We start from the raw sequence: 72,089 nt of genomic DNA on the forward strand, positions 1-72,089 counted from the left end.
GTTCCAGAGCTGATGTACACTGGGAGCTTTACTTTTCCTGATGTTCCAGAGCTAATATATACTGGGTGCTTTACTGTTCCTGATGTTCCAGAGCTGATGTACACTGGGTGTTTTACTGTTCCTAATGTTCCAGAGCTGATATATACTGGGTGCTTTACTGTTCCTGATGTTCCAGAGCTGATGTACACTGGGAGCTTTACTATTCCTGATGTTCCAGAGCTGATATATACTGGGTGCTTTACTATTCATGATGTTCCAGAGCTGATATATACTGGGTGCTTTACTGTTCCTAATGTTCCAGAGCTGATATATACTGGGTGCTTTACTGTTCCTGATGTTCCAGATCTGATGTACACTGGGAGCTTTACTATTCCTGATGTTCCAGAGCTGATCTCTACTGGGTGCTTTACTATTCCTGATGTTCCAGAGCTGATATATACTGGGTGCTTTACTGTTCCTAATGTTCCAGAGCTGATATATACTGGGTGCTTTACTGTTCCTGATGTTCCAGTTCTGATGTACACTGGGAGCTTTACTATTCCTGATGTTCCAGAGCTGATCTCTACTGGGTGCTTTACTATTCCTGATGTTCCAGAGCTGATATATACTGGGTGCTTTACTGTTCCTAATGTTCCAGAGCTGATATATACTGGGTGCTTTACTGTTCCTGATGTTCCAGAGCTGATGTGCACTGGGTGCTTTCCTGTTTCTGATGTTCTCGAGCTGGTGTACACTGGCTGTTTTGCTGATCTCAATTATCCAAACTGCATGTTTTACTACTCTGGAGCTGGATCGGTCTACCTTGCCTCCTTCAATTCTTCAACATTTGTTGGATTCCTTTTGCCAGTTGCATTTATTTCTTCCCTTCCCTACCCCATAATGTTTTATTCGTATCATCCTTTTAACCATCCCTCATTCCCTTGGTTTCTCTTCCCTGTGAAATTAATTGCCCCTTAATTGGAAAATAAATGGGTCCTCTGAATTTTTTTTTAAAGTTTGTGAAGGTGGGGGTGGTGGTTTGGGCCGGGGTGGTGGTGGGTGGTGATGTTCGACTTTTGGGCTACACTATTGAAAAACAAAAGCATGTGTCCACAAATCAGACAGCTTCACATTTTCTGGCAGTTCAGTCATTTTATCTCCTTCGGCAAGTGGGGCAAAGTAAGTGTGCTTTTTGACAACAATAACTGTGGGGATATTATCAGGTTTCTTTTTCTCAGAAAGGCTTAAGTCTTAGCATTAAAACCTGAAAGGAGCTATTCAAAGATACTAAAACCCCGACGGACAAATTTAATCGACTGATATGACAAATAAATGTTCTGATTTTATTTGCAACCTAATTTTATCGACTAGCAATTGCAGAGAAAAGTGGCGGCCCTTTCCAAGCCCAGAATGCATTGATCAGTTTGCCTTCAACTTGCTTTTATTCATAGTTCCTTCTCACTGACCATTTGGGCTGAAAGGATTTTGTCAGACTTCAGCAGTTTCTCAATGGTAATGTTCAAAATGTTCCTGACTCCTTCAGTTCTGATTTGCTGATGTTTTACTTTGATTCAATCACAAAAATGTGCCACAAAAGACCGACATTTTGTCATAAAGTAAAATGACAAAGAAAGAGCAATCAGACAGTTCTGCAGGGGGTACATGTTTCGTACAGAGCACTCAACATCGCCTGGAAATGCAAGACATTTCCCTCTGCATTATTTGGGGGTTTTCCTGATTACCCTCCCCAAATTTGTGTGGAGAACTCCGATTATGAATTAATCCAAAATCACAGCAGCCGGATGGGAGACAACCAAGGAAATTCCTAATGACAATATACAGTCAGGGATCACGGAAGAAGTTTCCTTCCCCTCCATCTCCCAGCAAGTTTAGAAAAGCAAACATTCCTCCACACTGTGCTGCCAATCCTCCCCTATTTAACTTGCCATTTAGTTCAGATGGATCTTCCACCTTGTCATAGAAAATCCATTTGGAAAATACCTGCCATATGGTAAGAAAAAACAATGTGACCTAAAAACTGACTATGATGTGGCTGAGCATTTTTTTTTAAATTGCCATTTAGTCATTGGCTGTAAAGCGCATTGGGGGCATCCTAACACCATTATGGTATTTGCAAACAAGTTCCAAGGGGTAAACTCGCCCCCTCCTGTTCCTATGCTCCGATGGAGTTAAAGGATTGAGAAGATTGGAGCAGCAGAAATTTGAAGTGATGGCAAGGTTGAGGGGAGGAGGTGAGAGCAGCAGGGCGGGAAAGAGGATTTCAGTCCAAAGATGTGCGCGTTAGGCAGATTAACCATGCTAAATTTTCCCTTCGTATTCAAAGATGTGCAGGTTAGATGGCGTTGCGAGGATAGGATGGGGGACTGGGCCTAGGTAGGGTGCTCTTTTGGAGGATCCGTGCAAACCTGATGGGCCAAGTGGCCTCCTTCTGCAGGAAATCTATGATTCCATTATTGGATGGAAGGAGCAGCGGAGGGAGATGGCATTTCAGGAAGTTTTAAACAGGTTACGCTGTTGAGCAACGGTGCTATTGCACTGGGCACAGGAGCCAAAGGGACTCAGTGAAATATAAATATATTTCATGAAATTGTATATATAAATAGGAATAGGTATTACTCACAGCAGGCTGGAAAATAAGGATGAGAGACAGTGTTACAGAAAACAAGTTGTGATACCTTACAAAAGAAAGGAACTAATGGCAAAAATTTGTAAATTACCGTTCAAATATCATTGTGTTCAATTCAGGGCAGGAAAATTTGGAATAGATGTGTGGTAGCGTGGCCCCTTTAAAGGGCGTGTCCTCGCGGTCCACGTGACCGGCTCAGAGCCTTTTGTGTGGGAGTGGGTGAACCCTGACCAATGAGGGATCAGCGTGGGTTTTGGGGAATGGGTTTCTGGTCACAGTGAACCCAAGAGCCAGAGTTTAACTGTGTCTCTGTGCCTGTACATAAGTTACCCTTGTTAGTTGCCAATAAACACTACATTACTGCCAATTACCTGGTATTGTCTTGAGCCACCACATTGGCGATGAGGATGAGATTGATCGCAAGCTGCAGTTGTTGAATTCAAGGTGGGAAGGAAAGCCTCCAAGAGCAACACAGAGTCAGAAAGCATTGACGATACCAGAGAACAGCACATGAAAAATGCCCATGAATGGAACGTTAGACCCATTCGATCAGGTGGCCAAAGACTGGAGCCAGTATATTGAATGGCACCATTACTTATTCATGGCAAATGAAATAATGGGGGAAGATAAACAGACGATACCCTATTAATAGTTTGTGGGCCAGCAACCTATAACCTTATTGAATGAGCAAAACGTTATTTGATGTTCCATGGAGGCTCATGACACAAAGTAATTTGACCAGTTGGCGAAGCTAATCAGGGAGCATTGCGACCCCAGACACTCTATCATACTACAGAGATACAATGCATCTGTCAGGGACCCAAGAGAGACGGTCTCCGCTTTCATTGCCAGACTCAGGCAAATAGCTAAGCACTGCGAGTTTATTAATTACAATAATAATAACAATAATAACAATAATAATCTTTATTGTTACAAGTAGGCATCCATGAACACTGCAATGAAGTTCCTGTGAAAAGTTTTGCGTAGCACTGGGCGACATGCTCCATGATGATTTAGTATGCAGTATTAACAACATAAGTGTACAAAAGAAGCTTCAGGCTGAAACAAAGATTACCCTCTGCAGAACGATTGAGATCACTCAAGAGACCGAGTCTGCTGAGAGAGGCGAGTAAGATCCTCAATGTGTGCAAGAGGACGATGGGAACGCGTTTTGGGGCAGTATGGCTGAAAGGCGCGCAGCCAGGCCAACAGGCACAGAGGAAGCTCAGCCACGATCCCAGGAGCTGGATTGTAGTGAATGGCCAGGAAAGAACTTGGGCTGTCAGCTGAGGAGTAAGGATGACTGTTATTGGTACAGGGGAGATCATCCCCAGGAATTGTGCTGCTACCGAGAGTCTATCTGTATTCGGTGAAACAGGGAGGGCCATATTCAGGTACATTGCTGTGACAGGGACAATGTGCCAATTTAAAAAATACAGTAAACAACTGCAACATTGAACAAAGTGGAGAAGAATTTGGATGAGGAGTCTGAAACATACAGATTGAACGTGGTGAGAATGAGCAAAACAGCCTCGATTGAAATAATTCTCACAGCAAATGGAAGACCACTAAAGCTGGAGGTCGACACTGGAGCATCGAACAGGTGTGAGTGAACAAACGTTTAGATATCTTTGAGGAGGTTTTCAGTCTTTGGACTTGAGTGAGACAACAGCAAAGCTGGTGACATATACGGAAGGAGACCCTAAAAATATTGGGAGCAAACATAACTCAAGTGTCAAATCTGCAACAAGGTGCCCAGTTATCAATGATCATTGGTGAGGGACATTGATCAAGCCTAATAGGGTGAGGTTGGTTGTGTCAAATCAAGTTGAACTGGTTGGAAATTTTTTCAATCTCAGACTACGTTTTTCAGGAAGTCTTGAACAGATACAAAGAGGTGTTCCAGAATGAGTTGGGCGGAATAAAGGGAGTAAAGGCCAAGATATATGCCAACCCAGACTCAACACCCAGTTTTTTTAGAGCAAGACCAATCCTTATGCCTTGCACCAAAAAGAGGAAGCCAAAGTTAAATGCCTGGAAGAACTAAGAATCATTACACCCGTGAAATTTTCAGAATGGACAGCCATCATCGTTCCTGTATTAAAGCTGGAACATTCCATTAGGATACGCAGGGCCTACCATCTTACAATCAGCCAGGCAGCTCAAGCAGATAAATACCCAATTTCACAAATTGAAAACTATTATGCAAAGCTGGCGAGATCCTTGCATGCACCAAACTGGACCTCAGTCATGTGTGCTTGCAACTGGAACCGGATGAAGATGCTCAAAAGTTAGCAGCAATAAACATGTATAAAGATCTTTTTCAATACATCAGATTGCCTTTTAGTATCTCCTTTGCCTGCGCGATATTCCAGTGCCCAATGGAAAATTTCCTTCAAGGCATCCCAATGGTTGTGGTCTACCTGGCTGATGTCCTATTTACAGGACCATCACATGAGGAGACCTTAGCAAGTTTGGAAGAAGTCTTAAGAAGATTCTGAGATGCGGGAATCCAACTCAAGCATGAGAAGTGCACTTTCCAAGTTGGTGAGGTCACGTACCTAGGGTTCAAAGTAGATCCAAAGGGTCTATATCCCCTTGAAGACAAGTTAGGAGCCATAAGAGAAATCTTGACACCTAAGAACGTGGCAGAGTTAAAGTCCTTCTCAAGGATGGTAAACTATAATGGTCATTTTATTCCAAATCTCGCAACAGCATTGGCACCATTGCATATGTTCTTGAAGAAAAATCAACAGTGGAAGAGACACAGAAGTTAGCCTTCCAACATTTTAAGCATATCTTGCAATCTTCGAGCCTGCTGGTTCATTCTGGCCAGAGAAAACTATTATTCTGACCTGTGATGCTTTGCCATATGGGATAGGGGCAGTCCTATCCCATACAATGGAGGACAATTGCCTTTGCTTCAAGAACGCTTTCTGTTGCTGCGCATAAATATGCAAAAATTGAGAAGGAAGGCCTTGCCGTAATCTTCGGCGTCAAGAATTTTCACCAGAATGCACACGTCAGTCTGACATTTCACCACCATAACTAATCACAAGCCCTTGCTTGGGCTCCTTCGTGAGGATAAACGGATAGCGTCAATTGCCTCTGCTCAAGTTAAACAGTGGACCTTGTTGCTGCCGGCCGATGACGAGATTTTTCAGCACAGGCCAGATTACACAGCTTTCAACTTCTGATGCATTGAGTGGGCTCATGCTTCCGAAGAACCTACGTCCCCACTGGTGCCTCAAGGAATTGTCTTAGCATTGAACATTTTGTACACCTTGCTGGTTTTGGCCGGCCCCATAAAACATTGGACACATGGGACCAGCTCTGTCCGAAGTGAAACGTATGATCTTAACCGGACAACACCACAGCAAACCTGACCAATTAAGACCGTACCTCACTTAAAAGGACAAACTCAGTTGTGAGGTTGGAGTAATACTTTGGCGTTCCTGAGTGGTAGTGCCACCCTGTACCTGAGAGCCAATATTAAGAATTACATAGTGCCCATCCACGTCAGACAAAGGTGAAAATACTTGCTCATAGCTACATATGGTGACCTGGCATAAACAAGGACATTGAAAGCATAGTGAGCCAGTGCAACTCTTGCCCGGCACAGCACCTAATCTCTACCCTTGGAAGTGGCCTGGACCCCGTGGGACGAGGATATATGTGGATATCGCTAGTCCCTTCTGGGACAAAATGTTCCTCGTTTTGGTTGATCATTCAAAATGGTTGGAGGTTCAAGTGATGGGAGGGACGACATTGGCGGCCACAGTAGCGTCTTGCGGCGAGTTTGCTATGCATGGCCTCCCTGAAGTGATAATGTCGGACAATGGCATCTCCTTCACTGGTGAGGATTTTCAGCGTTTTGTGAGAACTAATGGCATTTGCTATATCAGGACAGCCCCCTATCACCCCGCCTCAAATAAGTTAGTGGACAGAACTATACAAACTTTCAAGGCAGCTGCGAAGAAGCTGGCCAGCTGACCACTACGTTTTACGTTGGCCAACTTTTTTTCTCCTACAATACTACCCCCTATGCTACTACGGGTATCACACTGGCAGAACTACTGATGGGCCGTCGGTTAAGGACCTGGTTAGATTTGGTCTTCCCAAACTTGGCGGGGAGGATAGAGGCACAGCAGGCCTCCCAAAAGAAACAACACACTATACAAAAAGGGGACAACCTTTCCAAGTAGGGAACCTGGTCCTTCTCGGAAACGTTGCCTCAGGGCCAATATGGTTACCAGGCCAGATCATGTCCAAGTCAGGGCCAGTTTCATATGTAATGGACTTGGGTGGCAAGATAGCAAGGAAACACTGAGACCAATCTCGGAACAGTTGGAGCGAGGCCCCATCATTGATCCAGGAACAAGCTACAGAAGGGAATCCCAGGGAAATTGTCTGATCATTTGGTGCTCTGACAGAAGTGTTTGGACGTTCTTCTCTAGTATTCCTCAGCCTTATATTTCTTATAGACTTTTTTTTATTTGTCCCTGGGATGTGGGCGTGGCTGGCTGGGCCATCATTTGTTGCCCATCCCTGAGAGCATTTAAGAGTCAACCACATTGCTGTGGATCTGCAGTCACATGTAGGCCAGACCAGGTAAGGTTGACAGATTTTCTTCCCTAAAGGACAATAGTGAACCAGATGTTTTCTTTTTGAAACAACAATTGACAATGGTTTCATGGTCATCGTTAGTCATCATCCAGATTTTTAAAATTACATTCAAATTTACCATCTGCCCTGCTGGGATTCGAACCCATGTCCCCAGAGCATTACCCTGAGTCTCTGGATTACTAGTCCAGTGACAATACCACTACGTCACTGTTTCCCCTAGTCTGCTTGTAATTACGTTAACTGAAGAATCTAAGGGGGGGGAGGGGCTTGGTAGCGTGGCTCCTTTACGGGGCGTGTCTGCGTGGTCCACGTGACTGGCTCAGGGCCTATCATGTGCGAGCACATGATACCTGACCAATGAGGGATCAGCGGTTCCCAGGGGGCGGGGTTCTTGTCAGAGTGAACCCGAGAGCCAGAGTTTAACACCAGTATTAGAGACTCTGCCTGGATATGTTACCTTTGTTACTTGCCAGTAAACACTTCTTCATTTCTGCTGTCTACCTGATCTTGTCTCTAGCCACCGTAGGATGACAAGCCTTGGAGAAGCTGCAATAGACATTTAATAGGTTTTAGTTTACCGAGTGTGAACTATTTTACTTATGTGGAGAGACCAGAAAAGCTGAAATTGTTCTCCTTAGAGTAAAGAAGATTAAGGGGAGATTTGCTAGAAGTGTTCAAAATTATGAGGGCCTTGGATAGAACAAATAGAGAGAAAATATTTTCACTGAAAACACTGCCAGTCGTCAAATGATTTAAGGTAATTGGCAATAAAGCCAATTGGGAGCTGTGGAGAATTTGTTTTTCTACTCAATGAATTGGTCTAATCTGAATTGCATTGGCTGAATGGGTGGTGAAAGCGGATTCAATTGTACCATTCAAAAAATAAGTGAATGCATGTTTAAAAACGAAACTTTGCAGGTACCTGTGAAATGAGCAGTGAGTATTTGTGAAATTGTGCCAGTATGAAATTGTCCAGTTTGGCAGGAAGTGTAATAAAGAAGCATATTATCTGAATGGTGAGAGATAGCAGAGCCTTGAGGTGCAGAGGGATCTGGATGTCCTAGTGCATGAATCACAAAAGGCTAAAATGCCTGTCCCGCTGGCGTAAATTAAACCGCCTACCTTACCGGCGGGACAAGGCGGCGCGGGCGGGCTCCGGGGTCCTGGGGGGTGCGGGGCGATCTGGCCCCAGGGGGTGCCCCCACGGTGGCCTGGCCCGCGATCGGGGCCCACCGATCCGCGGGCGGGCCTGTGCCGTGGGGGCACTCTTTCCCTTCCGCCTTCGCCACGGTCTCCACCATGGCGGAGGCGGAAGAGACTTCCTCCACTGCGCATGCGCGGGAATGCTGTCAGCAGGCCGCTGACGCTCCTGCGCATGCGCCGCCCGGAGATGTCATTTCCGCACCAGCTGGCGGGGCACCAAAGGCCATTTCCGCCAGCTGGCGGGCGGAAATTCGTCCGGTGCCGACCTAGCCCCTCAATGTTGGGGCTTGGCCCCCAAAGATGCGGAGCATTCCGCACCTTTGGAGCGGCGCGATGCCCGTCTGATTTGCGCCGTTTTGGGCGCCAGTCGGCGGACATCGCGCCGTTTCCGGAGAATTTCGCCCAGGGCCACGACCCGTGGGTGGGTCATGGGGCCATCGGTTGTGGCATTCCCGATCGCGGGAAAAAGTGCCCAGCAGTCGGGACCGGCTTTGTAAAATGCGTGCCCTTTCAGCAGTGTGCAGAGCGCTGACCCAGGGGCAGTGGACATACTCCTGCCTCGAATTTGTATGGACAGCCCTGTACTGTGTAATTGCATGATTCTACTCTATGAAAGACACCAAGTGCACACATTTTTTTTTATTCATGGCTTGTGAGACCATTTCAGACAGCAGTTAAGAGCCAACCATATTGCTGCGAGTCGGGAGTCCAGATCTAGGTAGGAAGGCAAATTTCCTTCCCTGAAGGAGATTAGTGAAGCAGATGGTTTTTCTTTACGACAATCGACAATGGTTTCATGGTCATCATTGGACATTAATTCCAGATTTTTATTTAATTCAAATTTCACCATCTGCCATGGTGGGATCAGAACCCAGGCCCCCTGAGCATTACTCTGGATCTCTGGAATACTAGTCCAGTACCAATACCACTACAACATTGCCTCTCCTGTACACAAGATACTTAACAAATAATAAATTGTCGAATGATAGGTTATACAGGGAGTGTTTCTAGTCAGCAGTTACATGGTAATCAGAGTTTCAATACTGGCACAGTGGGCGTCCCAATTCTAGTATTGATAAAGATGGAGCAACATGTTCTCAGGAGCAGGATTGGTCATTTCAGTATTTAGAGAGGTTGGATGACCACGCTTTTACAGTGGCCCCAATCTAAACCACAGTTGGCTGGATTTTCCAGACAGGATGCTGAAAGAATTTTTTTCTTGATGGGGGAATCCAGCTCGAGGAGATGCAGGTTCAAAATGAGGGAGTTTCCTATTCATCGTGAGGATGAAGAGGAATTTCTTCTCCCAGAGGGTTGTGAATCGCTGGAATTCTCTACTGCAGAGAGCTGTGGAGACTGGGTCATGGAATATATTCAGGTCTGAGCTAGACAGGCTTTCAAGCAGGGGAGTTAAGGGTTCTGCAGGACAGTCAGGAAGGTGATATTAAGGCCACCATCAGATCATCCATGACCATATTGAATGGCAGAGCAGGCTGAAAGGGCTGAATGCCCTTCTCCTGCTCCTATGTACCTGGAAGACCGAGTAGGTAAAAGGAGGCAAAGAGGTAAGTGCCTTTATTATTTTCCTTATGTGTCTGGAGGAGAAGTCGCAATAAGCTTACATCTGTACCTACCCCTTTTCATCCTGTCCTTTTCTTCCCCACTTACCTAACAAATCCTGACTCATGCCGAGCACCATCTGCCCCAGCCAGTGATCTGAACCTCTCCGGCCACCATTCACGCTGTGATCTGATCCTGCCGGGCCACCATTTCCAACTCTGCAATCTGACCATCCAACACCCCCACTCCAGTGATTGGACTCATGTGGCAGCCACCTTTCCATGCCCCCTGACCGCTACCAGAGCCCCCTCCCACTCCTGACCACTACCTCTTGCCAACTACCCTGACTCACATTCACTTCTACCCCCCACCCCCACTAGACCTACATGCGCACAGCTCCATTAGTGCTGCAGGGTGTGCCCCACAACAGGTAGACAACCTGTCAATCAGACTCTGGCTGTTAGGTGGGAAGTAAACAGCAAAAGATTAAAAGATGTCCTGGGATTCTTCCTTCAGGTATCCTCTTGGGATTCTCGTCCATAACATCAGGCCCATATGCTGCACTGAATGCACCCCAAACATAAGATGACCACTACATGTTTCCTCGACAAAGTCACATGTACATTGCGCAGGATTTTCTGGCCTTCCCACTGTGCATTTTCTGGCACAGAGGTAGCTCGCCATTGGCTGAGGGACTGGGAGGTGGCAAGACATGTTCCCAAAGGCGCAGAGGAAGTCTGGGCCTTTGCTGCCCTGGTTCTCCCCATTCCCACTTCAAAATGATCCCAATTCCCCCTCGCAGCATACCTTGGTGTCATTGGACAGTGATTAATCAACATGATTCCGACTTGTCTGAAGCTTGCCAGACATCTCTTTCCATCCATTTTGGTCGTAATTGAGGCCTAGTTAGCCAAGGTCTCTTGTGGAGACTCCCAAGAGTGAAGACTAACAAAATTCTATTGTGTTAGTAGTAACAGTAAGAACAGGAGTAGGCCAATCCAATAAAAAAATGGAATTAAAAGTCTAATGATGACCATGAAACCTTTGCCGATTTTCATAAAAATCCCTTTGGTTGACTAATGTCCTTTAGGGAAGGAAATTTGATGTCCTTAACCAGTCTGGCCTACATGCAACTCCAGATCCAGAGCAGTGTGGTTGACTCGGAAATACCCTCTAAAGTGGCCTAGCAAGCCATTCAGTTCAAGGGCAATTAGGGATGGGCAATAAAGGCTGGTCACCCAGCAACGTCCACAACGCATGAAAGAGTAAAATAAAAAATCAGTCCTGTGCGCATGTTTTGTCATTCAATTAGACTCTGATCTGCATCTCAGCTCAATTTACCTGCCTGAGCTCCAGAATATTACCGAATAAAAATCTACTGAGCTCAGTCTTGAAAACTCCAAATGTTCTCGTAGTTAGTAGAGACTCACCATCTTTGGCTATTTCAATCATTTGCATGATATATAAATTCCATAATTGGACATTTTAATCAGGACAGGTGGGGAGTCCACACAGAGTAAGAATAACAAATTTGGTTTATTTACTCTCACGTTATATACAACTCCTGGTAGATCCCTACTCTGTCTTTCTTCGGTTGGAGCCTTACTGGCCAACCTTTTACACACAGTTGACTGAAGTTGCCCCGCCCCTCAGCAGGGGAATTTGTACTCCATGAGAATCATGGGGAAGGTAACATTCCTGTCCCGTAAGTCCCATGCAGGATATTACAGACATGCTGCAGAACATAGTGTTCTGCGTGGTGTGACCGAGTGTGTTACACTGATTACCGAGTCTTACACCTTATATGCCAGTCACTCATACATAGATGCACCTGATTGGATTGAATGACATCGTCATGAGGCAATAACAAATCACAACGGAGCAGACAAAGAACCTGCCAATCTACAAATGGTAACATCAATAGAAGACGAGAAAATGATTATCTACTAATGCACCTCAAGATGTACCACAAACAGTGAGACTGTGCTGATTTCCGAGGACGGGCAAAATAAAACAAACCTTCACGTGAACAGTGCCGAAACATATGGCAGAATACCTCTGTCCTTATAATCTAGTGAACCATCCACATTATCCTGAGTAAATGGAGATCCACGAATAGCAATAAGGGCCACAGAGCATTAAATAGTTACATCTTATTAAATACAGTTACAGGTTTACGTGATATTTCACAACCCTTCATAGGATCAGGCAATGTTCCACCATGTGAACTAATATTGCAGAGTTAGTGTTGCACAGATTTAGATAACATTATGCAGCACTTATATTCATTTAAAGTCTAATGTAGCATTAAATATCCCTTACTTTAACTATTGTTTCACACTATCATACATAAATTCAAAATAGTGCCTTTATTACTTTGCTATATTGTGCCACAGAGCATGATGTTAAAAGCAAAAGTTGCATTTATTCAGGGCACCACAAGGTGCTTAACAAGCAAGTGGTTACTTTGTCAAAATGTACTCACTGCAACGTAGATAATCTGACAGCCAATTACACATAGGGTCCCACACAGAGTAATGAATTAACAAATAAATAATTTTTGAGTGAAGTTGCCCAAGGAATAAATATTAGAAGCCTTGGAAAACTACCCTGTCTTATATAAGGTAGAGCTATTGAATCTTTTGTATCTGAGAGTCGAGACAATGTTTCAGGATAATGTTGCATCTGAGAGATGGTGCCTCCACCAGGGTAGCACTCCCTCAGTGCAGCGTTGGAACTGTTGTGTTTTTGTAATTATATAAAGGCATCAATCACTCATCAGGGATTGGGTAAACATGTTGTGAGTTCATTTATTAAGACTGCGAGCAGACTTATTGTTATGGGCCAGGGTTTTGAAAACTCTAAAGCATATCATGGAGTTTACCTGACCTACAACTTTTACTAGATTTTGGTTATGAGGAGCATAAAGGCCTACTTTCCAGGTGCAACAGAGACCTTAAGTATTTTTAAACAGAACAATGTTTATTCTATGAATTCAGTTAATATTTTATAAATACACAGTAAACATTTTATCAACTACCAACACAACTACTCCCCACAGATATAGTACTCTATATGTAACCCTTAATAACGTTCCTAACAACATCCATAAGCTAAACACCCTTTTTAACAAAGCAGTAAGTATAAATTCTTTACACAAGACAGTTATCACTTTTAAATTATCAAATGATCTGGACACCTTTTAACATACAGAGAGGGGGGCAGCACGGTGGCACAGTGGGTAGCACTGCTGCCTCACGGCACTGAGGTCCCAGGTTCGATCCCGGCTCTGGGTCACTGTCGTGTGGAGTTTGCACATTCTCCCCGTGCTTGCGTGGGTTTCGGCCCCACAACCCAAAAAAGATGTGCAGGCTAGGTGGATTGGTCACACTAAATTGCCCCTAAATTGGGAAAAAAATTGGGTACTCTAAATTTATTTTAAAAAACATACAGAGAGAGAGACAAAATGAACCTTGTCTGAATTCAGCTTTCAACTGCCTAAAACGAAAACAAAACACAAAGTCACAAATAACTTCCAGCTCAAAACAAAAGTAAAAACCAGAGACACAACCCAGCTCCACCCACACAATGACATCACTACAGCTATTTGATAAACACCCATTTCTTAAAGGTATGCTCCCATGACAATATATGGGTATAAAGCTTCAAGACATCAGGGCTGTGCGTGTTGTGTTCTTCTCACAGGCTTAAATGAAACTGAGGCTGGATCTCATGGCATAATTCCTTTTGAGTGATGTCATGTTGCCGTCCCTTTAAGGCATATTACACCTTTCTTTTTATAGATACTTTCGCCCTTTCAAAGAACTATAACTATTTACAGTACATGTTCATGTTTAGTTTCCATTACAGGTGCTTATAAAACTGATGAATCTATGTGCCTTTAAAGTGTAGAGTTAATGTGCTGGTACACCCATATCTTGCAATGGTTACCTTGGGCGAAATTCTCCCCCAACGGCGCGATGTCCGCCGACTGGCGCCAGAAACGGCGCCAATCAGACGGGCATCGCGCCGGCCCAAAGGTGCGGAATGCTCCGCATCTTTGGGGGCCGAGCCCCAACATTGAGGGGCTAGGCCGGCGCCGGAGGGATTTCCGCCCCGCCAGCTGGCGGAAATGGCGTTTGTTGCCCCGCCAGCTGGCGGAAATGGCGTTTGTTGCCCCGCCAGCTGGCGCGGAAATGCGGCACATGCGCGGGAACGTCAGCGGCCGCCGACAGTTTCCCACGCATGCGCAGTGGGGAGAGTCTCTTCCGCCTCCGCCATGGTGGAGGCCGTGGCGGAGGCGGAAGGGAAAGAGTGCCCCCACGGCACAGGCCCGCCCATGGATCGGTGGGCCCCGGTCGCGGGCCAGGCCACCGTGGGGGCACCCCCCGGGATCAGATCGCCCCGCGCCCCCCCCCAGGACCCCGGAGCCCACCCACGCCACCTGGTCCCGCCGGTAAATACCAGCTTTGATTTATGCCGGCGGGACAGGCAATTTCTGGGCGGGACTTCGGCCCATCCGGGCCGGAGAATTGAGCGGGGGGGCACGCCAACCGGCGCGGCCCGATTCCTGCCCCCGCCCAATCTCCGGTACCGGAGACTTCGGCGGGGGTGGGGGCGGGATTCACGGCGGCCAACGGCCATTCTCCGACCCGGCGGGGGGTCGGAGAATGACGTCCCCTATCTGGAGGTTTCTTTAATTGCTCACAGTTATCTGTGGGATTATCGTTCTTTGATGTTGTTCCTGGTTGCATTTGGGATCTTGTCCTTGATGCCGCAGGATGGCACGGCGGCTGAAGAACTTGAACAAATCTGATTTGTCCTCAGTTACACCTCACTTCATAGGACCTTGTTTCTAAACCAATCCTTGCCACCTTGTCTGGCTGCCGTGTAATTTCTATGAGATCCTGAATACAAACTTGTCCCAACTGTAAACATGATAAAATTTGTACCTTCGTTTTCAACATGCACAGGAACGGGCAAACGTAGACATTGTGCTCAAGCCTGAGAAGTGGGCTTGAATCCACAAAGTCGGAATCAAATGTGAGAGTGCTACCAACTGAGCCAGGATTGACAGATGTAATTACAGTGGAGGTGAGATTTGACCTCCCAAAGGAAACTCAGCTGACGGCCTGCCATATTTCAGCAGATGAGCTATGAAAGTCTGGGAAGACACTGAATGACATTGACGGCAGTTCTAAGTGTTATGGCATTTTCTGGTCTTAGTCTATGGCAGGCAATTGCAAAAACTCAGTCCTCATGGAGATTCATTCCAATATTACTTATATATAGATTTTAAAATCACTAAGCGTTGAATGAAGCTACATTGGGAACAACTTTAGCCCATTAATTGGATGGGTTTGGGGTGAGTGAAATGTAACAATGGTAAAAAATTCACATTTGAATATAGCCTACCTCCAACTTTTCCACTCCAGTTTTAAGGGTCAGTCAATTAAATATTGGTTTTTCAGTCAATGGTGAAGGAACAGCACACTCCATTTCCTCACTTCCAGTTATCCACTATTGTTGCAGTCTTCTCAGTAATATCCCTTTTCTGCAGGACATCTGAGGCGTGACTGAGCAGCACAAGTAACGGTGGGGCTCTTTCACTAATGAGATGGAAGAATCCAGACTGAGGCACACAGAGTTCAAACCAAGGATTACAAGACAGTATTCATAAATTAAAATAGATTCGGAAAATAAAGTAAAAATTGGGATATACCGATGGGATAATGGATGAGAGATAGAGGGATACAGAAGAATTTAAACATTATATAAAGTTATTTTTTAATCTCGAGTTCCAATTTCTTCTGAGGGGAATAATACTGCACACTTGTAAATTCATCCTTCCAGGTCCAGAGAGGTTATTCATAATTACCTAACACATGTCATACCATTAAAAACTCATTTACTCTTGAATGTACCAGCCCTCATATTTTAGCCATTTTCAGTGTGGAATGCACGGAGGAGCAAAGCAAATTACCTAACAGCACGTCTTTCAGCACTTGTGGGAGGAAACCAGAGCACCCGGAGGAAACTCACGCAGAAAACATAGATTATCATAGAATTTACAGTGCAGAAGGAGGCCATTCGGCCCATCGAGTCTGCACCGGCTCTTGGAAAGAACACCCTACCCAAGGTCAACACCTCCACCCTATCCCCATAACCCAGCAACCCCACCCAACACTAAGGGCAATTTTGGACACTAAGGGCAATTTATCATGGCCAATCCACCTAACCTGCACATCTTTGGACTGTGGGAGGAAACCGGAGCACCCGGAGGAAACCCACGCACACACGGGGAGCACGTGAAACTCCGGATAGAAAGTGACCCGAGCCGGGAATCAAACCTGGGACCCTGCCGCTGTGAAGCAACAGTGCTAACAACTGTGTTACCGTGCGTCTCATGTGAGGCTGCAGGTCTCACATATATTCTCCATTTTATGTTTAACCCTGGCCAACTGGGTTTTCTGGGTCTTGGAATACTTGGCAGCGAAAGAGATTTGAGGACCATTACAATACTGCAAGTGGAGAGGAATGGGATTGCTTCAATCCACCAAGTTAGACTCATAGAGAGCTATAGAGGTCTTACAGCATGGAAAGAGATCTTCAGCCCATCGTGTACTTGTCGGCCGTCAGGTACTCATCTATTCCAATCCTATTTCCCAGCCCTTGGTTCGTAGCCTTGTATGCTTTGGCATTTCAAGTGCTCATCTAAATATGTCTTAAATGTTGTGAGCGTTCATGGCTCTACCACCCTTTCAGGCAGTGAGTTCCAGATTCCAACCATCCTCTGGGGGAAAAGTTTTTCCTCACATCGCCTCTAAACCTCCTTTCCCTTACCTTAACCTGCTTCACGTCCCGCAGCAGACTCACCCCACAATTCTACCCCCCCCAGCAAAGCCATAATCTCCCCCCAGACCAGCTTTTCAAATGTCTCTTACTCCCATTCCCCAGCCTTTCTGATCTCTTCCAACCTTTCCTGTGCTCCCCAAGTGTAGCTTCCGACATCCCACGTCACCGTTCCTCTGCCGCTGACCCTTATCCTCTGACACTAGCCTACAATCCCCTTCCCCATCTCCGCTGACGTTTTTGATCTTCTCACCCATATATCTGCTTCCCATCTCCTCCAACACCAGCCTCTGAACTATTGCCCCCTCCCACACACCCTCATCCAGCCCACCCCCAGCAGCCTCCTGTTTCCTTCGCTCCTCACCATAAATATTGGGGTCATTGCCTTTCCAGCCATTGAATTCTGCTGTATTTATTATGGCAGGCATTGAACGACTTTGTTCAGTTAACTTCCAAAATTCTTAATGCCAGTTGCATTCTGTACCATCCAATGAGGAAGTGCAGATTGGGTGGCATCAAATGAAGACTCTAAAGATTGTCAGAGGATAGATGGATTTCAGAAAGTGAAGAAGTTCATTGGTTTTTAAGAATGAGCATGGATCGTTCAAATTATCTGAATAACTGGCTTAACAGTGCATAGGTCAATTGATTTATGCAAATAGAGCATGACTTGTCCTGCCATTGTTAAAGCGGGCAGAAGAGTGACTAAAAGGAAGTGACAACGATGAGCATGATTCAGAGACTGAAGATGACAAATTATTAATCAGCAAATGCAGATGAAGGGGAAAAGCCTGCAGAGAAGGACACTGACATTCTGGAAAAATGTAAAATCAATGAGGTTAATTCGGAAGCACTCATTGACGAGAAAGGAAAAAAAGGATGCACATATAAACCATCTTTCTTCGGCTGAGTATGTCACAAAGCCACTTGCAGCCAAAGAAGTACTTTTGAAATGCCATCTCGTCGGAATGCGCCAGTCAATTCACGCATAGCAAGATCCTACAAAAAAGCAAAATGATAATAACACGGATAATATGTTAGCGATATTAGCTGAGGGAGAAATATTGGCCAGGGCACTGAGGTGAACTGTTTTTTGCCCTTCTTCAAATAAGCTGGCAGACTGTTATATTCACTTGAAAAATGGCACCTCCAGCAATGGAACACGTCTGAAGTGGATGTCTTGAAGTCAAGTCCGTAAGGTGGAGTTTGAAGCCACAAGCCTTGACTTTGGTCCTACCATATTTGCCTGCTTGAAATTGCAGCTCATTCAAGAGTGAATGTTGAAGCAAACATTACTTTAGCACAGGGCCAGTAGAGATGCCGAGAGAGGTAGTGGAGTGGCTGGAATGATTATGCAGCAGCAGATAATGGTGCCAAAGGGACAAGGTGTAGATAGAAGAGGCTTCTACAACTCGCAAAGTGATGGAGCTGGTATGGGAAGAGGGATCAGTGGTAGAGTTCATCTGACTGCAAATGAACAGGTAAGAATGGAAGCAACAGAGAGTAGTCCCTCCAATAACTGAGGTAAGGCACTGAAGGAGACTGATGTCTGTATAAAAAAATTGAGTGAGAAATAGGTGGGGGGGTATGACATTGTCACAGTCACAGAGGATGTTTGGTTGGTACTGACGAAGCTGTAAAATCAGACAAAATCTCCTAAATCTCTGATGACAAATCACAATTCTCAATTAATATTTCAGTTACACAAGCATGATGTGTACAAACAGTAATCTTCTTTATTCATTATTTTTAAAGTATTTTTTAATTCTAAAATACGTGGGCATACCAATGACTCTAGGTGCATTCAGAAGGTGTCAATGAAGATAATGACTCTAGGTGCATTCAGAAGGTGTCAGTGAAGATAATGACTCTAGGTGCATTCAGAAGGTGGCAGTGGAGATAATGAGGTCTTTGAGATGGCGTGATCTCTCAATGTCACACTCTGAAGTAAACGCCGCAATAGAGCTGCTTGGGGTATATTTAATGAATAGCCCTGTGACAAAGTTCCTATGGATTGGGAATTGGAAGACTAGACAGACAAGTTCAAGACAACTTCCACAACAAACAACAAGTCAACATCAAAAATGTTTTCTACATAATGCAAAACCATACACGGATTGACAGTTACGAAAAGGCCCGTCATATTTTACTGATGTGTTGAGAGAACTCATCAACAAACCCCATTCAGATGCTACTTCAGGATGGTGTTACAAATGATGATGATGGATGTCCATTTTCCAAATGCACCCCCAAACTCAGAATCCTTGTATCAAAAGAATCAAGATAACACAAACTTGTTGCAATCATAATTGTTCAAATGCTAAGGATTTCCCCTCGAAGTTAGTGATATGCATGTGTTAGATATTACATGTACTTCTTCATGAGAAAGCCAGCCCTGTAACTTCCTGAATAAAGGGTGTAACTATAAATCCATCCAAACAGCAGTATGTGAGAGTGCATCAGACAACTCCATGAGGAACTATCATCAGTGACTCTGCCCTTAGATAAGGCAGCTCTCTGCTCGGTCCAGCTGCCTGGAATGGACACCCTGTATGTTTCATAGGTTTCATAGAATTTACAATGCAGAAGGAGGCCATTTGGCCTATTGAGTCTGCACCGGCCCTTGGGAAGAGCACCCTACTTAAGCCCACACTTCCACCCCATCCCCATAACCCAGTAACCCCACCCAACATTTTGCAACCTGGACCAGCACAAACTGTTATCTTCAGAATATCAACCTGCAAGATAACAATCTCAAACAGCTCTAACCAATCGTTGATAAGTGCACACAGAATTTTGAATGAGATTGAAATTTCAGTGAGAATCTCAACTCTATATTCAGGACCTTGAAACATCTACCTACAAATATATATATCAATACGTTGGAATTTATTAATAGGGGACAGGGTACAAGAACAAAGAGGTTGTGTAAACTTGTATAAGACATTCATTAGACCTCAGCTGGAATTTATGTGTTTCTGGGCTCCACACTCTCGGAAGCATGGGAACACATTGGAGAGAATGCAGAAGACGTTTACAGGAATAATTCCAGCAATGAGAAACTTCACTCATGAAGATAGATTGGAGAGGTTGGGACTGTTCTACTTGGAGAGAAGAAGGCTGCGAGGCGACTTGATAGAGATGTTCAGCATCATGAGAGGGCTGGATAGAGTAGATAGGGAGAAACTATTCCCGCTTGTAAAACGATTGAGGGCGAGAGAGTACATATTTAGGCCAGAATCTTCTGGCCACTTCCGTTGCAGGATCCTCCAGTCCTGCCAATGGCGACGCCCCCATGAGGGTTCTCCAGCGGAAGGGCTGAAAACAATGGGAAATCCCATTGACAGCGGTGGGACTGTAAGATCCCACTGCCAGTAAATGGTTGGTCGCCTCTGCTGCTGCGAAACAGACAGTGGGGAGCACAGAAAATCCTGCCCTTAAAGTGATTTGCAAAAGAAGCAGATGTGATGTGAAAAAAAACTTGTTCATACAATGAGTGATTCTGCTCTGTAATGCACTGCCTGGAAGTGCGGTGGAGGCACACTTAATCGAGGTTTTCATGATGGCATTTAATGATTATTTGAATAGAAACAATGGGCAGGGTTGTGAGGAAAAGGCAGGAGAATGGCACTAAGTCATAACGCTCATTATGGCCCGAATGGCCTTCTTCTGCGCCATAACAATTCTGCAATACTGTGACTCTGAGGAGATAAAGTTTCCTGTTGGCCACAGCCTCAATCCCTAGTCTATATTAAATTAATCAATCTTACCTGGATAGAAATAGAAACTTTACAATAGTCTTCAGTGTTGCTAGGCTAGAAGTTTGATGGTGAGTGGGTGGATGTGGGATATTAGCCAGGGTTCCTGCTCCTAAATGCTCTCCAGAGAAAGCCAACTAAAATTAGACGTGTACTTGTGTGTGTGTGTGTTTCCACGTCTGTGAGTGTGTTTTTGTGCATGTGTGAGAGCATGCGTGAATGTGCACAAATATTTGTGTGCGATTGTGTACAAATGTGCGTGCATATGTGTATGAGTGCCTTCTATATAAGTAGATATGGATCAGACATGGCAGTGATGGTTGGACTCTTACATATCCTACCAACACACATTGCCTGGGCTCAGGCAAATAGAACAGCCATTTGCACAGCTCTGCAGGATCACATACTAGCTGAGGCATCATCTTTAGCTGAAGATGGAAAAGGAAAGAGACGGTATGGTTTTGGAAAGTGTTATGTATCAGAGACTACATCCCTTTTGATGGAATGTCAGATGATCTGTAGTAACCTCAACAGAGTGTTTTATGCAAACAGTTCTTCATCCTAGCAACACCTCTAATAAAACCTCTCGTCATATCTGTAAGAACCCAAGAGTGTGGCACCTCCAGACCTGTTCTCTTTGCCGCAAACACAGCGATATAACAAAAGAGAAAACTGACGACAAGAATTGAGGCAAGAAAATGGAATTGCTGAACAAAAAAAAAATCAACAAGAACAGTGGAGACGGCGTTGAAAGCGGAGAAAGATTCGCAGGACCGGTCTCTTTTTCACACTCTCACAAGCACACACACATGCACACACACACACATACGGCAAGCCAATGATGTTGAAGTTTTTAAAAAAAAATCTGCTACAACCTTGAGTAAAGAAGAACGATAGTTCGAAAAATTGTTTGAAATTGAAGGGGTAGATTCTGAGCTACAGATAGGTGGTGTATGGACCCCACAGTGAAGATTTTCAGAGGAAGCTGCTTACCGTAAATGATTAACTCTCAAAGCTGCTGTGGGAGTTTCCACTTCCTTGGAGCTATCAACAAAAGCTTCACAAATAGGGATGGAGCTCAGATCCACAAAATAGAGACTGTCAGAAACAATGCTGCAAGGGGACAACCATGTCATCAATGTACACATTGATACATATTTGATATTGATACACAGGTTGGACACTCAACGGAGGAATTCTGGAGCAGAGAAAATAAACTGCAATAGCTGTGGCAAGAATGGCTATCCTGCCAAAGCACACCAAGGATGTGCAAGAAACAAATCACAACATCTGAGCAGACTAGTCATGACTATACGCTAATGGATGAAGTTCGAGACCAGTCAGGAGCCAACATACCTGAACAACTTCAGGAGCTGAAACTAGGCATCTTGTCAGTATGAGATGATCAACAACATTGCTGCACATTCCCAAAAACCTGATGGTAACCATGTCAAAATGGAAGTGGATATGGGTGCAGCTGTATCATTGATACCCGAGACAATTTATAATCATAAGTCAATGTTTAAAACCATTAGATTTTTTCTGAAGGATATACACAGAAGACGTAGTACCATTAAAAGGATACATTATGATAAAAGTAGTAATTAATGGACAAACAGCGAAGCTGCCTCTGCACGTTGTCTGTGGGCATTTTCGTGCTTTATTTGGTGGAGCATGGTTGGGAAAAATCAAACTCAAATGAGGAGTAGTGAATCAATTAGTGAATTCAAAGAGTGACCATAACATTTTCTGAGAAAGTATACTAATGTGTTTGAAGATTCATTGGGCTCAATAGCAAGAGTTGAAGTTCAAGTTAAAATCAAGCTAAATAGTACACCAAAGGACTCAAAGCAAAAACCATACCATATTAATAATCTTTAATTTAATAATAATCTTTATTGTCACAAGTAGGCTTACATTAACACTGCCATGAAATTACTGTGAAAACTCCCCAGTTGCCACATTCTGGCGCCTGTTCGGGTACACGGAGGGAGAATTCAGGATGTCCAATTCATCTAACCCGCACATCTTTGGACTGTGGGAGGAAACCGGAGCACCCGGAGGAAACCCACACAGACTCAGGGAGAACGTGCAGATTCCACACAGACAGTGACCCAAGCCGGGAATCGAACCTGCGATCCTGGAACTGTGAAGCAACAGTGCTAACCACTGTGCTACGGTGCTGTCCTTAGGCCAAAAGTCGAAGAAGAACTAGAAAGAATAATCCAAACAGGAGTCACTGAATCAGTTGCTACAAGTGACTGGGCAACACCAATAGTTCCTGTACTGAAACACGATGGTCCAGTGAGAATATGTGGAGATTTTAAAATAATTGTTAACTGGTACTGTGCGCTAATCACTATCCACTGCAGTTGATTGAAGGCTTGTTTGCTAGACTTTCTGGAGAACAGAAATTCAGTAAAATCAATCTATCATAGGTGTATTTACAAATGAACACAGTTGCAAAATCACAGCCCCTTCTTGCTATTGTGACGCACCAGAGGTCTGTTTCATTCAGGAGACTTACATTTGGAATAACATTTGCTCCTGCTCTTTTTCAGCGATTGACGGATCAAATTCTCATTTGGCAAAATGGGGTGGAATGTTATTTTAATGACATTCTCAGTCATCATTTGTTCGAGTGAACAAGAACACTTGAAGAACTTGGAAGCTATACTGAAACGTCTACAAAAACATAATCTCAGAGTTAAAAAGGATAAGTGTGATTTTTTCAAGACATCCATAGATTATCTGCATCATGTTATCAATAAAGATGGCTTACACAAGGAATCAAAGGAGATGCTAGCAATCTTAGAAGCACCACATCCTCAAAATGTAACACAATTGAGGTTGCTTTTCCTATTGATCAAATATTATGGTAATCTCGTGCCAAATTTAACGACACAATTGAAGCCTTTACACACTTTGTTATCTGCCAAACAGTTATGGCACTGGTCAGAAGAATGCCAAAGAGCATTCAACAAGGTAGAAAATGCCTTAAAGAATTCAGAGCTATTGGTTCACTCCAATTCCAAGCTGAATTTACAACTTGCTTGAGATGCATCACCCTTTGGGGTTGGTCTCACACATTCCTCCTTCAGGGGAGGAACGTCCGAACTCTTACTAGCGCAGAAAAAAATTATGCTCAGCTAGAAAAAGAGTCTTTGAGCATCTTATTCGGAGTACGAAGGTTTAAATCGAAGATAAGGTGGGGCAATGTCAGTCCTGTAGAAAACTAAGAAACACTCTAGGGCTACAACCCTTACATCGGTGGGAATGCCTGTCACAGCCATGACAGAGAATAGTCATATACTACGCTTGTCAAGTCGAGGAACACATGTTCCGAGTTATTGTGAATGCACACGCTAAATAGCCAGAAGTAGAGATTTTGAAATCCACGACAACAAAACAAACTATTGAGAAACTAGACAAAATATTTGTAAGATTCGATACAGACCAAGGTACATTGGCAAGAAGAGTGAAGACATTTTTAATGTCTTACCGGGACACTGCACACAACAACACAGAGTTCAGCAGCAATGCTGCTGTTCAAAAGGAATGAGAACACAGTTTGATTTATTGATACCACCTGACACTTCAGAGATTGTCAAATGACAACAAGCACAGATTTCTAGGAGGGATCAAAACGCTAAAAGACGAGTATTCACTCAAGGAGAGCGAGTGCTAGGAGGAGCTACCCTACCAATGAGAAATGGGTACCTGCTGTTATCCCAGCAAAAACAGGTCCAATATAATACACCATGCAGAAGGAATGATGAAAGAGTTTGGTGACATCATACTGACCAACGACTAGTTTCACAAAGTGAAATCGCTGAAACTTCACAAGAAGTAATTTCCTTGGAAAATCTAAACAGTGATACTTTTGAGCAGAGACCGAACACAGGGACAAGTTCAGATTCTGTTTATGAAGACTTTCCAATTGGTACAGCGACAAACACTGGAATAACCTCCCAGGATGCACCACCCACTGAAGAAACAGAGGACACTTCCAAAGTCTCGAGTAGCCATGCTCCAGAATGTCAAATTCAACCCAAAAGGCATAGACGTCTAACTGAGAGACTGTCTTATTGAGCTGTGTGTATATATGTATATATATACTTATATATGTGTAGCGATAATGCATAAGTGGGTTTGTTGTATAAATGCTGTCGTTGTTTTACTGAATAAGTAAAGGGGGAGGGGTGTTATGTATCAGAGTATACATCCCTGCTGGCGGAATGTCACGTGATCTGTAGTGATGTCAGCAGAGTGCATTTTGCATGGGCTGCAGTTATCTGCCTTAGATTGTATGAGCAACACCTCTAATAAAACCTCTCATTGTGTGAGTAAGAATCCAAGAGTGTGGCACCTCCAAACCTTTTCTCTTTGTGGCAAACTCAGAGATATAACAATAAACATGAGCTGTTTTTGTCTCTTTGGTTGATGAGAGATTTGATAGCACTGGTCCCTCCGCTGTTTCTTAATCTTTCAGGATCATCATTCTTTCGAGCGATTGGAAGAAAATAAAATGTGGGATGATTGGCACTTCAGCACTCTCAAATTACAGCTGTACTGATCTCCAGGTTCAGAAGGTGTGAACCCTTCAGCCTTCTCACTTTGTTTATTGTTATGTGTTATGGGCGAGGGTTTAGAGAACCCCAAAGTGTATCGTGGAGTTCACCTGACCCACAACTTTTAATAGATTGTGGTATGGGGAGCACACAGCCCACTCTACAAGTGTGGTACAGCAGAAATGGAAATGTATTTTTTAAAGCAAAACAATGTTTATTCTATGAACTCAAGTTAACCTTTTTTAAGACATACAGTGAACATCTTAACAACCATTAATTCAAATACAACCACCAAATGACACTAAGTAATCCTTTAAGCTTTCCTTTTAATATCCAGAAGACTTAAAACACCTTTTACCAGAAGCACATCAGGTTAAAGTCACTGCTGTTATTAGTTTTAAATCACCAGGATCGATTTACAGTCTTTAGATTACAGAGAAAGATTCATACACCTTCTGGCTGTGACTGCAGCTATCCAGCTCTGTAAACAAAACAAAAACATACCCTGCAGCAAACAGCCTAAAACGAAAGTAAAAAGCTGACAGACAGCCCAGCTCCACCCACACTCTGACATCACTGATAAACACCTGTTTCTTAAAGGTACATTTCTTACACCCATTTCTTAAAGGTACATTTCTTAAACTGTCATTTCTTAAAGGTACTCTCACATGACATATGATTGAATTTTTTTTTTGCTGAATATTTATGAACATGATTCCAGCAGTTGAAACCAAGCTCTGCTGATTGGCTGAAACTATTCATTCAGAATTGATTGAGGCCTATGAGATATCGATGGAACATGCTCTGATGAGACATGGAGGCACATGATCATGTGTCAATCCATTGGTACCTCGAGCAGTGTACCACCACTAGGAGTCTCCTTGCAACTTAAAGGCCTAGAGGGGCACTTAGTAGAACAGCAGAACAAAAACAAATCCAGAAGCTTAAACAGTAGCCAAGGCTGTCAATTGAACTGTGCAATACCATTGAGGGTATTATGCTAGAGGCTGAAATTGTAAAATATATCTTTAGATTTAAGAGAACAGATAACGGTCGCTGTCACCATGGTGAAGCAAACAATATAAACTTCCTTACACAGCTGGACAAACACAATGCCCCAGTTTACTCTGGGAAAAGGATTGCTCGATGTATCTGAAACAGGTGCCATAGCTGAGTGATTTTGAAGTAGCCTGGAATATGGAAGGATTAGCCAAGATTGAGGATTGAGATAGAATGAAGGTGCAGGGAATAGTGACCTACAACAGTACCTGATAACCATTTCATATGCCGACCTCTTAGCAGAAGCTACCTTTCACAAATGATTCCTTCAACCATCAACAATAGTCCACGATATGAAACTATTCCATCCCCAATGGATTTTCTGCACATCCATCGTCTTACATGGATTAAACAATGTCATTGTGGGGAAGATTCAAGATTTGAGGAAGATTGAAAGAAAGGAAAACATTGAAGAAATGGGGAATGTTGAAGAATTAAGGAGGATTTAAGAAATTGGAAAGACTGAAGGAATTGGAATGGAATAAAGGACTAGGGAAATTTGAGGTAATGGAAAATAATGAAGGAATGGAAAAGGTTGAAGAATTGAGGAAGATTGAAGGAACTAGAAAGATGGGAGGAATGGAAAAAAAATAAAGAAATGGAAAAGATTGACGGAATGAAGAAGATATGTTCAGGACAATTAATTCAATGGAAATAATGTGAATGCCTGCTGAATGGTTCTTAGAAACAAAAAATAAATAAATCTGGAATTAAAAGTCTAATGATGACTATGAAACCATTGCTTATTGTTGTAAAAATCCATCTGGTTCACTAATATCCTTTAGGGAAGAAAATCTGCCATCCTTACCTCGTCTGGCCTACATGTGACTTCAGACCCACAGCAATGTGGTTGAGTCTTAACTGTCCCCTCAAGGGCAATTAGGGATGGGCAATAAATGCTGGCCCAGCCAGCGACACCCATGTCCCATGAACAAATTTTAAAAAGGGGATCTTTTTCTCGGCAGGCTCCTCTATGATGTCCTTCCCGTCCATGGGCCTTCCTCCCCCAGAGTATCCATGATGATGTTATTTTGCTGAATAAGGCTGAGTAGCACACTGCTTTAGACCTTACATGATCTGTACAACGTGATGCTTTAGGATAATCTAAGCTCCTGAAATGCTTCTTCTTATTACAGTGATGCATTCGGATGATGAAATGCACCATATCCTCCCTGTACTGTGTTTGTCCTCTGGTATCATAAGGGTGCTTTGGACCAGAGCTCAAGCTAAGAGCCCAGATCTGGAGACTTGCTAATCTGAGTCAAATATTGGTAAACACAGAAATAATAGAAGAACTTGTATTTGTGTAGTAGCTTTAACAATTTCAGGTTGACTCAAAGCACTTCAGAGCCAATGAAGTATTGTTGAAGTGTCAACCTTATTGTAATGTACAAAATGCATCAGTTAATTTGCAAACACCAAAGTTCCACTGACAGCAATATGTTAATGGCTAGATCATTTTTTAATAATGTTGGTTCCGGGATCAATGTCGGTATGGAAACCATGGAAAACTGCTCCTTTTCGAATAGTGCCATGGGATCCTTTACATAGAAGGTGCCTTGATTTAATGTCACATCCAATAAATGGCACTTCCAACCATACAGAAATCCCTCATCACTGTCAGCCGAGAATGTGACATTTTTACTCATTTATGTGATGTGGGATTACACTTGAGAAAGTACGGTTGAGCTGCCTTCTTGAATCGCTACAGTGCAGTACATCAGGATGGTGTGTGGCTTGGAGAAGAACTTGCAGGTGGTGTTCCTACGCATCTGCTGCCCTTGCCCTTCTTGGTGGTGGAGGGAACAGGTTTGGAAGGTGCTGTCCAAGGAGACTTGGTAAGTTGTTCCAGTGCATCTAATAAATTGTACATTCTGCTGCCACTATGCATCAGCAGTAAAGTGAATGAATGTTGAATGTGGTGAATGGGGTACCAATCAAGCAGGCTGCTGAGTCCTATAAGACCATAAGACATAGGAGCAGAATTAGGCCACTCGGCCCATCGAGTCTGCTCCGCCATCAATCATGGCTGATATTTTTCTAATCCACATTATCCTGCCTTTTTCCCATAACCCCTAATCCCCTGTATTTTTTTTATTCATTAAAAGAATGTGGGAATTGTTGGCTAGGCCAGCATTTATTGGCCAACACTTTCGGCCCTTTAGAAAGTGGTGGTGCATTGCCTTCTTGAACTGCTGCAGTCCATGTGGTGTAGGTGACCTTAGAGAGGGATGTCCAGGTTTTTTGACCCAGTGGAGTAATGGCGATATATTTTCAAGTCAGGATGGGAACTTTGAGCTGGTGGTGTTCCCATGTATCTGCTGCCCTTGTCCTTCTAGATAGTAAGCGTCGTGGGTTTGGAATGTGCTGCCGATGGAACCTTGGTGAGTACCTGGAGTGCTTTTTATAAGCAGTTCACACTGCTGTCACTCTGCATCAATGGTGAAGCGAGTGAATGTTTGGAGATGGGGGTGCCAGTCAAGTGGTCTGCTTTTTCCTGAATGGTGTCAAGCTTCTTGATACCATTCAAGAAATTGGAGAGTATTCCATTACACTCCTAATTTGTGACTTGTCGATGGTGGATAGGCTTTGGGGGAGTCAGGACGTGAGTTACTCAGTGCAGGATTCCTAGCCTCTGACCTGCTCTTGTAGCCACAGTGCTTATATGGCCATTAGTATCCAGTGCCTTCAGCCATTTTCTGATATCACGTGGAGTGAAATGGTTGCAAATGCTTGAGCTGTATTTTTTGCACTGATGTGCTTGGCTTTCCCATTAATGAGGATGAGGATATTTCTGGAGCTTCATCTTCCAGTGAGTGGTTTAATTGTCCACCACCATTCATGATTGGATGTGGTAGGACTTCAGAACTTAGATCTGATCTGTTGCTTGTGGGGTTGTTTAGCTCTATTACATGATGCTGATTTTACAGTTTGGCATACAAGTTGTCCTGTCTTGTAGCTTCACCAGGTTGAAACCTCATTTTTAAGTATGCGTGGTGCTGCTCCTGACATGCCTCACTGCACGCGTCATTGAACCAGGGTTGATGATAATGGTAGGGTGGTGGATATGCCAGGCCATGCGGTTAAAGATTGTAGTTGTTCAATTCTACTGCTGCTGATGGCCATGGCTGGGTCTGTTTGAAATCTATCCCATTTAGCACATTGGTAGTGCTACACAACATGATGAAAGATATTCTCAAAGTGAAGATGAGACTTGGTCACTTCTATGAAACAATGTGGCAGGAAGCTTGGTGAGGATGAGGTTAAGTAGGTTTTTCCCCCTTGCTTGTTCTCTCATCACTTGCTGCAGATCCAACCAAGCAGCCATGTTTTTTTAGCATTTGGCCATCTCAGTCTTTAGTGGTGATACCAAGCCATTTTGGATTTTGGCACCCCCAGAATACATTCAGTGGCCTTGCTCCCTCCAAATTATGTTCAATGTGGAGGAATACTGATTCATCAACTGACAAAGGGTGGGGTTTGGGGGTGGGAAAGGGGGATGTGGAGGGAGCGGGTTAGGGGATAACCAGCAGAAGGTTTCCTTGGCCATATGTGACTTAATGTGATGAGACTTCATGAGGTCCAGAGTCAATGTTGAATACTCCCAGGACTACTCCCTCCCAGCTTTGCTGCCATCTCTGGTGGGTATGTCCCGTCCCAACGATACAGGGAGTTGATCATGGTGTCTGGGACATTGTCTTAAATTTATTATTCCATAAATATTATTATATTAGGCTTGTGGCTGACAAGTCTGTGGGGCAAATCTTCCAATTTTGGCTCAAGCCTCAAACAACTTTGCATGGTCAACGGGGCTGGATGTGCCATTGTTGGTGCCTTGATCAATGCCAGGTGGTCAGCCTGGTTTCACTCCTATTTTTAGACTTCAGAATAGTTTAATGCATCAGAGTAGCCTGCTGGGCCATTTCAGATGACAGTTCAGAGTTAGCCACACAAAGTCAGCATGGCAGATGTCCTTCCCTGGTGAACCAGGAGGATGGCTTTTTAGAACAATCTGCAATGATTTCATGCTCAGTGTCGATTAAACATTCAATTTCAGATTTTTAAATTGTGTTTTATTCTGAGTTTAAGCTGCTACGATGGGATTCAATCCCCTGTTGCCAGGATATTAGTCTGGATCTCTGCATTGCTGATTAAGTGACATTACCAAGATGCCACCATTTCCCCTCAACAATGTGCTCAACAGTGAGCCTCTGAATCAGAGTCAGGAGCTCTCCCTTTCAGCCACAGTTGACACTTAGGCTGTATTGAAACAAAGCTATTGGATTTGATGCCTTCCTAAATCTCGGGATGCCAGTTGCAAATAATCTGGACGTTCTTACAAATGGATTCATGTAAATTATGCCATTTTGAGGGGATGAGTCCAGGCCACACGGGAACAATCAATAGTGCTGGGTCCTCAGAAAGCTGCACAAGCCCACGGTTCATAGCCTGCTGCTGGCAACACTGCATGGCAAAGGAAATGCAATTATTTGCTTAACCAAACAACATGGCCGGGATTCTCCCATTTGGGGACTAAGTCCCATGCCCGCCGAAAAACGGGCAAGAATCACTCTGCACCTTTTCCTCGAAAGTCCAGGGTGATTCTCCGTTTTCCAGGGGGGCTAGCAGAGCCCCTTTTTGCTTCTTGCAGCTCTGGCTGGCCCTGCTGCCCAGGCCACATGGCCGCGCATGTGCACGTGGCCGCAAGCAGGTCCGTGCATGTGTGCGGCGGCATACCTTGGCCCGGGCGCCGCAGACATGGTGGAGCCACATAGCGGGCCCGTGTGGAGTAAGGTATGTCCCCCCCCCGATCACGGGCCTGCCCACCGCAGATGCCCCCCGGAGTCAGAATCCCCCCTCACCCCATCAGGACCGCCACCGCGGCCACAGGTCCTAGCTCCCGCTGGCGGAGGTTCGGTTGGTCGCCCGCGGAGAATCGCCATGGGGGCCTATTTCTGCGGTCCTCGACCGGCGCCGTGGGGCCGTGCGGGCGCAATTGGCACCGATTCACTGGCCGCCGGAGAATCGGGGGCCCGGAGTCGGAGCGGCGTGGCGGGAATTTCCCACGCCCCCGGCAATTCTCCGACCCCGTGCGGGCTCGGAGCAACCTGGCCCACATCTGTCACTTACTTTGTTATACACTGCACATTGAATAATCCATGTCGTTAGTCGCAAATTAGAATGATCTGGAGGAATGGAAGATAGGTCTGCTGTAATCTCTGTGCCACATTATTCCCATCCTGCTATGAGGGAAATTGATACACTAAGAGAAGACAGATTATTGACAAAAGAACCAATGGAAGAGATTTATCTTTACCAATGCAGAGAGTTGTTAGGATTTGGAGTGCTGTGGAAGCAGATTCAGTCATATCCTTCAAAAGGGAATTTGATATGTATTTGAAAAGAAACCATTTGCAGGGCTATTTGAAAGGAGCAGTGAGTGAGATTCTTTGGACAGCTCTTTCAAAGAGCCAGCACAGACATAATTGACCAAATGGCCTATTTCTCCCATTTCATAGTTCACTCCGCACGGCGAACTCATCAATTTCAAAGGTTCTTGAACTGCCTCTTCTTTCTTTGAAACAGGGTGGTGAGGTAAACATACTAAAACCAATTGAAGTGCCGCAGCACTGTTTTATCCAGTTTACTTGATTCAGCCTCCAACATCTATCAGACGCTGCTATAGTTAACCCACTTGGATTTGTTATGACCATAGACTGCTCCCCTTTGAGAGAGAGCTGACTGGTGGTGATTTAACCTGAGGGTCACTACACCTCAGGTGAGGGGCAAGGTTGAGAAAGCAGAGTCTTCATGAACAACCTCAGCTGGAACAGGGATTGAGCCCATGTTGCTGGCCTCGCTCTGCATCATAGAATTTCTACTGTGCAGACAGAGGCCATTCATCCCATTGAGTCTGCACTGGCCTTTGGAAAGGGTATCCTACTTTGCCCAGGCCTTCACCCTACCCCCGTAACCCCACCTAATCTTTTGGACTCTAAGGGGCAATTTAGCATGGCCAATCCATGGAGGTAGGCAGAAAGCGGGTAATTATAGGCCAGTTAGCTTAACTTCGGTAGTAGGGAAGATGCTGGAATCTATCACCAAGGAAGAAATAACAAGGCACCTGGATGGAAATTGTCCCATTGGGCAGACGCAGCATGGGTTCATAAAGGGCAGGTTGTGCCCAACTAATTTTGTGGAATTTTTTGTGGACATTACCAGTGTGGTAGATAACAGGGAGCCAATGGATGTGGTATATCTGGATTTCCAGAAAGTTTTGACAAGGTGCCACACAAAAGGTTGCTGCATAAGATAAAGGTGCATGGCATTGAGGGTAAAGTAGTAGCATGGATAGAGGATTGGTTAATTAATAGAAAGCAAAGAGTGGGGATTAATGGGTGTTTCTCTGGTTGGCAATCAGTAGCTAGTGGTGTCCCTCAGGGATCAGTGTTGTGCCCACAATTATTCACTATTTACATAGATCATTTGGAGTTGGGGACCAAGTGCAATGTGTCCAAGTTTGTAGACGACATTAAGATGAGTGGTAAAGCAAAAGGTGCAGAGGATACCGGAAGTGTGCAGAGGGATTTGGATAGGTTAAGTGAATGGGCTAGGGTCTGGAATACAATGTTGACAAATGTGAGGTTATCCATTTTGGTAGGAATAACAGCAAAAGGGATTATTATTTAAATGATAAAATATTAAAACATGCTGCTGTGCAGAGAGACCTGGGTGTCCTTGTGCATGAGTTGCAAAAAGTTGGTTTACAGGTGCAACAGGTGAATAAGAAGGCAAATGGAGTTTTGTCCTTCATTGCTAGAGGGATGGAGTTTAAGACTAGGGCGGTTATGCTGCAATTGTATAAGGTGTTAGTGAGGCCACACCTGGAGTATTGTGTTCAGTTTTGGTCTCCTTACTTGAGAAAGGACATACTGGCACTGGAGGGTGTGCAGAGGAGGTTCACTAGGTTAATCCCAGAGTTGAGGGGGTTGGATTACGAGGAGAGGTTGAGTAGACTGGGACTGTACTTGTTGGAATTTAGAAAGATGCGGGGGGATCTTATAGAAACATATACAATTATGAAGGGAATAGATAGGATAGATGCGGGCAGGTTGTTTCCACTGGCAGGTGAAAGCAGAACTAGGGGGAATAGCCTCAAAATAAGGGGAAGTAGATTTAGGACTGAGTTTAGGAGGAACTTCTTCACCCAAAGGGTTGTGAATCTATGGAATTCCTTGCCCAGTGAAGCAGTAGAAGCTCCTTCATTAAATGTTTTTAAGGTAAAGATAGATAGTTTTTTGAAGAATAAAGGGATTAAGAGTTATGGTGTTCGGGCCGGAAAGTGGAGCTGAGTCCACAAAAGATCAGCCATGATCTCATTGAATGGCAGAGCAGGCTCGAGGGGCCAGATGGCCTACTCCTGCTCCTAGTTCTTATGTAATCCTCCTAAACTGCACTTCTTTGGACTGTGGGAGAAAACTGAAGCACCCGGAGGAAACCCACGCAGGCAAGGGGAGAAATGCAAACTCCACACAGTCACCAGTGGCTGGAATTGAACCCGGTCTCTGGAGCTGTGAGGCAGCAGTGCTAACTACTGTGCCACCGTGCCGCCCCATGAACCAGCTGTCCAGCCAACTGAGCTAAACTGGCCCCGATTATTCCATAAGCTTGTGCCCAAAATGTAGATTTTGGAGGCAGGAAATGTATGCAGGTGTTGATAACCATTTTAAAACTGCAGATGAATGACTGAAAACTGATTAAATAACTACATTTAGAGGGTGGCACGTGGCGTAGTGGTTAGCACTGCAGCCTATGGCGCTGAGGATCCGGGCCCTGGGTTGTAACATTGTCCTGTAGCTGCAGAATTGTACCATGTTGTACAGGTTGTTGTTTCGTTGTTGTTGCTGTTTCTAGTGTTGCTTTTGTTGATCTTGTTTTTGTTGTTGTTTCTGTTGTCGTTTTCATTGTTGTTGTTTTTGCTGTTGTTGTTGTTGTACTCAATGACTGTTCCTGGTCGATAAGTTGAGTCATTCTCGAACTTTTCAGTATCAGTGTCCTTTGTGGTATCTGATGTTTCATTGAGCTTTATGGTTTGAGGTTTGAGGGAATGATCTGATGTTGCACTGATCTTGGTGACATCAGTCATTTCTGGTAGATTTGCTTCATCTTTGATCTCCTGGTGCTCCTCTTCTGGAGTCAACGTCATCAAGATTTCAGTTTCTTGTAGGTTGTGAAGAGTAGATGAGGCTTCAATTGATGCGGTCTCACTGGACTCATGAGTAGTTTTACTTTGATTGTTGAGTGCTTCTGTATAGTCGAGCTGAGATCTGTCAGTCTCACTGTGATCCTGCACATCTTGTATGTCGATTGTGATCACATTGTCACTATTCTCACATACAGTGGGTGGACTTTCATTGTCTTCTTGCTGTTAATTAAATAAGCTGGGTAGACTTTCATAGTCTTCTTCTAATTGCTCAAATAAGGTGGATGGACCTTCATAGGGGATCAGGGGTTATGGGGAGAAGGCAGGAGAATGGGGATCAGAAAATATCAGCCATGATTGAATGGCAGAGCAGACTCGATGGGCCAAGTGGCCTAATTCTGCTCCTATATCAGATGGTCTTTTGGTCTTATAGTCTTCTTCATGCATGGTTGTCGCTCTGGAGTCTTTACTTGCTTCCATTCTGGAGTCTGTCAACAATCTCTCTGTAGAGGCTTCTATAGCTCTCTCTGTGGAGTCTTTCATCTCTCTCTGTGTGGAGTCATGTAGTGTTCTCTCTTTGGAGTTGATCAGTGCTCTCTCAACGGAGTCGGTCAGTACTCTGCGTGTGACGTTTTCTTCTTGATCATTTGACAGGTTGCTGTTATCCAATGTATCAACGATCTGCTATTCCATCATGGTATTGGATCGTAGATTTACTCATCTACGATGAGTAAATTCGTATTGAGAATTTCAATCGTGATGCGATGATTATCATATACGAACAACTCAGCCATGTCTAAGTAGTATTCTTCAATAAACAAATCGTCTTCTTTGGTTTCGGATTTGTTATTGAGCTCTTCACTTTTAATTAACAAATCAGCTTCTTCAGTTTTGGATTTGTTAATGTGCTCTTCAATTTTTATGCTGCAAATTGCTTGTTCCGTGGTGCTGCAAAAGTTATGTTCAACTGTTTGTTGAAGTTCAGGCCTTTCGAGGTAAGAAAGTTGGGTTTTGTAGCTTTAAAACTGTAATTTGGAACTGTAAAATGGAATTCATTACCACAGGAAGTAGTTGAGCTAAAACTTTGAATATATTCAAGAGGCGGCTAGATACAGCACTTGGGGAGAATGGGATCAAAGGCTATGGGGAGAAAGCAGGATTAGGCTATTGAGTTGGATGATCAGCCATGATCGTGATGAATGGTGGAGCAGGCTCGAAGGGCCAAAAGATCTCCTACTGCTCCTGTCTTCTATGTATCTATGTATCTATGTATTGACATCGGGCAGCTGAATCATGCCCCTGTTGCAAGTTGGTTGGAAAAAAGGTAACATTGTTGGCCATGCTGAACTCTGTGCCAGCCTTCTGTTTGTCACAACTGTGGGCAGCACATTGTATGGCACTGTTGATGACCCCTGTGAAAGCTGAGGAGAAAACAGAGGCAAAGAAACAATGTATTAGTAGTCTTGCTTACCACTGGCAGTGCTATCTGTGGTAAACCACTGTATTATAGTGTACTTACTGTTCTTACTTATTGTACTTACTGTTCTTACTGTTTGTTACATGTCTGGGTTTGTCCCTGCTGGTTCCGCCCGTGGCTCCGCCCCTCGGGCTCAAGTATAATGGTGGCTAACCTCCAGCCGTGCCCTCATTCTGGGACCGGCTGCCAGCAGGTATCTTTTCGCTGATTAAAGCCACAGTTTTACTCTTCCGACTCTCGTCTGTCGTCATTGATAGTACATCACTATCCCCATGGTGCAATCTGGAGCAGATCTATAGGAGGGTTTAAAATGACCCAAAACATTCCCCATATATTTTTGCCAATTTAAAAAATATGTTTTGATGGGATGCGGGTATTGCAGGTGAGGCCAGAATTTATTGCCCATCCCTAATGCCCTTGAACCAAGTGGTTTGCAGGGCCATTTCAGAGTTAACCACATTGCTGTGTCCCTGGAATCATATGTAGGTCAGACCTGATAAGGACAGCAGATTTCCTTCTCTAAAAGCAACTTTTACAAAGGTTGATGATAGTTTCATGGTCTTCATGACCGAGAATAACTTTATAATTCTATGATGTGGAGATGCCGGCATTGGACTGGGGTGGGCACAGTAGGAAGTCTTACATCAGGTTAAAGTCCAACAGGTTTGTTTCAAATCACTAGCTTTCGGAGCACAGCTCCTTCATCAGGTGAGAATTCCACATTGACTATTTGAATGACAGCCGCTATCGTGGGATTTGAACCCATGTCCCCAGGCAATTAGGCTGCGCCTCTGGATTGCTAGGCTAATAATATTACCACTATACTACCACCTTCCCCTTGCCCGCTCATGCCAAGGTTTAGGTAAACTGTGTGAACTCTATTTGTGTGACCAGGGGCGAAATTCTCCCCCAATGGCGCGATGTCCGCCGACTGGCGCCAAAAACGGCGCCAATCAGACGGGCATCGCGCCGGCCCAAAGGTGCGGAATGCTCCGCATCTTTGGGGGCCGAGCCCCAACATTGAGGGGCTAGGCCGGTGCCGGAGGGATTTCCGCCCCGCCAGCTGGCGGAAATGGCGTTTGTTGCCCCGCCAGCTGGCGCGGAAATGCGGCGCATGCGCGGGAGCGTCAGCGACCGCTGACAGTTTCCCGGCGCATGTGCGGGAGTGTCAGCGGTGGCCGACAGTTTCCCGCGCATGCGCAGTGGGGAGAGTCTCTTCCGCCTCCGCCATGGTGGAGGCCGTGGCGGAGGCGGAAGGGAAAGAGTGCCCCCACGGCACAGGCCCGCCCGCGGATTGGTGGGCCCCGATCGCGGGCCAGGCCACCGTGGGGGCACCCCCCGGGGTCAGATCGCCCCGCGCCCCCCCCCGAGGACCCCGGAGCCCGCCCACGCAGCCTGGTCCCGCCGGTAAATACCAGCTTTAATTTACGCCGGCGGGACAGGCAATTTCTGGGCGGGACTTCGGCCCATCCGGGCCGGAGAATTGAGAGGGGGGTCCCGCCAACCGGCGCGGCCCGATTCCCGCCCCCGCCCAATTTCCGGTACCAGAGACTTTGGCGGGGGCGGGATTCACGGCGGCCAACGGCCATTCTCCAACCCGGCGGGGGGTCGGAGAATGACGCCCATGTTGTCTTACATTTAGTAACATGGAAAGTAAACCTATTGAGTGACCTTTTTTTCAGCATTCTCCCAATATTAAAGAAATTGTGACGTGTCCATAGACACTGGATGCTGTGTTCACCAGTTAGATCTGGGGTGAAATTTTATGTCAGCAAGAATTTATGATCCGGCCAAAGTCAATGGACTTTTGAAAGGCTCAACGCATTTTATGTCTCCACTCCCACTGCAACCTGGCCATAAAATTCTTCCCCTTGTGTTACACCTGAGGTGGTATGAGTGTTGATACCATGAGAAACAGATTATAGATTTCCCTTTCTTCAAAGACCTTTCTGTTTTGATGAACTCTTGGAAAGGATATTTGGACCATTAGTTCCTGTAAGTTATTGGTAACAATAAATTATCTGCTTGTCGCCCAGCAGAAATATGTCCTCTGTGACCAGCCTCACCTGGAAAACCCCAAGAAGAACATACGAAGTAACATTGAAACAATAAAAGCCCATGTTAAATAATGTGACCAAAAAAAAATCCCACATGACCTTTTTCCAATCTTTTAATGTCTGATCTGACGAAGCAGGTGTGATACTCCCAATCAGTGGGAGATTCATCGGGCGGGATTCTCCGGTCCCCGATGTCGAAATTGCGTTCGCTGATCAGCCGGAGAATCCCTGTTTGTGCCGTCACCTGAGGCCCTCCCCTGATGCTCCGCCCCCGATGGGCCGGGTTCCCGATTTGGACGCAGAACAATTTTCATGGACCCTGCGTGGCGACTGCGGACTGTGTCCAACGCCGCCACAGTCGGGGGTGGGGAGCCGCTCTGCTGGCAGGGGGGATTTCGGCAGGGGTTGGGGGAACTTGTGGGGGGTTGTCCGGGGTGGCAGGCTGGGTCCGCACTTGGCCGGTGCTATGTTGCACGGCGTGGCGACCACAGGCCACCGCTGAGCGCCTTCGCGGCCACGGACCCGGCAATTCTCTGGCCATATTCGCAGGTAAGGCCGGGGGCTTTTCATTGCACAGCTGCTAGCCCCACATCGGACGGAGGATGAGTGCAGCTGTAGCGTTGTTTTTTTCTGGACACAGATCCGCAGTCGCCACACGAGGTTGACAAAACCTCAGACCACAATTGATCCACGCCATCAGGAAGTCGGCCCATCGGGGGCGGAGCATCGGAGGAGGGCCTTCAGGTGACGTCCTAAGGCCGTCCCAACGGCGTGCAGCGTACTCAGCCATGATGTCGTTTTGGAGGGGGTAGAGCATCCGAAAACAGGCGCCACCCCAATTTAGGCATCAAAAGAGATTCTCCGGCCAACCGCATTAAGCGATTTTGGCATCGGCAATCGGAGAATCCCGCCCTAAGTGTTGACGCTAACGCAGAATTCATGGACTTTCACAACAGCAAAACTGGCGCCGAACCTGGACCGATTCAGCAACTGTGGAAGGGCTAGCACTGGCACCACATGGAACACACTCGATTCTAATGAGAAACAGTGCCGGATCTGAGATTGACACTCAGCAGGCTGACATACTGTCTATACACACCATCCCAGCCAGCAAGATGGCAGCGAGGAGAGCAGCCCCAAGGTTCACGGGTGCAGAGCTCGAGACCCTCCTGGACACTGTGGAGGAGAGGAATATGACTCTGTTCCCTGGCCAGGGAAGGAGGCTGTCAGCTGCTGGCATTCACTGTGCTTGGACACAGGTGCCAGAGGCGGTCAGCGCCGTGGGCAACGCTGTCCGGACCGGCCAGCAGTGCTGCAAAAAACTGCACGACCTCCTCAGGCGGCCAGGGTGAATAGGCAACACTGCCCCTGGCACCAACCCCCCTCCTACACACCAGTAACTCTACCTCCCCTCAACCCATCAGGAAGGCGGCTGAACCCCCACCCAGCAAGACATGCCGGTACCCATTCTGGCCGCCATGGCCGGATGACCTGGCCACTGAGGCCACCAGCTACCCACACCCTGGGCTGCATGCATCAGAGTGTCTAACATCGTCGTTTTCTGTTTCACCACACCTGCCCCCTCCCCCCAGGAGAAGGCCGCCAACAACCACCAGGAGCAGGAGAAGGCAGGAGGCGACCATCGGACCTGTGGCCTCACAATATGGCTGAGCAAAGGGTCCTAGATGTGATCGGTGGTCCAGAGGAAAGGGAGGTTACCGAGGTGGAGCTCGGCCGCAGGCGAGGAAGTGAGACCCCACTTAGTTGCAGTTCCCCATGACATGTGTGTCAATCCCCCCCCCCCCCCGCCCCTGCAACACCACCCTCACCCCCATCCTCATCCCCACACCACCCTCGCCTGGAAATCGCAGCGGTGCTCCTGAGCATGGCCCAGTCACAGCAGGTCATGGCTGGGCACGTTGACGGTATTGCCCAGGCGCAGAGGGAGGTGGTCCAGTCCCAGAGGGAGATGGCGCAGTCACCGGCTGATGTGACACAAACCCAGAAGGTGGTGGCACAGTCAATGGGTGATGTGGCGCAATCGCAGACAGAGATGGTCCACTCCCTGTGCTCCATGGCCACAAGCATGCAGACCCTGGTCAAAACCAGAACGGGATTCCAGATCTGGCAGCGTCAGGTGGCAGGGAAGCCTCGGGATAACTCCACTCACACCCCTGACCGTTGGAAAAGCCGGGGGCCATCATACACCCTGAGGGAGGAGGAGTTGATGGGGTCCATGCCGGTAACATAGAAAATACAGTGCAGAAGGAAGCCATTCGGCCCATCAAGTCTGCACCGACCTAAATTAAGCCCTTACTTCCACCCTATCCCCGTAACCCAATAACCCCTCCTAATCTTTTTGGACACTAAGGGCAATTTAGCATGGCAAATCCACCTAACCTGCACATCTTTGGACTGTGGGAGGAAACCGGAGCACCCGGAGGAAACCCACGTGCACAAGGGGAGAACGTGCAGACTCCTCACAGTGACCCAGCAGGGAATCGAACCTGGGACCCTGGCGCTGTGAAGCCACAGTGCTATCCACTTGTGCTACCGTGCTGCCCTATTTTTTTTGGTGTCTCGATCTTCCGACGTGACCCAAACTCCACCCCCCCCTCCCCCCCAAGCATCAACTCACTATCAGGGGGTCTCCGTGCTCCCACACCTCCACAGACCCGCACAGTGCACGCCTCAGCCCCCCAAAAATGCCAGCTTGACATCTTGGCACTGCCAGCCTAGCACATTGGCAGTGCCATGCTCGCAGCCAAGCGGCAGTGCCAGGGTGCCACCATGCCCAGAGGGCCTCCAATTTCCTGGGAGACCGCACTAGTGTTGTTCCGTCTGTTCCCCGTTCGTGGAGACTAGCACCGAAAAGTGCTTGCCCAAGGTCTCCAAGGTCCATTTGCAGCGGAGGTGTCGGAACACCGCAGCACCTTGGACCCCCACCCCCCGTCCCTGGTGGATCTGGTAGGCAGTAGGTGGAACAAGGTGGCACATTACCACCAGGGACACCCAAATGGATGGATTATGCCACCTGAGCATATGGGGCCTCCGTGATGGCACTAATGCACCAAGGTCTGCGCGATCTCGGACAGGTCCCCACTCGACGCCTGGAAGGTGCCCTTGGCGTAAAGGTTCAGGGCGACAGTGACCTTGACGGCCACCGGAAATGGGTGTCCTCTCCCATACCCCCGCGGTGCCATGTGTGCCATCATCTGGTAGATATGTTGCACTGTCTCTCTGCTCAGCCGGAGTCTCTGACGCCATGCCCAGTTGGCAGACCTTCGAACGACAGGCGCTGCCGATATGCACGAGGCTTCAAGTAACGCCTCCTTGGCACCTCCTCCTCCTCGGCCTGTTGGGGGGCCGCCTCTCCATCTTGGGCGTCTGCCCACCTGTCCCTCTGCGGCACGCTCCACTGCTGCAGCTACCTCCTCCTCGAGCAGCACCAGCTCATGCAATTTAAGAGCATTCCCTGGGGCTGCGGCGACTAGCAGGAAGGCCAGCGTTGCTGGTTGAATTCCAATATCCATTGTCTGCAGGGGGTGAAAGATCGATATGTTAGCATGGTGTGTACCCCTGTGATCAACCAGGCCCAACGGGCTACATGGTGGCCCCGGCTGGCACTGCGGGCTCTGCCCCTGCATGTCTACCCACCCCCCCCCCCATCCCCCCACCCTTGGCTCTGTCAGTGGCCGGCACCTTGGGGGCCTTTGGCCCTGGCACCTGTCCCTAATCCCAGGGGTACCATCGCTGGCACTGCCCCTACCCCACGCACCCGGAGGGGCTACTGCAGGCGATGTCCTGGGTGGGCCACCGATGGGTGACGGCTGGGTGGGGATGGTGTGGTGGAGGGTGGGGCCTGGGGCACTCATACAGTGCCCATGCAGAAACAGACACTAAGGTGGGTGGCCACTGGGATGGGCAGCAAGATGGCTGCCTTGCAGGCCGCTGTAAGTCCGCAGTCACTCCTCTCTGTGTCCTACCTCCTCTCTCTCCCTCATCAGCCATGACGTTGATTTCAAGATGTTTAAAAGCACAAGTGAACCGCGCCGTTGGGAACTCGGCCCATAGGAGAAAGAGAATCGCGGAGGCCCCGGGGAATACCAGGTCGGGCCCGCTAATGATATGCAAACGGGATTTACTGTACGTGCGTTCCGAACGCATTGAAGCCGCTGTCGAAGAGATGGAGTTACGATTTGGCGCCAAATCGGCACCCGCCAGAATTTTTACATCAGAACCTATTTTCCGCCCAATCGCGTTTCCCGACTCCGGCATCGGCCAACGGAGAATTCCACCTGTTGAGTTTTCAGCAGGATCCAAATAAGAACCATGATCACCTCTCTCCCCACCATGCTAGCATTGCCAACACTGGCTTAAGATATTTCTGAATGATTTATCATATGTGCTGTTACCTCCAACCCTCCCACCTCTATTTTCCCTTCAGAGATCACCTAAAATCTACTCAGCCTTCATACACTGATTGTAACATGTAAGTACTCTTCATTGCCTTGGTGAATTATTCTTGACTGGCAAACATAATGGTTGAAGCATTTCTGTTTTTTATCTCCAATATTTTTAATAACTAGTCAACAAATGTGTTCTAACGAAATAAAAGTAGAGTTGTGGAGTTTCGCAACATAGAAAGAGGCCATTCAGCCTCTCGTCTCCATGCTGGCCATCAAATACCTAACTATTCTAATCACATTTTCCAGCACTCGGTCCATAACCTTGCATGCTATGGCGTTTCAAGTGCTCATCTAAATGCGTCTTAAATGTTGTGTGGGCTCCTGCCTCTACCACCTTTTCGGGCAATGAGTTCCCTCTGGGTGTAAAAGATTTTTCTCAAATCCCCTCTAAATTTCCTGTTCCTTACCTTAAACCTATATCACCTAGTTATTGACCCCTCGACTTCTCTGTCCCTTATAAATTTGTATATCTTGATCAGGTCCCCCTTCGACCTTCTCTGCTCTAAGGAAAACAACCCCAGTCTAACCAACCAGTCTTCATAGCTGAAATGCTCCAGTCCAGGCAATATTCTGGTGCATCTCCTCTGCACACTTTCTACTGCAATCACCTCCTTCCTATACTCACCAATGTTTTTATATACTTATTTTTTTCCCCCCAGGAGTTAGGTATTTTATTCCCTGAAGACTTCAAGGCATTTCAAGACCTGGCCAGACTCTCACCCTGAATACAGCAAGTAGGATGGGTTGCATGGTTCCACTGGCAAGAAATCGGTGTACAAAATGAGCTCATGTCCAAGAGCGATTACAAGTGCCCACAAAATAAATGAGGTTTTCCAAATCATTAGAGTCAATTTACAATGAACGAGAACAGAAGTAGAACAGAGGTTCCACTGCAACCACAGGTATGATAGCTGAATGCAAAAAGGCACAGCACACATAGAATGTTAAATTAAACGAGAGCTTTGATAGCTAATGAAGAGCTAATAGACCATAGCGAGAGGTTAGAATGAATTGTTAGAAGTCAGACATTATCAGTTGACCATTAATAATTGAAAACTCATCAACACTTTTTGGCAACATCCAAACTGACAAGCACAACGACTTCATCAGTTGCAGCAATATTAATATTGTTTGGTACCCTGAATGCGGTATTTTAACAACAGACCTCAATTAGACAGCATGTCGTCTAAGAACTTTGCCATTCAAGTACACTATTAGACAGTAAATGGCTAAAAAGAAGTTTTCACCAAGAATGATAGGAAAGATTTACATCGCAGTTTCTATTGTAGTCTCATCGAACATCTTTAACCTTAACCATCCGCGGTATCAGTCTTAGGCGTTTCGAGGTTACAATGTATGCTCCTTATATGTTCACAATAAAATGCATTGACTCTACCTGCTCAAATCAGCACGTCCCATGCCTTTGTAACTGAGATTGTGAGTTTGTGCCAGATTTGAAACTGTACGTGGCTGTGCTTAACAAAATTCCAAACTAGAATTACTGTAGCCAACAATTAGACGAGACTTTCAACGCAAGACTTTGACTTAATTTTGCCCACTCATTTTATTTTCATTAATTTGAGGCAACACAGCCCTTGAGGACATAAGATATTGGAGAGGACATGGAAAGGATGTTTCCACTTGTAGGAAAACTAGAAGCAGAGGACACCGTCTCAGACTAAAGGAACAATCCTTTAAAACGGAGATGAGGAGGAATTTCTTCAGCCAGAGGGCAGTGAATCTGTGGAACTCTTTGCCACAGAAGGCTGTGGAGGCCAAATCATTGAGTGTTTTTAAGACAGAGATAGATAGGTTCTTGATTAATAAGGGGATCAGGGGTTATGGGGAGAAGGCAGGAGAACGGGGATGAGAAAATATCAGCCATGATTGAATGGCGGAGCAGACTCGATGGGCCGAGTGGCCTAATTCTGCTCCTCTGTCTTGTGGTCTTTTGGTCTTATGGTCTTATGGATAGGCAGCATAATTACAAATTGGCATTCACTTTTTTGCCACACCCCATCAAGTGAAAAGAAGCAAGATTTGTATGTAGTCTCCAAAATAAAGAATGGCAAGAGCATTAAACAACAAAAAAGTTGTTTGACAGGAAATCCCAATTGCATGCCTCCATTGAAGGAAGATTTGTGTAGAGATCAAAAGGGAGAGATGATTAAGTGTGGGAACCATTTACAGTGAGAGGAAAAACAAGAAGAGGGTCAATTCAATGAAAGCGAGAGAGGATACTAACAGGAGAAGCAGGCGAGATCTCATTAAGACAAGAAAAAACAGTTGATAGAACTGGAGACTGATGAGTCACATGCTGTACATGCAAAAGCAAAGAACTAAAAGAGTCTGTGGGGAAATAACAGTGAGAAGGAGCAGGCCTTCACCTGCAAATGACCAACAGAGGTCAGAATAACTGTGAAACATTGGAGCGGATATTAAACATAAATTATATCAGTCAAAACTATAAGGCATGTGGGATTTGTACTGCAATGTGAGAAAAGCTACTTGCAATCTCAAGTAGAAAACCTCCATCTGGTGATTTTTCCATCAATCGTTTGAAGCTTTTAAAAAATATATATTTTATTAAAGTTTTCAAACACAATTTTTTCCCTTACAAATCAACAAAAATGGTAGCATGATACCTGCTATATAACATTGTTTAAATAATATAGTAAACTAACCAAATAACACGAAGTAATGCTCCCCCCACCCCCTCTCCCCATCTAGAACACAAACAATTTACCCCCCCCCCCACCCCCCCCCCCCCGGGCTGCTGCTGCTGGCTATCTATCTTCTCCCTAACGTTCCGCTAGATAGTCGAGGAACGGTTGCCTCCGCCTGGTGAACCCTTGAGCCGATCCTCTCAGCGCAAACTTCATCCGCTCCAGTTTTATGAACCCCGCCATATTGTTTATCCAGGTCTCCAGGTCGGGGGGTTTTGCTTCCTTACACATGAGTAAAATCCTACGCCGGGCTACTAGGGACGCAAAGGCCACAACATCTGCCTCTTTCGCCTCCTGCACTCCTGGCTCATCCGCTACTCCAAATATAGCTAACCCCCAGCCTGGTTTGACCTGGACCTTCACCACCTTCGCGATCACTCCCGTCACTCCCCTCCAATACCCATCCAGTGCCGGACACGACCAAAACATATGTGTGTGGTTCGCCGGGCTTCCCCCACACCTCCCACACTTGTCCTCCACTCCGAAGAACCTGCTCAACCTTGCTACCGTTATGTGTGCTCTATGCAGCACCTTAAATTGGATCAGGCTAAGCCTGGCACACGAGGAAGAGGAATTTATCCTGCTTAGGGCATCAGCCCACAAACCCTCCTCAATCTCCTCCCCGAGCTCTTCTTCCCATTTTCCCTTCAGTTCATCCACCAGCTCCTCCCCCTCTTCTCTCATCTCCCGGTATATCTCGGACACTTTGCCCTCCCCGACCCACACCCCCGAAAGCACCCTGTCCTGGATCCCTTGTGTCGGGAGCAGCGGAAATTCCCTCACCAGTTGTCTCATGAACGCTCTCACCTGCATATACCTAAAGGTATTTCCCAGGGGCAGCTCATACCTTTCCTCAAGCGCTCCCAAACTCGCAAACGTCCCATCTATAAATAAGTCTCCCACTCTCCTGATTCCTGCCCGGTGCCAGCTCTGGAATCCTCCGTCCAGCCTCCCTGGGGCAAACCTATGGTTGTTCCTGATCGGGGACCACACCGAGGCTCCCAGCACACTCCTCTGTCGCCTCCATTGCCCCCAGATACTTAATGTTGCCGCCACCACTGGGTTCGTGGTAAACGTTTTCGGGGAGAGCGGTAATGGCGTCGTCACCAGCGCCTTCAAGCTCGTCCCTTTGCAGGACTTCATCTCCAACCTTATCCACGCCGCTCCCTCTCCCTCTATTATCCATTTACGAATCATCGCCACGTTGGCGGCCCAATAGTAATCACCCAAATTCGGCAACGCCAGTCCCCTCTGTCTCTGCTACGTTGTAGGAACCCCCTCCTTACCCTCGGGGCCTTCCCTGCCCACACGAAGCTCGTGATGCTCCTATCTATTTTTTTAAAGAAGGCCTTAGTGATCAGTATAGGGAGACATTGGAACACAAATAGGAACCTCGGGAGGACCATCATCTTAATTGCCTGCACTCTGCCCGCCAGTGACAGCGGCTGCATGTCCCACCTTTTGAAATCCTCTTCCATTTGTTCCACCAGCCGTGTCAGATTGAGTCTGTGTAAGGTTCCCCAGCTCCTGGCTATCTGAATCCCCAGGTATCGGAAGTTTCTTTCCACTCTCCTTAGCGGTAGGCCACCTATCCCTCTACTCTGGTCCCCAGGGTGTATCACAAAAAGCTCACTCTTTCCCATGTTAAGCCTATATCCCGAGAAATCTCCAAACTCCCTCAATATCTGCATGACCTCTCATCCCCCCCACTGGATCCGTCACATACAGCAGTAGGTCATCTGCATAGAGTGACACTCGGTGTTCCTCTCCCCCTCTAACCACCCCTCTCCATTTTCTGGAGTCTTTCAGCGCTATGGCCAGTGGTTCAATTGCCAGCGCGAACAGTAATGGGTACAGTGGGCATCCCTGTCTTGTTCCCCTGTGTAGTCGAAAATACTCCGACCTTTGCCGATTTGTGACCACACTTGCCGTTGGGGCCCCATAGAGGAGTTTAACCCAGCTGACAAACCCCTCCCCGAACCCGAACCTCCTCAGCACCTCCCATAGATACTCCCACTCCACCCTATCAAATGCCTTCTCTGCATCCATTGCCGCCACTATCTCTGCCTCCCCCTCTGCTGGGAGCATCATTATCACCCCTAATAGCCGTCGCACGTTGACATTCAATTGTCTCCCCTTCACGAACCCTGTCTGGTCTTCGTGCACCACCCCCGGGACACAACCCTCCATCCTCGTCGCCAGCACCTTTGCCAGCAACTTGGCATCCACATTTAGCAATGAGATAGGCCTATAGCACCCGCACTGCAGCGGATCTTTATCTCGCTTCAAGATTAGTGATATCGTCGCCTCCGACATTGTCGGGGGTAGGGTCCCCCCTTCTCTGCCCTCGTTAAAGGTTCTTACCAGCAGCGGGGCCAACAAGTCCACATATTTTCTATAGAATTCCACCGGGAACCCATCTGGTCCTGGGGCCTTCCCTGCCTGCATGTTCCCCAGCCCTTTGGTCACCTCGTCCACCCCAATTGGCGCCCCCAGGCCTGCCACCTCCTGCTCCTCCACCTTCGGGAACCTTAGTTGGTCCAGAAACTGCTGCATCCCCTCTTTTCTTTTTATCTTCCCTGCTCTCCGCACCGTGGCTCCCGTTTCATCCCTAACTCCCCCTATCTCCTTCGCCGCTGTCCTCTTTCGCAGCTGGTGGGCCAACAGGCGACTCGCCTTTTCCCCATATTCATATCTCATCCTCTGTGCCTTCCTCCACTGTGCCTCTGCCCTCCCTGTGGTGAGCAGATCGAACTCCGTCTGGAGTCGTCGCCTCTCCCTGTATAGTCCTTCATCCGGGGCCTCCGCATATTTTTTATCTACTCTCAAAATCTCCCCCCGTAGTCTTTCCCTTTCTTTGGCCTCCGTTTTCCCCTTGTGAGCCCTGATGGAGATCAGCTCTCCCCTGACCACCGCTTTTAGTGCTTCCCATACTACTCCCACTCGGACCTCCCCGTCGTCGTTGGCCTCCAGGTATCTTTCGATACATCCCCGCACTCTTCCGCAGACTCCCTCATCCGCCAATAATCCCACATCCAGTCGCCAGAGTGGACGCTGCTCCCTCTCCTCTCCTAGTTCCAGGTCCACCCAGTGTGGGGCATGATCTGAAACAGCTATGGCTGAATACTCAGTTCCTTCCACCCTCGAAATCAGTGACCTTCCCAAAACAAAGAAATCTATCCGGGAGTACACCTTATGGACATGGGAGAAAAAGGAGAACTCTTTGGCCATCGGCCTAACAGATCTACTCCCCCCATTTGGTCCATAAACCCCCTAAGCACCTTGGCCGCTGCCGGCCTTCTTCCGGTCCTAGATCTAGATCTATCTAACCCTGGGTTCAGCACGGTGTTGAAGTCCCCCCCCATTATCAGGTTTCCTACCTCCAGGTCCGGGATACGTCCCAGCATCCGCTTCATAAATCCCGCATCATCCCAATTCGGGGCATATACTTTAACCAACATGACCTCCATTCCCTGCAGTCTGCCGCTCACCATCACAAATCTGCCACCGCTGATCGCTACAATGTTCCTAGCCTCGAATGACACCCGTTTCCCCACCAATATGGCCACCCCCCCTATTCTTTGCGTCCAGCCCCGAGTGGAAGACCAGTTCCACCCATCCTTTCCTTAACCTAACCTGGTCCGCCACCTTCAGGTGCGTCTCCTGAAGCATGGCCACGTCTGCCTTCAGTCCTTTTAAGTGCGCGAACACTCGGGCCCTCTTAATCGGCCCATTTAGGCCTCTCACGTTCCACGTGATCAGCCGGACTGGGGGGCTGCCCGCCCCCCTCCCCTGTCGATTAGCCATCACCCTCTCTGGGCCAGTCCCACGTCCTGGTTCCGCGCACCCAACCATCCCCCAGGCGACGCATTCCCGCCCCGACCACCTTTTCTTTTATCAGTTCCTTCTCGATCTCCGCAGCAGCAACCCAGTTATCCCCCCCCCCAACCCCTAGACCCCCATCTAGCTTGGTTACTCCCCCCATAGTGCTTCCGAAAGTCAGCTGACTTTAACTCCCGCTCTCTCCTTGACCCCCCCGTGTGAAGAACTCCCATCCACCTTGCGCCTATCTTCCCGCCATCAGCTTTCTGACGCGGGAACAAGAAAAAGAAACCTTGTGTTCTCTAGAGCCGTCCCGCCCCTCGTGGCGCAGCTCCCTCTGCCGCCCCACTCCCATTCCCCATCCCCCGCCTGAGTCTCTTCTTCCCCCCTCACCGGCGCCCACATTTCTCAATGTCCCCCCCTCCCCAATTTACATTTCTATATGCATCAGCATTGTCGTTTCCCCTCCAACATCAGTCCCTCAGTTCTGATCCAGTTTCTCGTTTTTAATGAAGGTCCATGCTTCTTCCGCCGTTTCGAAGTAGTAATGCCTCTCCTGGTGCGTGACCCACAGTCGCGCCGGCTGCAACATCCCGAACTTCACTTTCTTCTTGTGCAGCACCTCCTTGGTTCGATTGAAGCGCGCCCTCCTTCTCGCTACCTCCGCACTCCAATCCTGATCCACTCGTACCACCGCATTCTCCCATCTACTACTCCGTACCTTCTTGACCCATCTCAGAACCGCCTCTCTATCATTGAAGTGGTGAAATCGCACGATCATCGCCCGAGGTGGTTCTCCCACCTTTGGTCTCCTCGCAGGGACCCGATGGGCCACTTCCACTTCCAAGGGGCCCGAGGGGGCCTCAGCTCCCATTAGCGAGCGTAGCATCGTACTCATGTAAGCCCCGCCGTCGGCTCCTTCCACTCCCTCGGGGAGACCCAGGATCCGGAGGTTCTTTCTCCGTGATCTGTTTTCTAGGACTTCAATCCTTTCGATGCACTTCTTATGGAGCGCCTCGTGCGTCTGCATTTTGACCGCCAGGCCCAGGATCTCGTCCTCGTTGTCAGTCACCTTCTGCTCCACCACACGGAGCTCTATCTCCTGGGTCTTTTGTGTCTCCTTAAGCCCCTCAATTGCTTGTAGCATCGGGGCCAGCACCTCCTTTTTTAGCAGCTCCACACATCGTCTTAAAAATTCATCCTGGTCCGGTCCCCATGTCGCCTGGGCTCCCTCCGCCGCCATCTTGCTCCTTTCTTCCTTCTGCCACTGCCCTCGAGGATTCTTCGAGAACTGGCCGCCGCCGCTGCCGATATTTTTCTTTTTCGCTGGGGGGGGGGGGACTCCCTGGTGTCTCACCCCACACCGGGTTTTGTCCCGAAAAAATTCCCCGTTGGGGCTCTTAAAAGAGCCCGAAGGTCCGTTCGAGCTGGAGCCGCCGAAACGTGCGGCTAGCTGGTCATCGCCGCAACTGGAAGTCCGTCGTTTGAAGCTTTAAAAACAATATGATGTGGTCTTGCAACGGGATGCATTCATGACAGGCCTACTGAATGCAACTGATTTTGCCGAGAACATGCTGTGCTGATAAAGCTGTTAAGAATTCAGAACTGTAATTGAAAGTAGATGGAAGCTCAAAGCTTCTAAGTATTACACAGAACTTTACTGCTGTAATTATCCAAAGCAACCACATTGGTTTAAATCTTAACACAATGAATGGGATGTAAAATTTGTTAATCTATAAGGGAAACAGTAGGATATTTCCATTCTGTGATACTGTGAATAGTTTTGGTTAAGTTTGTTCTCCTTGTGGAAGAGTCTTGGACCAGAGGGCATAATCTCAGAAAAAAGGGCTACTGAAGGCAGAGATGAGGAATTTTTTTTTCTCGCAGAGGGCAGTAGAGGTTGGGTTGTTAAGTATGTTCAAGGCTGTGAGAGAGAGATTTTTAATCAGTAAGGGAGTCAAGGGTTATGGGGATAAGGTGGGAAAGTGGAGTTGAGGGTTATCATATCAGATCAATCATGATCTCATTGAATGGTGGAACAGGCTTGATGGGTTGAACAGCAATTAAAACTTTATAGGATCAGGATGATTGCTCAGTCATAAAAGGAATTTTTTTAACATAGTGGAAAGGTGTGAATGATTGACATTTTTCAAAGTTTTTTTTCTCACATCAGGCGTCATACACGCTGCACGGTGTGACGGCTCATAAGGACGCGCTGCTCCCCCCCACCCGACCGGATGGCCGGCCGCCGCTCAGCCCTGAGGTTCCAGTCACGGGATGTGGAGGTGCTCCTGGACGCAGTGGAGCAGAGGAGGGAGGCCCTGTATCCCGGGCACGGCCGCAGAGTTGCCCCACGCCACAGCCGGCGTCTGTGGAGGGAGGTGGCAGAGGCCGTCACCGCTGTGGCCCTGACACCACGGACAGGCACCCAGTGCCACAAGGAGGTGAACGACCTCGTCAGAGCAGGCACGGTGAGCCTCCCCCCCTGCCCGATATCCATATCCCCCACATCCCCCCTCCCCCATATCCCCCCCTCCCCCATATCCCCCCTCCCCATATCCCCCCTCCCCCATATCCCCCCTCCCCCATATCCCCCTCCCCATATCCCACATATCCCCCCAACCCCATATCCCCCCTCCCCCATATCCCCCCTCCCCATATCCCCCCTCCCCCATATCCCCCCTCCCCATATCCCCCTCCCCATATCCCCCCTCCCCCATATCCTCCATATCCCCCCTCCCCCATATCCCCCCTCCCCATATCCCCCATATCCCCCTCCCCCATATCCCCCTCCCCATATCCCCCCTCCCCCATATCCCCCTCCCCATATCCCCCCTCCCCCATATCCCCCATTTCCCCAAGTGTATCCAGCCCTAACCTTAACCTCTGCAATACACGCGCAACGGATGGCGTGCATTCATATACCTGTCTAACACTGTTGCCTTTTACCCCTGCCACCACCGCCCCCCCCCCCGCCACAGGAGAAACGCGCACACAACACCAGGGAGCATGTGAGGACTGGAGGAGGCCCTGCTGATGAGAGGCCACTGACCGAACACGAGGAAAAGGCCCTGGAACTGGCTGGCGGACCTGAGGACCGGGAGGTTGCTGATGCAGAGGTCGGGGGCGTACTAGCAAGTGAGCCACCGACAGCCCGTCCCCATATACCCCCTCCCCTATATCTCCCTCCCCCATATCACCTGATCACTGCCTGCGTGTCTAACCATGCATGCTTCATTGTGTATCGCAGGAGCAAACGTCAAGGCACCCATCCCCGCAGATGCAGACCGCCCGCAGGATGCCCCTCGCACACCACGGGAGACGGAGAGACCCGGACCCTCCGGCATGCGACGCCCGCAGGATGCCCCTCGCACACCATGGGAGACAGAGAGACACGGAACCTCCGGCATGCAACGCCTGCAGGATGTCCCTTGGAGACCACGGGAGACGGAGAGACCTAGAGCAACAGGGAGACGATGCCCCCGTCACGTGCGGATGCGACGACGCAGGCGTGTGCCACCCAGCGACGAGAGGGGCAGCCAGAGGCCCCCGTCACAGCCGAGCCAGGACACCACTACCCAGGACACCACTACCCAGGACACCACTACCAAGGACACCCCTACCCGGGACACCCCTACCCGGGACAGCACTACCCAGGAAGACGAAATACCAGACAGTGACACAGAGTGGATGGGTGGAGACGAACCCCCACCCCAAAGTGCCATGGACTCAGAGTGGGACGAAGAGCACGACACAACGCCACTGCTGTCACCAACACCCTCCACCATCGCAGAAACACTCACCTCGGTTGGGCACTTTAGTGATGAGGCGTCTGGTACACTCACTGTTGCGCACAACACAGCCGTCCCGGTACAGCAGGTGGAGGTAGGAGCAGCAGAGGGGCCGGGCAGTCGGAGGGCAGCCCAGCCCAAGCAAACATCTGCCGCCCAGATGGATCCCGGGTTCTTGGAGTTACCACACCCACCCATAGATCTGATGCAACCACCGAACCGGAGACGAGCGAAGATGGTGACGGCCGGTTTGTGGCGGCTGCAGTCGCAGGTGGAGGAGTCCACCCGCGTCCAGGAGCTGGGAGTGGTGCCGGTCATACGTGCCACCCAGGCCGACACTGCACGGGTGGCGTCCGCGGTGGAGGCAATGGTTGCGACGGTGTCAGACATGGGGAACGGTTTGCGAGGCCTGGGTCTTTCCGTGCAGGCGGCGTCTGTGGCCCAGGACATGGCTACCCTCTCACAGGAGGCCATGAGCCAGTGCCAGCGCCAGATGGTAGAAGCGCTCAACGCCATGGCCCAGTCTCAGCAGGCCATGGCCCAGTCTCAGCAGGCCATAGCCCAATCTCAGCAGGCCATGGCCCAGTCTCAGCAGGCCATAGCCCAGTCTCAGCAGGCCATAGCCCAGTCTCTGCAGGCCATAGCTGAGGGCATTGGCGCCATTGGCCATGTGCGAGCCAGCGTCGCACAGTCACAGACAGGGTTTGCCAATCCCCTGGGCTCCATGGCTGCAAACCTGCAGACCCCTGTCGATACCAGCACGGGCCTCCAGGACTGGCAGCGCCAGATGTCGGGGGGGGGCGTCGGATAGCCAGTCCGTTCGCATCCCCCAGCCATGTAGAGGCCTGGGGGCCATCGGGCACCCCGAGGGAGGAGGAGGTGCTGTGGTCCGTCCCGGGTCCCCCCTGTAGGGGAGGTCCCGGAACACCGCGACACCTCGGACTCCCCCCTTCCGTCCCAGGTGCATCGGGTGGGCAACGGGCAGGACAGGCTGGCATCTCGCCATCCCAGTTGCCCGAGCCGCAGCCTGGCCCATCTAGGCCAGGACGCCCCAGGAAATGGCCGCCAAAGGGATCCCGTGTCAGAGGGCAGGAAGCACAGGAGTCCACCTCCAGTTCTGTTGTACCATCTGGGGAACCACGTAGACGTAGTCAAAGGGCCCGTAAGGCCAAACAATTAGACACTGAGTAAGTTGGCAGAGCACAGATGAGTTTTAGGGGCTAGGGCACGTGCATGAACTCCTTTGGTTATTAAAGTCAATGTTACACCGACAGAAGCTGCCTTTGTGCTCTGTCCAAAGCGTGCGGGGGTGTCATGTACGTTGAGCGCAAGTGTGTGTGTGTGAGGGGTGGTCTTACCTCAGCCCTAGGTTAGTCTGCCCCTTCCCCCTGGGCCGCCATCAACATCCCCCGGGCAGAGGACGGGACCGTGCGCTGCAGTGTCACAGCTGCATGCAGGGATGGTCCGGGTGGATGGTGGTACTGTGCCTATGGGTCAGACATAGTCCAACGATGTAGAGCCAGGAGCTCATCGCAGGACGGGTTGTCATCATCCTCCATGGCCTGCAATAGACACGCGTCCACCTGCAACTGTGTGAGCCCAGCCATTGTGCCGCAGGTGGATCGGCAATGGGGGGGGGTGGTGTGCATGCGGGTGGGGTGTGTGGGGTTGGGGAGGGGGGTGAGGGTGCTGGGTGGGTGGATGGGTGGGGGGTGTGGGTGGTCGGCTGTTGCCATGGTGTGCGGTCTGTGGCCATACTACCCGATTCCCACGCCCATCTAGTCAGTGAAGCGGGCGGCTATCAGCCTGTCCCGTGCCCGCTGGGCCAGCCAGTAACGGTGGACAGCCACCCGCCTGTGTCTAGCCCGTCTGCCCTGACCATTGCCCCCATCCCCCTCATCTGGGGAGGACTGTGCCTCTTCCTGCTGCTCCTCCACTCCGCCCTCCTCTGCCTGCGGCACATCGCCCCTCTGCTGGGCTATGTTGTGCAGGACGCAGCACACCACAATGATGCGGCCGACCCTATCTGACCGATACTGGAGGGCGCCCCCAGAGAGGTCCAGGCACCTGAAACGCATCTTCAGCACGCCAAAGCACCTCTCTATCACTCCCCTTGTCGCTACATGGGCATCATTGTAGCGGTTCTCCGCCTCATTGCGTGGCCTCCGTATAGGCGTCATCAGCCACGATCGCAATGGTTGTCCTTGTCGCCCAGCAACCAGCCCCTCAGCCGGGGATGGTGTCCCTCGTACATGCCGGTGATGGATGACCGCGACAACACGTATGAGTCGTGTACACTGCCCGGGTAACGGGCGTAGACGTGCAGGATCATCATGTGGTGGTCGTAGACCACCTGTACGTTCATGGAATAGGTCCCCTTCCTATTGGTGAACACGGCCCTGTTATCTGCAGGTGGCCGCACGGCGACCTGCATCCCATCAATTGTGCCCTGGACCATGGGGAACCCGGCCACGGCAGAGAAGCCCACGGCCCGGGCATCTTGGCTGGCCCGGTACACAGGGAAGCGGGTGTAGCGGTGCGCCATGGCATATAGGGCGTCTGTCACTGCCCGAATGCACCGATGCACCGATGTCTGCGATATGCCGGACAGGTCCCCACTCGGTGCCTGGAATGACCCCGTTGCATAAAAGTTCAGGGCCACCGTAACCTTGACGGACACGGGGAGAGGGTGTCCCCCGCCAGTGCCACGCGGTGACAGGTGTGCCAGCAGGTGGCAGATGTGTGCCACGGTTTATCGCCTCATCCGGAGTCTCCTCCTGCATTCCCGGTCTATGAGGTCCTGGTATGACTGCCGGGGCCGGTACACACGGGGCGCCCTCGGGTGCCTCCGTTGCCGTAGGGCCGCGACGTCCTCCTCCCCCTCCTCGTCCTGTTGGTCAGGTGTCCCTCCAGCCTGGGCGGCTGCCGCCTGCCCCTCTGCGGCAGCCTGCGCCGCCTCTCTGGCACGCTCCTCCTCCTCCTCCTCCTCCTCATCCAGGGCAACATAGACATGAGCGGCTGCCACCACGGCGGCCAACATCGCTGGATGGTCTGAAAACATGACGGCCTGGTGGGGGGGGGAGGGGAACGACGACATGTCATCATTGCCCATATCCCCTCCTCCCCCCAGCCAGGTGGCATGGACCGCATGGGTCCAACTGTTGGAGGCTGGCACCTGGCCAGGTGGACCAACTCATTTGCCCTCCCATCACCCACCCCGGCACGGACCCCCCATACCCCCTCCCCAACCTCCACCCCGGCACGGACCCCCCCCCAACTCACTTGCCCTCGCACCCCCCCTCCCCGGCACGGGCCCCGCATCCTCCTCACCGGCACGGGCCCCCAATCCTCCTCCCCAGCATAGACCCCCCCCATCCCCCTCCCCAGCACGGGACCCCATCCTCCTCCCCGGCACGGACCCCCCTATCCCCCTCCCCGGCACGGACCCCATCCTCCTCCCGGGCACGGCCCCCCCCCCCATCCTCCTCCCTGGCACGGGCCCCCCATCTTCCTCCCTGGCACGGGCCCCCCATCCTCCTCCCCGGCCCTCCCCGGCACTGACCCCCCCTCCTGGCACGCCCCCGGAGCACAGCCCACTCTAACCACCCCCCCCCCCGCCGCACACACACACACACACAACTCTAGACACACCTCTCCCCACACATACAGACTGCGGCCACGCCATCGCCTGCCCAGCGGCCAACTCCCCAGGCCGTCACCCACCTCCACGCTGGTCGGCGTGAACCGGGAGCACAGGTTGACGCCGATTAAAAGGAGGTTTGATTTACGTCGACGTGACCCATCATCACGTCGACGGGACTTCGGCCCATCTGGACGGGAGAATATCGGCAGGCCCAAAATCGGCTGCCTTGCGCCCACCCGTGCCATTCTCTGACGTCTGCAGCGCCATTAACGCCCCGCCGATTTTCTCCCTTTGGAGACTTCGGCAACCGGCGGGGGCGGGATTCACGGCGGCCAACGGCCATTCTCCGACCCACTGGGGGGTCGGAGAATGACGCCCCAGATTGTCAGTATAATGATCATTGGTTCTGTACAGTATATGGTGGGTCTGACGAATGTGATATAAAATAGTTACTTTAGAGATATTAGTTACTGTAATGTAGAGATAGGCCAGTCACTTTCTGGTGAGTTAACAGACAAAGGATTGCAGACCGCATGGCAAAGCAAAGAGGAGGTGTGTCCACCAAAGGAGGAGAAAAGGATGCTGGGTAATAGGGGCCAGAGGAAGGGATAGGAAGTGAGCCAATCAGAATGTCTGACCTGGTCAGGAGGGGTATAGGATGACCTATGGGAATCGTGTATGTGAAACTTGATACCATTTGAATTGATTTGCAGAGATCCCTTTGTCTCCTTGTTCATTCGCTTCCCGGGGTGTAGGAGACTGGATGTGTCTTATGCCTCTGAGATGAATCAGGCTTGCAAGCCAAATAAAATAACTAATGCTGTACCTGCAAATCCATCTCGACTTTTATTGAGGCCAGACTGACGGGTAAAGAAATTTGAGATTTGTCATTTGGTGCCGAAACCCGGGATTTCTCAAGACGGTTCTGACCAACTGCGAAATCAGAATTAGACTGATTATGAACAGGGAGAATGGGAAGGAGGGGCCCACAATGTATAGCTGGAAAATCACCGTGCATTGCTTTTTCCCCTCTTCTTATCGTCTGATTAGTCTGGTCACTCGCGGTTGGTACGGAAAGATCGTCTCGACGAAATCAAAGGCCAGTCTGGGGATTAGCAAATTAAACTGATGGGATATCATAATTGATAGTTCAGTTTTGGGTTAATTGTGTTGTTGACGACTGATGTGATTTCAGTCAGTTAAATAAGTGTTTTTAAATCTGAAGATGGTTCATGTGTGAGTTCTGATTCGGCTTGGGTTAGGTTATGGGTTGATGTGACATCTAAAACAGATGGTTCAACTCCATGTGTGAGTTCTGATTCGGCTTGGGTTAGGTTATGGGTTGATGTGACATCTAAAACAGATGGTTCAACTCCATATGTGAGTGTTTTAAATCTATAGTTGATTAAGCTAAAATTGTACCCTTGGACTGTGGTGGCGAAGGGCGCAGTTCTGAGGACTAGTTGAGATTGTGGGGAATGCTGCATATTGGTTGAAGCAGAAGTCTCTCAAAGGGTTAACAGCAGCAGCCAAAGTTAAAGACGACAGACAGTGCTTCTCACTCAGGCCTTGAGATAACAGCAGCAGCCTGTAGTGTAATCGGATACCTTTCCTTTGAGTCAATGAACTCCAGCAAAGTAACGTTTTGAATTAATTAAAGGAAACCAGTGGGTTTCTCCACCTCTTTGATAAAAGTTATTATTTTCGAAAGCAATTGATTGAAATTGCCAGAATCTTAAGTTTTACTTACTTGAAATAATGTTTATCTCATTTTATTTGTGACTTAATAGAAACTTAAAGAAGATCACTGACACCATTTTAAAAAGTGTAAATCTGGAGATGATAGTTGACTTTGCTCCGGTATACATCACCTCCCTCATTGATAGCAGCCAACATTTTTGAGAATGTAAGAAAAACTTGTTAAAAGAAAAATTGTTAAGATAAAGAATTAATTAAGTTGTAAATGTTATACAAGTTTGTGTTAAGCAAATCGTAAATTTAGTTCTGAGTTGAGATCAGAGCTAAGCTTGCAAGTTGCAGTAATTCAATTTGAATTTTCAAACATTTTTAAGTTTTAAAAGAACACTGTTAGAACCTTTTCAATCGTTTTGCCAAGGAAAAAAAAATTGCCATTGGTTATAAATAAGCAAATAAAAAAAACATATATATAATTTAAATAAAAGAAAGAGCCAAAGTATGAAAGCTCAAGAATTAATTGGATTATGGAGACAATATTGTCAAGAGGAAAGAGATAAGATCATGTTATCAAGTTGGCAGGACAATGCCCTTAAAATGGGAATTCCAATTAGTGAACAGGGTAAAAAAAAAATTACAGGTCTTGAAAAAGGAATGTGCATACAAAAAAAACAAAACGCGCAAGTAGAGACAGGAAAGGCTCGGGTCAAACAAAAGATGGGCTACGTAGTTCAATGGCTGGCCTTGAATTGACAGAAAATGATAAATTCGATAATTTAAAAATGTCAGTAAAAGTTTCGACTGCACCTGTAGCATTGTCTGCACTAATTCCAGAACCACCAGAGTATAATAATTTATATCCAGTCCCTGCTCCCCAGATTTCAATCATGCCAGTAACTCCAGCCCTTTTGGTTGATAGTGTGGGTCCCGATTTACCATCTTCACATCAGTAGAGAAAGAGGAGCTCTGTTCCGCAAGCCCAGTTAGCTCTAGGACCAGATCTCGGACAGCGAGAGAAGGGCTTGATCCTAACCAGAAACAATTAAGCATACCACCTAAATCCCTCCAGACCAAGGGGAAACCGCAAATTTTGAGAACAAAGGGAGCTGCAACAGATGATCTTGAAGAGAAAGAACTCCCTCTAGTGACAGGGAGGGACGTCAAAGTCTTGGAAGAACCAGAGGAAATAGCTAGAGTGCCCCCTGGTGAGATTCGGAGACAGTTGCCGATTAGGAAGATACCAATCACCTGAATTATGCTAGCCACGCCGCACTTCAGCAAGCCCATGCGTTAGACTATGATAGAGGGACACAAATCCTGAATGCGTTAAATAGCACATTTCAAAAGCCCATAAATATTTCTGCTATCTTAGACCTAAAACCTAAGAAGATTGAAGAGCCAGAGGAATTTCTGGAATGTTTTAATGAAATCTACCGTGGGCAGTCAGGCGACTTGCCATATCAAAATGGTTAGAATTCCTCTCAATATTGTGCGATGTTAATGCATTGCCTAACACCTTCCGTGGCTACTGCTGTGAAATGTAATAACATGAATTGGACAGAGAGCGACCCTTCCCAGGTGGCAAGGGCAGTCAGATTTTATTGGAAGGAGGGTGTAGGCCAGGGAGGAGGCTCAGTTACAAAGATTAAGACTGAGTATGTAATGAAAAAGGATGATCTGCGACCCCAACAAGCGACAGAAACGGTAGCTTACCAGCTGGAGCCCCAATATTGTGACTTTGGGTGAGTGGATCAGCGAGGGGGAGGACATCAAACCCACCCAAAGGGACCCTCAGCTCCTTTTTATGGCCCACCATATGCATCAACAGCTTTACAACCGCCGCCCCCTCTGAGAGGCCATTGGTCTACTGGGAGACGAGGACGGGGCAGATATAGAGGGAGCAATGCATGTTTTAATTGCGGCCGTGCAGATCACTGGCAACAGGAATGCCCCTTTAAAAGACAGGCAGCAGAAGGAGATTATCCGACCCAAAGGAGGGGGTACCCACCAAGGGGAGGACAGACGAGATACATTGACTTCTCCCAGGCAAACCCTTTCCCAACACAGGATTGACTAGCTAATTTAGTCATAAGGACTCTCCAATCGGACAGGGAACCTATTATCTCTCTGCAGATAGGAGATTAACATCACTCATTTGTAATCGACACCGGGGAAGCCATGTCTTCTGTGCAATCAGAACTTCGACTACCATTATCCGACCACACGCAGCAACTGTCGGGGTTCCAAGTACAGGTGTGTGAGTATCCTATTTCTGAACCTGTGACAGTTACTTACGAGAATAAGTCTGCAGATCATCAGTTTGTAGTGACTACTGGATTGGACAGTAATTTGTTGGCCCAGGATTTACTGTGTATCTTCCAGCTACAGCTAGAGTACGGAGGCAAAGGGGTAACGGTCCAATCATGGAGGATGAGACAACAGTGCTATATTTCTATCACCCCCAGTGGTGGATGTTAGACATTGAACATTCACTGCATCACGTTACCCTGGCCTATGACAGAACCGGACAAAACAGGGAGTTGGAGGACAAATACCGGCCATTAATTGGGACCGAATGGCCAGTCAAAGTTACAGCCACAGTCACGGGAAAAGAAGGTACGGCCGATTTTGTTACAATACCACCACATTTATGGCCACAGTCAGCTTCGGTAAGCCCTCATATTACATGTCAGGTCCACGACCAGTACCATGCCAGGGATTTGGGGCCTCTGGTAAGGAGGGCAGTGGATCATTCAGATCCAACAGAGTACGCACTTCAAGTCACGCCAGACGGCACTGCCATAAAATATTTTGACGTCCCTGAAACGATTAACACTTGACTGCAGCCCCGTCTATGGACAAATTAATCCGAGAGCTGTTGCAACAGGGTATTTTGGTCCCTTGCCAATCAGAATGTAACACCCCCATACTTGCTGTGCCTAAACCAGCCAAGCCAGACCAGTACTGATTAGTACAGGATTTACGTTCAATCAATGCCATTGCATAGCCGTTACATGCTCTCACTCTCCAACAGGATATTAATGATTTTCGTCATTAAATGCGCTGCCCACACAAATGGTAAGACCCCAGTTGACGTTGGTAATGAACAAGCAGATTGTGCAGCGCGGACAGCCGCGCAAATTCAGCAAGAGGTGGTGCCTAAAATGTTAAGTCAGACTAAACGATCTACTATAAATATGTCTGCTTCTGACAAGTCAATGCCAACCATCCAAGACGTCATAAGGTTACAGGAGGACGCTCCTGAGAGTGATAAACAAATGTGGAAACGGTTAGGTTGTACATATGATTCTGTTTCCTCTTTATGGACCACGCCAGCACATCAGACTTGTATGTCTGATGTACTGGCTTTATGGGTCATCGAATGTGTACACTTTGCAACTCATTGTGGGGCTCGGGGGACTAGTGATGGTTGCTGGACACTTGGTGGCACCCTAAAATGCAGGGGTTGGCCCAGAGTATCAGTAATCGGTGTTTGATTTGTCAGCAATATAACACCGGAAAAGGTATCCCTTGTGGGATGGGGCAAACCCCGTTGCCCAGTGGTCCATTTGAGACGCTACAAATGGATTACAATGAGTTGGAAAGGTGTCAATGTTATAAATATGTTTTGGTCATTGTGGATGGGTTCAGCAGATGGGTTGAGGCGTATCCGACTTCCGATAATAAAGCTGCTACTGTGGTTAAAGTTCTGATGCGGGAAATCATTCCCCGGTACAGTATACCAGCTCAGTTGAGTTCTGATAATGGGCCTCATTTTCTTGGACAGATTAACCTGCCTCCCTTCCCCAGTGCTATTTTACAGGTGTGGAGCATGATGGGGTGGCTACGCACCGTCTGTGTGATATTCGGCCTCACCTCGCTTGGAGTGTTATTGGCGACGGACATGGAAAAGGGAAATATTATCTACATTTGTAACCCCAACCAAGCTACAAGGACATTTCAGTATGCAAAGGTGATGTTCTTCGCTGCCCCCATATACGAGGACATGGTATCGACTCATGGAAGGTCGTCAAAGTTAAGGAGAATGCAGGAGTCATGAAGCAATTGCACCGGTCCCGTCGATGGGAAGGGAACATTATGTGGACATTGCCTTGTTTTTGGAGTACATGTAAATTTGATTTTGGATGTGTTAAGATTGGTGCGATAAAGGTAACATCAGACCGTCAGGAGAGCGTAGGAAGAGGCTGTGAGAGAGAGGGACTAGAGAAAGGGCGGGGTGTGTGAGAAGGGAAGTACAGCTAGAACGTAGGTTATCGGGAGATACACTTAATTTAGTTAACGGCCAAACTGAGGAAAACCTGGGTAGTATGAATCACTTCTACCAGATTTACCACCGCTTGTATGGCCAGGGACGGGTTGTCTGCTACCCGAACCCCGCAGCAGTGTCTAGGTTATTTTCTGTTTCACCGCTTTGGGGCACTCCCCAAACGGTGGTTCATTGTCAGCGTTCAAAGCCACCGCCCGAGCAAGTCACTCTTCCTTACGATCCGGGTTCAGCACCACCGGCTATTTGCCTTCCCCTTCCTCGGGATAATCCCCACTCACAGTATGATAGGCTGCAACGGTGGAGGGCGTACATACCTAGCCACTTCGCTCCCAATAGGGATTCCCGGTCATACGAGAATTGTTTCCGCAGTGAAGGATACGGCTGTTTGCTGGTAGAGGTGGAAACGAATATAACATGTCTGTTCCCTACCTGTACGGACAGGAGGTGCCATATCACCCAGGCGTCTGGCCAATGCGTTTGTTACAACACCACTTGCGTTCCATTGAACGCCGGCCCCCAGCTCCTTTGTGGCTGGGCGAATGTCTCTCATATCACTGTTGGGACTAGGGCTTTCCGCATTGCTAGGCGGCCCGAATGGGCGTTCCAAAGCTGGATAAACTGGGCTACTGGGGGATCCTTACGCAACCGATATGCTGATTGTGATGCTAGCCTGCACACGGAGCAAGGATACTACTTTTTATTTAATGGCACAGCGACCAATGTTTTGTCACCCCCATTTCCCCGCCAAATTGCTATTGGGACTCTAGTCCCTACCACAGTCCCCTGCCCTTCGGCGTGGATGCTGCATAATCAGTTAGCATGCCGGGCAGCCTCTGCTGAATTCTGCGAGAACTGGAAAAAACCACCCCTCAGCCCGGTGGGGAATTCGGAGCGTCTTGACACTGGGAGGTGTGGGGGTTCCTTGGCTGTCAGCAATAGGAATTATTTTATTTGTGGCCTTACCATCTTGGGAAATGAAACCTTTGGAGGGTGGGGTATGCGCCATAGTACAGGGCAAGTGTATCATGGGAGTTCAGGACTTGACCGCTAACATCACTAAATTTATGGATCACATATGGGATCACCTAGACGGAATGCCAGATCCTGGCGCTTGGGGTAACTGGGGATTTGGAGGTTGGAAGGACTGGTTGATAAATATGGCCATGTATTTAGTGGTGGCTATCGGCTGCATCTTTGTGGGCCTAGCCATCCTTAAATGTGTGATGGGTAGAATGCGGGGTGCACTGGAACAGAACAACGCCCCTAAAACCTTAGCTGTCAAAATCCATGAGGGTGCAGCAGATGAAGGGGGGCTACGCCAGGAATTGGAAATGCAGCGACGGATCTTTTTAGATGAAGGACCGTAGCTATGGATTGGATAGTTCGGTTATCATGGAATGATAAAAGGAGGGAATGACGAATGTGATATAAAATAGTTACTTTAGAGATATTAGTTACTGTAATGGAGAGATAGGCCAGTCACATTCTGATGAGTTCACAGACAAAGGATTGCAGACCGCATGGCAAAGCAAAGAGGAGGTGTGTCCACCAAAGGAGGAGAAAAGAATGCTGGGTAATAGGGGCCAGAGGAAGGGATAGGAAGTGAGCCAATCAGAATGTCTGACCAGGTCAGGAGGGGTATAGGATGACCTATGGGAATCGTGTATGTGAAACTTGATACCATTTGAATTGATTTGCAGAGATCCCTTTGTCTCTTTGTTCATTCGCTTTCCGGGGTGTAGGAGACTGGATGTGTCTTATGCCTCTGAGATGAATCAGGTTTGCAAGCCAAATAAGATAACTAATGCTGTACCTGCAAATCCATCTCGACTTTTATTGAGGCCAGACTGACGGGTAAAGAAATTTGGGATTTGTCAGGTCAAAGGGCATTGAAGTGCCATGGTTTGTTATAGGGGCCATGGGGGGTGGGTGGAGATGTTCAGCCTGGCATAGAGGCAACCTTTTAAACTGACCTTTGAAATTTTCCCTCATGCAGACTGTTCATGATTCCTCTGAGATAACATTAACCACGACTCATCGAGGACCTGGCCTGACTCCATGAAAATTAGTCCAAGTGTAGGACATGCCTATCTCAGCAATGGAGCCAGCCAAGCCGGGAGCTCAGGTGCGGCTTTTGTCCCGGACCAGGCCGCATTCTTAAAAGGCCCCTGGTGAAAATTGGAAAGCCTTGGGATGGGGTTGGGAAAACCCAGAATTAAGTCCCAGCTACCATTTTTAAGTGGCTGCGAGTCATTCCAAGCGGAGAAAATCCAAGCCTTGTTCTCAGTTCCCTTTTAGAATTATCAAGTATAAATACTGTTCATAAATTTGCAGCTGCTAAGGGAAACATTAATTACTGTCTGGATCTGATCATTACCACAGCCCAGCAGCCCCCATAGAGAAATTGTCTTCAATATAAGCTTTGAATATTTTATGAGGTACTGTTTGATATGAAAAACAAGTGAGACACAAGATATTATTTATATTATTTATGATGTCAGTTTATGATTGTAAAAGCAGCTATGTGTTTATCTGCTGTTAGTCTTTAAACTCTTACTTACATATTTTCATCAGAGCTAGAAGATGTTGGAGATGGCCAACTTTGAAGAGACTATGAAAGGAGTGAAAGGGAGTGATCAAGGAACAGACAGAAAAAGAAGAATATAACATAAGGGGTGATACGGCAATGCAAAGGAAAATGGTAATAGGATAAGTATAAGTCAAAAGGTGAGTGTAACGAACAGGAGATCAGACCATCCATAAACAAAAAGATGTTTATGATTTATTTCCAAACTTTATAAGTGGTGGCATAGTTCCCAACCACACAGCAAACCTGAGATAGGATGCACTCAAAGGGTTAATTTATTTGCACACATTCAAAATAATTTAAATTTTTTATAATGATATTTATTGTCACAAGTAGGCTTACATTAACACTGCAATGAAGTTACTGTCAAAAGCCCCGAGTCGCCACATTCCGACGCCTGTTCGGGTACACTGAGGGAGAATTCAGAATGTCCAAATTACCTAACAGTGCATCTTTCGGGACTTGTGGGAGGAAACCAGAGCACCCGGAGGAAACCCACGCAGACACGGGGAGAACGTGGAGACTCCGCACAGACAGTGACCCAAGCCTGAAATCGAACCTGGGACCCTGGAGCTGTGAAGCAACAGTTCTACCCACTGTGCTACCGTGCTGCCCTTGTGAGAGGAAGGTCACAACAGTGCCTCCTGTACATTCAGACTGTGAAAAAGACATAGGGAAAATACAGCTTTACAGGGCAGAGACCAGAAAGCTTGTGGGTTCCAGAGTCTGGAAGCAAAGTCGAGTGAGATATTCCTTCATGGTGGTCTGTGAGCTGAAAACCATAATTCACTTTTCTGGTGTTGACTTTGCACAATGAGATAGGCATCTTGAGATGGATCTTTGTCGGCAAGATATGGTAGTCCCACCAGAATCAGTAGATGGGGTTTCAGGAACCTGGGTCAGGCTCCTTTCCTTTCTGCGAGTCTGCTTGTAGGACGGCAAACAGCAGACTGACTTTTAACTATTAAGTTGACGATTAAGAATTGAAAGAAAGGTTGCAGGATCCTTGCAGAGTCCTTTGTCCGAGCAGACAAGTAGACTCTGGTTGGCCATCCTGGACTATGAAATGCAGATAACCGTTGTGTCACTCTCTTTGGAATTTGGTCTGTGACGCTCACTCGGGAGTTGTCAAGGATACTGAGGTAGAGGTCTCTATGATAGTACCCAATAGGATAGCACGGTGGCTCAATGGTTAACGCTGCTGCCTCATGGCACCGAAGACCCGTGTTCGATCCCAGACCTGGGTCACTGTCCGTGTGGAATTTGCATATTTTCCACCTGTCCGCATGGGTCTCACCCCTACAAACCAAAGAAGCGTAGAGTAGGTGGATTGGCCATGTTAAATTGGCCCTTAATTGGAAAAATAACAAATTGGGCACTTTAAAAACTGATAGTACCCGTTAGCTCCTTTGGTTCAGGGGTAACAGGCAGGCATAAATTCAAGCATTTCAAGGACTTTGTCCAGTCCTAAAATTTTTAGAGACAGCAATGAGCATTCCTCGATGTATATTTTGTAAAGGATAAAAAAGGGCGAGATCTTAGTCCCCTCACAGTGAGTATCGTGAAGGTGTAAATCAATACTAAACAAGGGAAAATAGAAGAGATGGCTGACTACAACCACTGCTTTGCCTGTAAAATTCAGGCGGGCTTTAGTCATGGGACATTTTTTCATTCAAAGCAAAATATAAATTTAGGATGTCCTTATTCATTGCAGCGAAGCAATGTAGAATATCTTTGGGACAAAAAACTCATTCACAATTGTTCTCTCCTGTTTTCCTTTCATTCCATTTCCCTCCATGAGCTCCTGAGGACAGACATCAACATAACGTGTCATTCAGCAGAGGCAGCCTGTCAGTCACTGCAGATACCAGCCTTCCCATCCCCACTGCTCCCAATCACAAAAATCTCAATTCTATCTTCACCTCACTGGCTCTTTCACAAAAGACAAATGATATTCCCTTCTTCTTGTTGCTTCTGATTCTCATCGTATGTATTTGAGGGAGAAAGGTAGAAATCTAGTCCTTAATACAGATATTCATATTGTGGCAACCTTGGGTTTGAGATATTTAAAATTGCTGTGGGCTGTTGTATCATGTTATTAAGTGTTTGTGAATCACAGTATGTGCAGTATGAAATCCAGTAAAACATTAGACTGCGTAAATTATATGTATATAAATAAATTTATATATCTATATACTAACACACTACATATGTAATACATTTCAACTAAATTTAGTGCTTAAATGGAGCCTGGTGTTCATTTAATAATAAATCACAGATTCGCTTTAATTTGCATTTAGATTTGATAAGCTTTTAGTCCAAGTCCCAGTTGAGCTTATTTTATTCCTCATTGCATTGCATGTGGCTTGCCTATTTGCTGGATTCCTGATCACCTAACTTCAGGCGAGCTTAATGAAGTACTTATAGGGATTTGGGGGCCTGACCTCGAAATGGGAGAGAGTTTCAAACTGAGAAGAACACAGGCATAGGCAGGAAGGGAAGAATCGCCTCTGATGCGGTCACTCCGAAACTCTTTGAATTTCATTCGGGTACTATAAAAGAGAACATTTAGAAAAGAGCAGGGCTTACCCATTGTTGTTGGAACTCATTTTACAGGACATTGATCAAGCAATTGTCTTTCAGGAACAGTTTTCTATACAAAACCCAAACAGTTTCTTGGTTATTTTCAGTAATTTTGTTGGATTTTCACAAGTCATAAATGTGTCCTCTATTCCACAGTCAGCTCTATTGTTTACTTGGAGTGTCCAGGTCCAACCACTTCTCAGGTATATTTAGACCTAAAAGCTATCTTCTGCTTGCTCCAAGATCTACCCTTCTGCTTCTAAATTTGGATGCATTTGATTACTGCTGAAAATAATTGGGGTAGATTAGATGAAAAGCAAATTTTGGAAATGTCAGACATGCTGGGCTGGATCTCCATTCCTGAGGCTAAGTGCCGGCTCCAAAGGAGGATCCATGGTGTTTCACGACAGGAAGGTTGGCGCGAAACCCTCACCGATTCTGGTACTGGTGAAGGGCAAGAAGGGCGCCGCGTGAAACACCACCGAAACGCGCAGAAAACAGCCGGGTAATCGCAGGGTCCCGTGCTGCACATGCGCTGGGCTGACAAGCTGCAGCTGTGCACACCTACACCCCACACACACGCACCGGTCGCGCCAGATGAAATGGCTTTGGCCGTGCTGGACCGCGTACCCGCCCACCCCAACTTCACAGCCCACCTCCTGGACATCCCCCACCACTCCCCCCTGCCCTGGCAGAAGCCCCACGGCCAGTGGCTGGACACTGTTCACATGCCCTCTCTCTCTCCTCGCAGCCAGCACACCAGGCCCCCGACCGCTGCGAGCACACATGGCCCGCGCCATCGGGAACTCGGCCCGTCAGAGGTGAAGCATCGCGGGTGGGTCGGCTGATGACGTACCAACGGCGTTGCGACTGGGCGCGCGTGCGTCCTGATGATGCCAATTTGGAGGGGGCAGAGCATCGTGACCCAGCGTCAAACCGGTGCCTGCTTCAATTTCGGCATCAGGAGCCATTCTCCCCCCAATCGCCGTTCCCGATTTCAGCATCGGGCTACGGAAAATCCCACCCGCTGAGTTGGTAAGGTGCAGTTATTGAGAAAGGGAATTATGGTAGCCTGGCCCCTTTAAGGAGCAATAAATTTGCAGGCCACATAATGCCCGTAGAGCCTCAAGGAGCACAGCACATGAACGTAAGCCTATCAGGAGTTTAGGTGCGGCTCTGGCCATTGGAGTTGGACCTTGTTCAGAGTTAGCCCAGGAGACGTGGGAAAAAGACCTGTGTATTAGCTGTGCTCTCCAATGTATAAAGTTCACCTTCGATCAATAAACCTCTTTTTGTGTTTCAACACTGCCTCGTCAATTGCCCAGCAATATAACAGAAACCTTAGGGAATCCAGTGTTGGTGCAAACATTTACACAGCAGCTGTTGCCTAATCTCAAATGAAAATTCAAAGGTACCGGGTGTGGTAGTATGTATTGGGGGTCATGTGGGACTGGAAGCCCTAATGTCATTGGCTGACAGATCCCGGGTCCTGGTTGGCCGTTGACCTCTAGCTCCGCCCTGAAGGTGGAGTATAAGAAGCCGGAGTCCTCCCCCGCAGGCCATTCTACTATCGAGCTGCGGGGGAACAGACACGCTTAATAAAGCCTCATCGACTTCACTCTATTCGTCTCACGGAGTCTTTGTGCGCTACAATTTATTAAGCGTGCCTAAAAAGGACTATGGAGCTCAGGATCATTCCAGAATGCCTGAGGATCAGCCCCCACGCAGTGAACGCGGCAGCAGCCTTCAAGCACTGGCAGACTTGTTTCGAGGCCTACCTCAGAACGGCCACCGGCCGGGTCACAGAAGACCAAAAACTACAGGACCTGCACTCGAGGGTGAGCACGGAGATTTTCTCCCTCATCGAAGACGCGGAGGATTTCCAGACGGCGTTCGCAGCACTGAAAAGTCTCTATGTCCGCCCAGTTAACCAAATCTACGCTCGCTACCAACTCGCGACGAGACGGCAAAGTCCCGGAGAATCGATGGACGAATTCTACGCCGCGCTGCTGATTTTGGGACGAGCCTGCAGCTGCCCTTCGGTGAACGCAAATGAACACACGGACATGTTAATGCGCGATGCTTTTGTGGCAGGTATGAATTCCTCCCAAATCCGCCAAAGACTTCTAGAAAGAGAGTCGCTAGGACTCTCAGAGGCCCGGGCCCTAGCAGCCTCTCTAGACGTGGCCGCGCGTAATACCCGCGCCTACGGCCCCGACCGCGCGGCAGCCCATTGGGCTCCGTACGTACCCGTCGCGACAAACCCACCACCCCCCCCGGACACCCCACAGGCTTGCGCGGTCCAAACGCCAAGTCGCACCGGGGGTGCCCGCTGCTATTTCTGCGGCCAGGCGAAAAACCCCCGGCAGCACTGCCCGGCCCGCGCAGCAATCTGCAAGAGCTGCGGGAAAAAGGGCCATTTCGCGGTTGTGTGCCGGTCCCGCGAGGTCGCCGCTGTCCTGGGAGAACAGGGAGCCCTGCAAGCCGTTTACGCTCCCCAACCCCCCCAGCGCCCCACGTATGACCCGCCGGCGCTTCCACTTTGGGTCCCGACCACCACTCTCCCCGGAGAAGAGGGAGTTCTGCGCGTCTCTAACGCCCCCCAAACCTCCCCCCGCGCCCCACGTCTGACCCGCCGGTGCTACCAACTTGGGTCCCGACCACCGCTGTCTCCAGAGATGAGGGAGCCCCGCGCGGTCCTAACGCTCCCCAACCCCCCCCCCCCCCAGCGCCCCATGTGCGACCCGCAGATGCCGCCATTTTGGGTCCCGGCCACCACGAGGGGAGGAAGGGCGCCGCCATCTTGGACCACCCCAGACCTGTACGACGCGTGGGGGCGGCCATTTTGTCCACCCCCGCCGCCATCTTGTGACCCCCCAGCCATGTGCGATGTATGGGGGCAGCCATTTTGTTCATCCCCGACGCCATCTTGGACGGCAACAACGGACCCCACTCCACGACTACAACCACGTCTCGCTTCAATTCCGCTCGATCAAGCTCGGCCCCGGACACTCCAGACGACGACGACAACGGTGCTAATAAACGGCCACGTGACACCATGCCTAGTCGACTCCGGGAGCACGGAGACCTTTATCCACCCCGACACGGTAAGACGCTGTTCCTTAACCACCTATCCCAGCGCACAAAAGATTTCCCTAGCTGCAGGATCCCACTCCGTACAGATCCAAGAATTCTGCATAGTTACCCTAACGGTGCAGGGGAGGGAGTTCAAAAACTACAAACTAAACGTCCTTCCCCAACTCTGCACCCCCACCTTACTGGGATTAGATTTCCAATGCAACCGGCGACCTCGCGGGACCGGCACACAGCCTTACGTTCAAATTCGGCGGCCCAATACCCCCACTCACTATCTGCGGCCTCGCAACCCTCAAGGTGCAACCCCCGTCCTTGTTTGCGAACCTCACCCCGGATTGCAAACCCGTCGCCACTAGGAGCAGACGGTACAGCGCCCAGGACCGGACCTTCATTCGGTCCGAAGTCCAGCGGCTACTAAAGGAAGGCATAATCCAGGCCAGCAATAGTCCCTGGAGAGCGCAGGTGGTCGTAGTGAAGACAGGGGAGAAACAAAGGATGGTCATAGACTATAGCCAGACCATCAACAGGTACACACAACTAGACGCGTACCCTCTCCCCCGCATATCCGACATGGTCAATCGGATTGCCCAATATAAAGTCTTCTCCACCGTGGACCTCAAGTCCGCCTACCATCAGCTCCCCATCCGCCCAAGTGACCGCAAGTACACAGCCTTCGAGGCAGACGGGCGATTATACCATTTCCTAAGGGTCCCATTTGGCGTCACAAACGGGGTCTCGGTCTTCCAACGGGAGATGGACCGAATGGTTGATCAACATGGGTTGCGGGCCACGTTCCCGTATCTCGACAATGTAACCATCTGCGGCCACGACCAGCAGGACCACGACGCCAACCTCCAAAAATTCCTCCAGACCGCCAAAGCCATGAACCTCACGTACAACGAGGACAAGTGCGTTTTTAGCACCAATCGGCTAGCCATTCTGGGCTACGTAGTGCGCAATGGGATAATAGGCCCCGACCCCGAACGTATGCGCGCCCTCATGGAATTCCCCCTCCCGCACTGCCCAAAAGCCCTGAAACGCTGCCTGGGTTTTTTTTCATACTACGCCCAGTGGGTCCCCCAGTACGCAGACAAGGCCCGCCCCCTAATACAGACCACGACCTTCCCTCTGTCGACAGAGGCTTGCCAGGCCTTCAGCCGCATCAAAGCAGATATCGCAAAGGCCACGCTGCGCGCCATCGACGAGTCCCTCCCCTTCCAGGTCGAGAGCGACGCCTCCGACGTAGCTCTAGCGGCCACCCTTAACCAAGCGGGCAGACCCGTGGCCTTTTTCTCCCGGACCCTCCACGCCTCAGAAATCCGCCACTCCTCAGTGGAAAAGGAAGCCCAAGCCATAGTGGAAGCTGTGCGACATTGGAGGCATTACCTGACCGGCAG

This window comes from Scyliorhinus torazame, chromosome 7 (assembly GCF_047496885.1).
Source record: "Scyliorhinus torazame isolate Kashiwa2021f chromosome 7, sScyTor2.1, whole genome shotgun sequence".
NCBI lineage: Eukaryota > Metazoa > Chordata > Chondrichthyes > Carcharhiniformes > Scyliorhinidae > Scyliorhinus > Scyliorhinus torazame.